The 72089-nt window shown below is 42.7% G+C and overlaps 1 protein-coding gene across 1 annotated transcript; it reads right to left on the reverse strand.

Annotated features, from left to right (window-relative positions):
• Positions 1-1664: 1664 nt before the first annotated feature.
• Positions 1665-27717, reverse strand: CLEC11A (C-type lectin domain containing 11A). The gene is made up of 4 exons (XM_089655186.1): positions 27353-27717; positions 18294-18693; positions 6457-6648; positions 1665-4743 (listed from the first exon to the last, which is right to left on the reverse strand). The coding sequence occupies exons 1-4, from the start codon at positions 27515-27517 to the stop codon at positions 4349-4351; spliced, it is 1152 nt and encodes a 383-aa protein (XP_089511312.1). The 5' UTR covers positions 27518-27717; the 3' UTR covers positions 1665-4348.
• Between the last annotated feature and the right edge of the window lie 44372 nt (positions 27718-72089).

Raw genomic sequence — 72089 nt, forward strand, 5'->3', positions numbered from 1 at the left:
GGTGATCAAATACCACCGAAAGAAAGCTCTATTTGTGTGAAAAAAAGGACGCAAATTTCGTTTGGGTGCAGCATTGCATGACCGCGCAATTATCAGTTGAATTAGTGCAGCGCCGAGTAGCAAAAAGAGGCCTGGTCATTAAGGGGGGTAAATCCTCTGGAGGTCAAGTGGTTAATTACTACTTTAATCAGCCATAGAACCTGTGTAATTCATATGTGTTCGGGTTTAAAGGGATGAGGCAGCAACCCTAGTTCCCCTGGACTTAAACCCTTTACTTCAAGGGATATGTTTTTGGCTGCTTGGAGGACTGAGCACTGGACAAAGAATGAGCATTTAATCCTTGTAGCTGGAGGGCAGGGAGGGAGGGGGGTTACTACAAGGGTACTGAAGGGAAATGTATGTCTTTTAGGTCTGTCATTTTGTTTTCCCCAACTCCATTTTATATTTTATATTCCATGTTGATTAATTGTTTTGTATTATAACCAGAATGAGTTAATGAAAATATACTATGTCAGTTATGTATTACAGAACTATACTCACAAAATTCTTCTATCTTTTATCTTAGCTTAGCCTTGGTAGAGACGGAGATAGTATCCAACTATTTCTTTGTATTAACAAGCACCTGTTTCTGTTATGATACAATTAAATGTCAAATATTTCTGTTCCATGAGAAAATAATTGTTTGTTACTTATAACTAATTACAATGCCTGAGAAAGATCATGTTCACAGCCTTGAAAAGTATCTAGCCAGATTCTATTGTATGTAGCAGATAAGTTTTTATGTAATATTATAGACATTCCTTAAATTTTGCTTCTCATCATTATTCAGGATTGACGTAAATGCTTGTATTCCCACTTGCATGCTATATTGTACTATATAAGAGAGCTTTCGTTGTGGAATAAATTAGAAGTTTTTGGTTACTTACAAGACGGTCTCATGTGTGATTACTTGTAACCAATGCTTCTCCAGGCCTGAGGAGACAGAATGAGTGACAGAGAACTTAGACCAGGGGTCTAAGGGTCAATAGAACCAACAGGTACTTTTGTCATTTCCCCTGAGCTCTGCATCTCCTCATTGCAATCCTAAATATATACAAGGACCAGGGGCGGACTGACCATTTGGAAACAGGGGCACTGCCCGAGGGCCTGGGGTCAGTAGGGGGCCCCATGAGATTCCCCTGGTACCTTTTTCATAAGCTTTTTTGAGTTTGGGCAAGGACACAGGGGCCCCATGATCCCCTATTGCCCGGGGGCCCCATGAGTTGTCAGTCCACTCCTGACAATGATACAGATTATGAAGTATAACTGCACTTTCACTAAATATTAAAGTGACACTGAACTCTGTAAAGAAAATCTTGTATTCTTAACTCCAACAAGTCCCTTCTATTGCTCTCAGCCTCCTCCACATTCCTGCTGTGATCCTGCTTCCTGTTAGAGGGTGGCTACGTTCGTTCTCCACGGTCACACAGTATGTAGGAACGTAGCCACTCTCTCTTACTCACTCCCAAAATGGACTATAAACTACAGACTATAGAATTTGTACTGTGCATAGAGCAGTGCACATGTCCCCAACTAATGTGCACTGCTCGTTCCAAACAAATGGAAGTGAGGAAGAAAAGGAGAGGCTTGGGAGCTCATGGAGAATGTTACAAGGAGGCAGAAAACATAGTAAGTGACAATTTAATTAGAAATAGATTACATGGCCATTAAGGTGTTACTAAACCCAGGACCCTGCATTCACTATATCCGGTCTCCCCGGACCCTGCATTCACTATATCCGGTCTCCCCAGACCCTGCATTCACTATATCTGGTCTCCCAGGACTCTGCATTCACTATATCCGGTCTCCCCGGACCCTGCATTCACTATACCTGGTCTCCCAGGACCCTGCATTCACTCTATCTGCTCTCCCAGGACCCTGCATTCACTATATCTGGTCTCCCCGGACCCTGCATTCACTATATCCGGTCTCCCCGGAACCTGCATTCACTATATCCACTCTCCCTGGACTCTGCATTCACTATATCCGGTCTCCCAGGACCCTGCATTCACTATATCCGGTCTCCCAGGACCGTGCATTCACTATATCCGGTCTCCCAGGACCGTGCATTCACTATATCCGGTCTCCCAGGACCGTGCATTCACTATATCCACTCTCCCAGGACCCTGCATTCACTATATCTGGTCTCCCAGGACCCTGCATTCACTATATCCGGTCTCCCAGGACCCTGCATTCACTATATCCGCTCTCCCCGGACCCTGCATTCACTATATCCAGTCTCCCCGGACCCTGAATTCACTATATCTGGTTTACCCGGACCCTGCATTTACTATATCCGGTCTCCCCGGACCCTGCATTTACTATATCCGGTCTCCCCGGATCCTGCATTCACTGTATCTGGTCTCCCCGGACCCTGCATTCACTATATCTGTTCTCCCCGGACCCTGCATTCACTATATCTGGTCTCCCAGAACCTGCATTCACTATATCTGCTCTCCCTGGACCCTGCATTCACTGTATCTGGTCTCCCCGAACCCTGCATTCACTGTATCTGGTCTCCCTGGACCCTGCATTCACTATACCTGGTCTCCCCGGACCCTGCATTCACTATATCTGGTCTCCCCGGACCCTGCATTCACTATACCTGGTCTCCCCGGACCCTGCATTCACTATATCTGGTCTCCCCGGACCCTGCATTCACTATATCTGGTCTCCCACAGTATTATTACAGGTACTTATATAGAGCTGTCAATTTGCACAAACCTTTACATATAATATATATTGTACATTCACATCGGTCCCTAACCCTCAAGGGGCGTACAATCTAAGGTCCCTAGCTCACATTCATACATACACATACTAGGGACAATTTTAGACAGGAGCTAATTAACCTACCAGCATGTCTTTGGAGTGTGGAAGTAAACTGGAGTACCTGGAAGAAACCCACACAGGCACAGGGAGAACATGCAAACTCCAGGCAGGTGGTGCCGTGGTTGGGATTCAAACAGACTACCCTAGTACTCCTAGTGCTAACATAGTTGCATAGTTAGTCTGGCTGAAAAAAGACAAAACTCCATGCAGTTCAACCATTAAAAAAAAAGAAGTTATAATCCTATACCCACAGTTGATCCAGAGGAAGGCAAAAAAAAACCCAGCAAAGCATGAGCCAATTTGCAAACTCCAGGGGGTTGTGCTGTGGCTGGGATTTGAACTGACACCCCTACTGCTGTTAGGTGGAATTGCTAACCATTTAGCTACTGTGCTGCCTCACAATACACAGAACATAGAAATTTAATTATTTTAATAAATATCTTATTAGCAGTTAGAGCAACCTTGTGATTTCTATCAGTGTCCAGCCAAGCACAGGTTAATCTTGTAGGAGGAGTTTTCATTCTCCCCTGATTGTCCTACGAGTCTGCATAACCCCTGACCCTCCGTCTGGACAGCACTGATTGGCCTTGTGCTCATCACATGCACCCTCCTAAAAAAAAAAAAACTCTCTAGCAATCTAGCAATGCACATCAAACAGAGCATCTGCAGACTTGCCACCACTAACTATGACAGATGGATTGGGGACAGCGAAAGAAGAGAAGACAGGATCAAACAGCCTTTTGAGAAGAGGAGTATTAATCACTTAGTTTCCACAGGGAGCATAACAAGCGTTCTTTACTTCATATACAGACTGATTTTACTGTTGTGGGTTTAGTAACACTTTAAGTACTGGATGTGTATGGATTATTTTTGTAGAATGAGGATATTGTTTAGTGTCACTATGAACATTTGTAAAAGTCCCTGCAGCCTGTGCCAATATGATGGGGAAGCTGGTCCTGCACTTCCATCCATCTTTATATTAATAAGCTGATCCTGGTCACAGGGGCAGACTGACAACTCATGGGGCCCCTGGGCAATAGGGGATCATGGGGCCCCTGTGTCCTTGCCCAAACTCAAAAAAGCCTATGAAAAAGGTACCAGGGGCATCTCATGGGGCCCCCTACTAATCCTGGGCCCTCGGGCAGTGCCCGAGTTTCCAAATGGTCGGTCCGCCCCTGCCTGGTCACCCTTGTTAGGAGACAGGAGCCCTATTCTCCATTGAGTTGAATGCAGCAGAAGCAGATTGCTCAAAGCACTGCTGGACGCACTCAGATCCGGGAGGCAGCAGACAGTATTGCTGGACATAGGTCTTCTCTTCAGAAATGGTTACCCATTGGAGCAGAATTTATTTTAAGAGGCTGCTGGGACAAGTACAAATGTCTCATTTCTAGTGAATGTGCAATTATTTAGAAGCTGAAGAATCGGTTTTGGCCCGGGCTGTTCCTTCAAGAGCCCCTTTAACTCTGAGCTCCACATCTCAATATTCGCAGACATAGTACATCCTACGGGAGCAGTCACTGTCCCACCATTTTCCATCATCCGAGGAGATGGACACACAGTTTTCCAGGACGCCACCGTTCGGCTCCGTCACCAAGTGATCTTTGTACCAGTTATAATAGGAGACCCGATGCCCGCTCTCAAACAGGTATAGCCCATCCGAGCGACGATCGTTAATGCCAATCCAGACGGGCCAATTAAAGGGGTAGAAGACATCACGGACGTATTGAGCCACAACTGCAAATTCTTGCTGGTCGATGGGCATTGCCAGGTTTCCACCGCGGCCGTTGCAAAGCTTTTGCGCTGTGTCGTAGTCTTCAAAATGCTGGAAGATGAGGTAGCACTTGCGTATGTACCTCTTGCCTTTCAAGCAACCTACAAAAAAATGCAAGTAGGATGATCAGTTTTAGTAAAACAACCTCTCTGTGTCCCTGTAAGGAAGAAAGAAATTGTCTACGACTGCAGGCTTCAGCCGGTGGTGGTTTCGGAACATAGTCACTATATTTCATGCAGAGTTTCATAGACACTCTATGGAATTGTGCTCTATCTCTGCACAACCAATGTTGGTGCCTGCCACAGATTCATGTGCCTGCCAGAGAAAAGTACATGAAGTTCCATAGTTCCATAGTTAGTCTGGCTGAAAAAAGAAAAAAATCCATCCAGTTCAACCATTAAAAAGAAAAAAAAAGTTATAATCTTATACCCACAGGGGATCCAGAGGAAGGCAAAAACCCAGCAAAGCATGAGCCAATTTGCTCCTGCAGGGAAAAAAATTCCTTCCTGATCCCCCGAGAGGCAATCAGATATTCCCTGGATCAACTTTACCTATAAGTGTTATATCCAGTTATATTCTGTGTATCTAGGAAAGAATCCAGAACCAACTCTTGAGGGAGTCTATTCCACATTTTCATAGCTCTCACTGTGAACAAACCTTTCTGTGTTTGGAGATTAATTTTCTTTTTCTCCAGACATAAAGAGTGCCCCCTTGTCCTCTGTGATGACCTCAGGGGGAATAACTCTACACCGAGTTCACTATATGAACCACTGATGTATTATACATGGAGATCATATCCCCCCTTATGTATTATACATGGAGATCATATCCCCCCTTATGTATTATACATGGTGATCATATCCCCCCCCCTTATGTATTATACATGGAGATCATATCCCCCCTTATGTATTATACATGGTGATCATATCCCCCTTATGTATTATACATGGAGATCATATCCCCCCTTATGTATTATACATGGTGATCATATCCCCCCTTATGTATTATACATGGTGATCATATCCCCCCTTATGTATTATACATGGAGATCATATCCCCCCTTATGTATTATATATGGAGATCATATCCCCCCTTATGTATTATACATGGTGATCATATCCCCCCCTTATGTATTATACATGGATATCATATCCCCCTTATGTATTATACATGGAGATCATATCCCCCTTATGTATTATACATGGAGATCATATCCCCCCTTATGTATTATATATGGAGATCATATCCCCCCTTATGTATTATACATGGTGATCATATCCCCCCTTATGTATTATACATGGAGATCATATCCCCCCTTATGTATTATACATGGAGATCATATATCCCCCTTATGTATTATACATGGTGATCATATCCCCCCCTTATGTATTATACATGGTGATCATATCCCCCTTATGTATTATACATGGAGATCATATCCCCCCCTTATGTATTATACATGGAGATCATATCCCCCTTATGTATTATACATGGAGATCATATCCCCCCTTATGTATTATTCAAAGAGTTCTCTTCTAATTAGGAAGATTTAATGATGCTTCCATTGTTGTAACGAGTGGTAAAGAGATGGGAACCCTTGAGTCGGGGTCACTGCCTAGGGTCAGAGGGCCCATTGGGCTTTGTCTACACCATTTGCTACACCGTTACCTTCCGTTACGCGTAACTGAATAATAACATTTTATTTAGCATATAAAAGAGAGTCTCCCGTAGGAATGTGGAGAAAATCATAATTAAAACAAGAAATTATCTCGATAAACAACAGCCCAACACATGTTCCTGCTTGGCATTCCTACCTTCAATCTGTCCAATCTGTCTCTGATTCCTGAGATTCATTTCTGACACAGTGGTGATGGAGTCCTCTGCTTCGCTGAGCTTGTTCCGCATCTTGGAGAGACTCTGATACATCTGCGACACTTTAACATCCAGGCCGTAGAACTGGACGTTGAGACGATGGATAGCGGATTCAATGCCGCTCAGTCTAGACACTGTATTGGTAAAAAAAAAAGAAAACGATAAAAGGAAAGCTAAAAGGAAAGCTAAAAGGAAATCTAGCTTGAGAAAAAATATTACTTAGGTAATATGAATCATGTTTTGCTGCAAATCTTTGCAGATAAAGCATTATACGCTGACAGGGACGGACTGACCATTTGGAAACTCAGGCACTGCTCGAGGGCCCGAGGTCAGTAGGGGGCCCCGTGAGATGCCCCTGGTACATTTTTCACAGGCTTTTTTGAGTTTGAGCAAGGACACAGGGGCCCCATGATCCCCTATTACCCGGGGGCCCCATGAGTTGTCAGTCCGCCCCTGTACGCTGATTACATGCATACATACAAAGAATATGTAAACCCAACATTGCATATTCCTGAACAGAAGTCTCCTGTTCTCTTTGCATTGCTTCATTGGGGCAAGCATAGATCTATACTCTACACAAAAAAACCCCCAAACAAACCACCCCCCCCCAAAAAAAACATACCCCCCCACACACACACACACACAAAAAAATGGGTAGACTCGATGGACCACTTGGTCTTTTTCTGCCATCACTTTTCTATGTTTCCTTTGTGTGAAACCCCTGGTGTTCCTGCCAGTCCCTCTGCTTTCCTATAAAAAACTGACCACACTAGGCAGGCAGGAGAGCACCGTTTTCTGGCAGTGTTGGGAACTGGGCAGCACAGTGGCTAAATGATTAGCACTTCCGCCTGGCAGTACTAGGGTCGAATCCCAGCCTCGGCACCTCCTGTCTGGAGTTTGCATGTTCTCCATGTGCCTGTGTGGGTTTCCTCTGGGTACTCCAGTTTCCTCCTACACTCCAAAGACATGCTGGTAGGCAGGGGCGGACTGACATCTCATGGGGCCCCCGGGCAATAGGGGATCATGGGGCCCCTCTGTCATTGCCCAAACTCAAAGAAGCCTATAAAAAAGGTACCAGGGGCATCTCATGGGGCCCCCTACTGACCCCGGGCCCTCAGGCACTGCCCGCGTTTCCAAAGGTCAGTCCGCCCCTGCTGGTAGGTTAACTGGCTCCTGTCTAAATTGCCCCTAGTGAGGTATGTGTATGTATGAATGTGAGTTAGGGACCTTAGATTGTACACCCCTTGAGGGTTAGGGACTGATGTGAATGTACAATATATATGTAAAGTGCTGTGTAAATTGACAGAGCTATATAAGTACCTGAAATAAATAAATAACTCAGTCTGCTCTCCTCCAATGAGCAATCGTGCGCTGACATGCCCCCTTCCTGCACAGCCATTCACTGGGAAGACCCGTGTGCTGCTGTTTCTCCACCCCCACCCCTCTATGCAGCCAAGAACAGAAGGAATGTGATCACCAAAAAATGCAGGACGTAATGAAAAGACTAATCACCAGTATTGTTTGTTGTCTCCCTGCAGCTGCTCTTTTCCCCAGTTACTGACTTTCAGTCTGCTCCCCTCCAATGAGCAGACTTGTGCTGACATGCCCCTTTCCTGCACAACCATTCACTGGGAAGACCAGTGTGCTGCTGTTTCTCCACCCCCCCTCCATACAGCTGAGAACAGAGGGAATGTGATCACCAAAAAAAGCAGGACGTAACAAAGAGACTAATCACCAGTATTGCTTGTTGTCTCCCTGAAGCTGATCTTTTCCCCAATTACTGACTTACAATGCCTCGTTCCACATTTTGGTTCTGCATGTTGGTGGTCATCTTGGTAAAGGCAGGGCTTTGCTTCCTCATGTTAGAGCTTTCACCACAATGATTGATAATGTGAAAACTGGTGAGAGAATATGCAAGAAGCAGCAGGATAAAAGAAGAAAGCCCAGATCTACAGAATAGATGACACAGGTAGGGAGATTCTTGCACTACAGGTTCTACAGTTTAGCTTTCTCTCCAGTAAGGAGAACAGTGAGCAGTATAGTTCTGACATCACAAAACCTCACCCTCATCTCCTGAGACTAGTAATCAGAAGCAACAGTGCTTCTCACACAGCAAATATACAGCTATAAGGCACTGAAAATGGAAAATGATATTTTCAGGAGGAATTCAAGACAAACGTTTAGGGTACTGCTTGGACACAATTAACAAACAGGTAAGTCTGCACTTTCTGAGTTCAAGTCTGCTTTAATGGGCTTTCCTTCAACCTGTGGTTGAAGGAAAGAAAATAGCATAATTGCAAAAGTGGAAATACCCTTTAAATGAAAGTAGATGTTCCCTTTAGCTTTTATATTAACATTGAAGTTCTCCAAGATGTTCAGCATAGCCTCTTACTTACATTTCCACCCTACACTGTCTAGAGCAGCCTTTCTTCCCAGAAGAACCCTTAAACTAATTTACGGGTCTCGGAACTCCTGTTAAGATTAGTCCATTGGGGGTTATGGGGAAAATGCCCCTGGTGGTGGATAGTGGGAAGAATTCCCCCCCTTCAGTGCTGGACTAAACTCTGTGGAGGTCCCTAGGCAGTTTAACCATTTGAATACCGGGCAATTTTACACCTTCCTGCCCAGGCCATTTTTCAGGTTTCAGCGCTCTCACACTTTGAATGACAATTGCGCGGTCATACAACATTGTACCCAAACTAAAATTTTATCATTTTCTTCACACAACTAGAGCTTTCTTTTGGTGGTATTTAATCACCACTGGGGTTTTTATTTTTTGCTAAATTAACAAAAAAAGACCGAAAATTTTGAAAAAAAACACGTTTTTCTTTGTTTCTGTTATAAAAGTTTGCAAATAAATAATTGTTCTTCATAAATTTAGGACGAGATGTATTCTGCTAAAAGTCTTTGGTGAAAATAACCCGAATTAGGATGTATTTTTTAGTTTGTAGGAAAGTTATAGAGTTCACAAACTATGGGATAGATCTGAATATTGATCAATCCTGAAGTACTGACAGCCAATCTAATATCTTGAGGTCCCAGAATGTCAGAACAGTACAGATATCCCCCAAATGTCAGAACAGTACATATATCCCCCAAATGACCCCTTTTTGCAGAGTAGACAGTCCGACGTACTTCATAAGAGGCATGGCGAGTTTTTTGAAGTTGTATTTTTTTTGTCATAATTTTTCGGAAAAGGAAAAAATGCAAAAATGCAAAAAATTATTTTCACTATTTTTTTTTACATACTGTCACCAGTGCAGTACAGCGTCTTCATATAACTGGCATGGCGGTGATCAGGGACACTGACTGGTGACAGTATGAAAAAAAAAATGTATTTATTTATTTATTTTTTATTATTTTAAATGTTTTATTACATTTTTTTTCTTTTTTTTAAGATTTTTTTTTCATATTTCACTATGTCTAAAGTAGTACAATGTTACCATAGTAACATTGTACTACTTTGGGGAAGTGATCAGTATTTTTTTTTCCTTACACAATTTACTTTGCTATAAGCAAGCATTTACCTGAATGACATCGATTCATTCAGGGTTTTTTTTTTTTTTTTTTGTGCTTAGCTGTGATTTGGCCACAGCTAATCACATGACATGTGCATGTGATCTCTGGGACCATTCACAGCTAGACACTAGTATACAATGGATGGCATGAATGAAGCCATCCATTGTATACAACTGTGATTGGTCACAGCAGGTCACATGGTACCGGCAACGGGGCCGATACTCATATCTGTCATCGGCCATGTCCGAGGTACACAGCCGGTGACAGATCGCACGCTGCGCGGCTCTGCAGGAGCGCAAACTACGCATGTGCGGGAGGACGCCATTTGGCGTCCAACCCGGAAATGCAGTACATTTTGCCGGCCGCCTTTTGGCTATTGGCCAGGCGTGTACTGGTTAAACCTTGGGGCCCCTTTCGCAGGTTTCTAGAGGTTTCTTGCCCGCATGCTTTAGTGGGATAACATTGAACTAAGTAGTGCGTTGGGTGCTAGATAAAGATGACATCACTACTATACATACTACATACGTAGGTTGCACCAAAAAATTTTTACAAACTGACAACTGAAAGAAAATGAGCTTTTAAGAGACAAACTGTATGGTGAGCCTGATGTTTATGGTTTATGTACTTTAAGTTGTTATTGGGTACATGACATTAATACAGTATTTTCTCTAAAGAGTCTTCAATGGAAAGCTTTCATTTCTTTGAGTTGATTCATTTTTTCTATCTGTTGTAAACAATTTAAGAAAACTTCATTGTATTTTTCTTTCAAGATCAAATCAATAATATTTTGATCCATTGTTGTGGGGCCTTTAAACGGCATGGGTCCCATAGGCTGGTGCCTACTCTGCCTATTTGGTAATCTGGCACTGCTGCTATTACAGTGGTGGTCCGAACATCACTTTGGCAGTCACCATCAGATGGGAAAAAAATAAAATGTAATGTAGTGTCCTATCAGCGATTGAGGCTATGTACACCCAGCAGGATATCGGCAGATGGCTGCCATAGGAAGTAGGAGTGGACGATTGAGGAATGGGTGTACTGGGCAGAGCCAGCATAATACAATGTAATAGTGCTGAGTAGAGTAGAAATGGCCTTAAGAAGAAAGAAATAGTAAGAAATGGTATTATAAGAGCAGGATCGTGACTGAAGACTCCAGTTCTTGATTCCTGTATCAAACCATTTCACATACATTTTGTCCCGAGTGCTTTGTCCTGCGCCCTGCCTGTATTTTTACTGTTCTTTCTGCCTGGAAACTGAGAAACGTCCATGGCGTCCAAAAAGCGTCCCTTTAGGTCAAAAGCGGTTTTAGACCGGCTAGAGAACAGCGATAGTAAATCAGAACCACTTGCAGAATTGAGTGATAATGATTCGTGGGGGAAATTCGTCATCAGACATTGAAAACGATTCTGCGACTTTGCTCAGCGATGTGCGAACTTGGCGCTCTATTTCAAATTTCAGTGTTTTTGGTTTGATTATATTATTGGATTAAATTTATTATTATATTATTATTTTTTCTGATTATTTATTAAATTATCATTTATGATTTCGTGTTTCAAGTTTAATCATCCCCGGGATGTTTAATAGACTCTTGTTGGGACAGATTTCAGTGAGTTATTCCTAAAAATTACAGGCCTACATGCAAAAAAATGTACCGCTTTGAGCACAGAAATATGGACATAATCATACCGCTAGGGAGGTTAATAGCCAAACCATTGTGATTTGCTTCCAATGGCTTAGATTCAGTTTGTTGAATTTTAAAATTGTTATTGTTATTGATACGTCCGAAGGTTGACATACGTGAGCATTCTTCTAAAGCCGATTTATGCTCTCTAATAAACAGATGATGTGGAACTACGAAAGCAAATATCTAATTCCACAGCCAATGCTGAAAAAACCAAACTCTGCTTTTTTTCCCAGCTTAGCTGTAGAAAAAGAAATATACTGAGAATGCAGCTTTATCTCTGCTCGCGGCTTAACAGATGCTTATGACCTCAGAGTCTAGGCTGTTGACTCTGTGGTTTGCAGCGCGCTCTTGGAGTCCTGATGAGTTTTGGGAGGAAGGTGAGTCGCTGAATGTTCTCAGTCTCGTAAAAAACGCCACCGGGGCATTTCCTGTGTGTGCCTTACTGAGATTACCTCCTGAAGGCTGGAACACAGCTGCCGACTGTTCTATCTTCTAGGGACAAATGTACATTGTACAGATGTAACCCTGACAACGACTCCATAGTCCCACATTGCCCAGCTTCAGTCAATCGGGGAAATGTTAACACTTTCTGAAGACCATTGCAACTGCGTAAAGTCTATGGTGCGCTCAACATGAAAAAAAATGTAAAGGGTTTTCAATGCTTTTGTAAAATTCATGTAAAAGTACTTAGCTTGGTGTAAATAATCTTATCAATATATAGCAATGTTTTTTAAATTTAGTTGATTTGTTATATATATTTATATATATATTTATATATATATATTTATGTATATATATTTATATATATTTATTTATATATTTATATATATATATATATATATATATCTCTACACACACACACACACACACATATATATACAGTTGTGTTCAAAATAATAGCAGTGTGTTGAAAAAAGTGAATAAAGCTCAAAATCCTTCTAATATCTTTTATTTCCATCCACACAAATGCATTGGGAACACGACACATTCTATTCCAAATCAAAACAGGAAGAAAAAAAGATCAAATTTGTGTTGTTCCTCTAAAAAAAATGAAGAAAAGTGAATATTAGACTGTTCACAAAAATCGCAGCGTTTGTATTCTTCTTTACAAACTCAAACATTCACTATATAAACTGAGAAATGTTTGAAGATTTTGCTTTCCTTTGAATGACTTCATGAATATTTGGTTGTAGTCGCACTGTTTCTGAGAACTGCTGTACATCTGTGCTGCATGGAGTCACCCAACTTCTGGCACCTGTGATCAGGTATTCCAGCCCAGGATGATTGGACCACATTCCACAGTTCTTCTCTATTTCTTGGTTTTGCCTCAGAAACTGCATTTTTGATGTCACCCCACAAGTTTTCTATTGGATTAAGATCTGGGGATTGGGCTGGCCACTCCATAACGTCAATCTTGTTGGTCTGGAACCAAGATGTTGCACGTTTACTGGTGTGTTTGGGGTCGTTGTCTTGTTGGAACACCCATTTCAAGGGCATTTCCTCTTCAGCATAAGGCAGCATGACCTCTTCAAGTATTCTGATGTATTCAAACTGATCCATGATCCCTGGTATGCGATAAATAGGCCCAACACCGTAGTATGAGAAACATCCCCATATCATGATGCTTGCACCACCATGCTTCACTGTCTTCACAGTGTACTGTGGCTTGAATTCAGTGTTTTTTTTGGGTCGTCTGACAAACTGTCTCCGCCCACTAGACCCAAAAAGAACAATCTTACTTTCATCAGTCCACAAAATGTTGCGCCATTTCCCTTTAGGCCAGTCAATGTGCTCTTTGGCAAATTGTAACCTCTTCAGCACACGTCTTTTTTTCAACAGTGGGACTTTGCGGGGGTTTCTTGCAGATAGCTTGGCTTCACATAGGCGTCTTCTAATTGTAACAGTCCTCACAGGGAACTTTACACCTTCTTTCATCTTCCTGGAGCTGATTGTTGGCTGAGTCCGCGCCATTTTGGCTATTCTTCTATCCATTTAAATGGTAGTTTTTCGCATTCTTTCACGTCTTTCAGGTTTTGGTTGCCATTTGAAAGCATTTGCGATCATTTTAGCTGAGCAGCCGATCATTTTCTGCACTTCTTTATATGTTTTCCCCTCTCCAATCAACTTTTTAATCAAGGTACGCTGTTCTTCTGAACAATGTCTGGAACGACCCATTTTCCTCAGAATTTCAGAGAGAAATGCACTGTAACCAGCATGTCCAACATTTGCTGCCTTCCTTCCTTAAATAAGGGCAATAATTGCCACCTGTTTTTCAAAGAATGAATGACCTCACTAATAGAACTCCACACTGCTAATATTTTGAACACGCCCCTTTCAATTAGTTAATCAATGACAGAATCAGCAGCATGCATGTCATGACTGTTGGGTCTGTTGGATTTCTATTACTCTACTACACCTGCTAGTAAATTATTTGCCATGTAGAAATATCATTTCTACCAAAAACAGTGATTGATTCAGTTAGTGATGTCTGACTGCTATTATTTTGAACACAACTGTATATATATATATATATATATATATATATATAATGATGATTATTTTTATACAGGATTTATATAGCGCCAACAGTTTGCACAGCGCTTTACAATATAAGGGAGACAGAACAATTACAATACATTTCAGTACAGAAGGAATAGGAGGGCCCGGCTCGTGGAGCTTACAATCTAAAGGAAGGGGGAGGTGATACAAAAGGTGATAACTGCGGGGGATGATCTGGCGGAGGTGATTCAAGTACAGTTCTTAGGTGGAGGTGGGGTAGGCTTCCCTGAAGAAGTGAGTTTTCAGAGATCACCTAAAGGCAGACAGGGTGGGGGCCAGGGGCGGACTGACCATTTGGAAACTCGGGCACTGCCTAAGGGCCCGGGGTCAGTAGGGGGCCCCATGAGATGCCCCGTGGTACCTTTTTCATAGGCTTTTTTGAGTTTGGCAAGGACACAGGGGCCCCATGATCCCCTATTGCCCGGGGGCCCCATGAATTGTCAGTCCGCCCCTGGTGGGGGCTGACCGGACATGCTGTGGCAGGGAGTTCCATAGGATGGGAGAGGCTCTGGAGAAGTCCTGGAGGCGAGCGTGGGAGGAGGTGATGAGGGACCTAGAGAGGAGGATATCATGGGAGGAGCGGAGTGGGCGATTTGGGCGGTATCTGTGGATGAGGTTGGTGATGTGGCTAGGGGCAGTGTTGTGGATGGCTTTGTAAGCTGTGGTTAGTATTTTGAATTTTATACGTTGGGTTATTGGAAGCCAGTGGAGGGATTGGCAGAGAGAGGCAGCAGTCGTTGATCGGTCGGTAGTACCTTTTTCATAGGCTTTTTTGAGTTTGGGCAAGGGCATAGGGGCCTCATGATCCCCTATTGCCTGGGGGCCCCATGAGTTGTCTGTCCCTGTATATATATATATATATATATATATATATATATATATATACTGCATGTTGAAGTGCGTTTTTATTCCTAAATATATGAAAAATATTTTAAAAAATACATTTCAAATATACTGTATGTCTTTAAAAATACAAATCTACATTTTTGAAAAGCATTTACAAATATATGTAAAAATATATGTTAAAATGACTTTTTTATATGTTAAAAAAATCTGAAGAATGTATTTAAAAAATATATTTTTAAATATATATATATATTTAAATATATTCTTTAGATTTTTTTTTACATATAAAAAAGTCATTTTAACATATATTTTACATATATTTATAAATGCATTCCAAAAAAAATGGAGATTTGTATTTTTAAAGAAATACAGTATATTTGAAATGTATTTTAAAAAATATTTTTCATATATTTTTTAATAAAAATGCATTTCAACATGCAGTATATATATATTATATAGTATATATATATTGAAATATATTGAATATGGCCAAAATTGTAGCATTTCAAATATATGGCAATATATTTGGGAAGAATATTTTTAAAATATATTTTTCTTCCATGTGGGTTTACACGCACATGAACCTTAATGGCATTCCAGTGTTAGTCTGTAAGGTTCAAGAGTGACATTTTTGCCCATTCTTTTTTGCAAAATAGCTCAAAGCTCTGTAAGATTGGATGGAGAGCGTCTGTGAACAGTGTTGCCACAGATTCTCCATTGGATTTCGGTCTGGACTTTCACTGGGCCATTCTAACACATGAATATGCTTTGATCTAAACCATTCCATTGTAGCTCTGACTGGATGTTTTGGGTGGTTGTCCTGCTGGAAGGTGAACCTCTGCCCCAGTCTCAAGTCCTTTGCAGACTCTAACAGGTTTTCTTCTAAGATTGCCCTGTTTTTTGCTCCATCCGTATTCCCATCAACTCTGACCAGCTTCCCTGTCCCTGCTGAAGAAAAGCACCCCCATAACATGATGCTGCCACCACCATGTTTCACGGTGGGGATGGGGTGTTCAGGGTGATGTGCAGTGTTAGGTTTCCACCACACATAGCATTTTGCTTTCAGGCCGTAAAGTCCCATTTTGGTCTCATCTGACCAGATCACCTTCTTCCACATGTTTGCTGTGTCCCCCACATGGCTTCTCACAAATTGCAAATGGGGCTTCTTATGGCTTTCTTTCAACAATGGCTTTCTTCTTGCCACTCTTCCATAAAGGCCACATTTGTGGAGTGCACGACTAATGGTTGTCCTGTGGACAGATTCTCCCACCTGAGCTGTGGATCTCTGCAGCTCCTCCAGAGTTCCCATGGACCTCTTGGCTGCTTCTCTGATGAATGCTCTCTTTGCCCGTCAGTTTAGGTGGACGGCCATGTCTTGGTAGGTTTGCAGTTGTGCCATACTCTTTCCATTGTTGGATGATGGATTGAACAGTGCTCCGTGAGATGTTCAAAGCTTGGGAGATTTTTTTATAACATAACCCTGCTTTAAACTTCTCCACAATTTTATCTCTAACCTTTTGTGTTCCTTGGCCTTCATCAATCTGTTTGTTCACTAACGTTCTCTAATAAACCTCTGAGGGCTTCACAGAACAGCTGTATTTATACTGAGATTAATTTATACACAGGTGGACTCTATTTACTAATTAGGTGACTGCTGAAGGCAATTGGTTCCACTAGATTTTAGTTAGGGGTATCAAAGTAAAGGGGACTGAATACAAATGCACGCCACACTTTTCATATATTTATTTGTAAAAAAATTTGAAAACCATTTATCATTTTCCTCCCACTTCACAATTATGTGCCACTTTGTGTTGGTCAATCACATAAAATCCCAATACAATACATTTACGTTTTTGGTTGTTACATGACAAAATGTGGAAAATTTCAAGGGGTATGAATACTTTTTCAAGGCACTGTATCTGTTTATAAGGAACATCAACTGTTAACCATACTAAAACACTCCCTGCACATAGTTAACCCTTTGATCATCCCTCATGTTAACCCTTTCCTGCTCAGTGCCATTAGTACAGTGTCAGTGCTTTTTTTTTAGCACTGATCACTGTATTGGTGTTACCAAGTCAGTTCCCCCCCAGTGTCAGATCTGTCTAGCTATCTATTTATCTATCTATATATCATATATATATATACTGCATGAAGGTAAAAAAACTATCAGCCTTTAGAATCCCTTTAATTTTTTTAAATTAAAATAATAAACATGTTATATTTACCTGCTCTGTGCAAAGGTTTTGCACAGAGCAGCCCCGATCCTGTTCATCTGGGATCCCCCACTGGAGCTTCTTGCTATTCCCCCCCACAGAGTGCCCACCATAGGAAGCCACTTCGTATGGGGGCACTCGTGTGTGCTTTATCCCTAGCTAGGCTGTTTGTGCCTATTTAGTCACACAGCGCAAATGTACAATCCAAACGCACACGTTGCTGCGTTAAAAATGGCTGTATGTATAAGTGGGTGCTGTAGCGACCATCGGCTGGAACCGAACAGAATTAGCAAGGGAAAATGTCACCAGCACACCGAGGATCACCAATATGGGTCCAAAAATTTTAATGAACGATCACATAGTTACAGCAAGGCAACGTTTCGGAGTCTCGCAGGACCCCTTCATCAGGCATGTGACCATTCCTATTCAGACACGCAGCCTGACTACCCGCCCGCATTCTATTTACATGTTTTTACAGACATCAGCCAGAACCAGGGGCGGACTGACAACTCATGGGGCCCCCAGGCAATAGGGGATCATGGGTCCCTGTGTCCTTGCCCAAACTAAAAAAAGCCTATGAAAAAGGTACCAGGGGCATCTCATGGAGCCCCTTACTGACCCCGGGCCCTCGGGCAGTGCCCGAGTTTCAAATGGTCAGTCCGCCCCTGGTCAAAGCCAATGGCTTCCTCTGCTCTCAGCCAAGACTGTGAGAGCAGGGAGAGCAGAGAAGAGCTGCTGCAGACATGTACAACGTTGGATCAAGATCGGGCACAGGCAAGTATTTAAGAGGGGGGCTTCAGGGGAGCTACTATTAAAATCCTTTCATTTGATCCTTATTGAGTACTATTTAAGCCCATTTTGTCCCAGGACTTATTGACCAACTCATCACCAAAAATGCTAAATAACTCAAGACTTGATAATCAAACATTGAAAGCTCTAAAGGAAAACCACTCACAGATATAGGACAAGTTGTCATCTGCTGGTACTGTAGTTGGTGTCTGTGCTGTCCCTACTGCTTCTGTTACCATATTTTTTTTAGCTATAACCTTCTGCTTCTTCTTCATCTTCTTCTTTTTCTTCTTCTCTTCTACTTTTATTTTTTCTTCTTCGTCTTCATCTTCTTCTTCTTGAAGATCTTCCTCTTCCTTGTCTTCTTTCTCCTCCTCTTCTTCCTCCATCTCATTCTCTAGTATCTCTGCCTGCTCCTCCTCTTCCTCTTGTAGGTCCACCTCTTTATTTTCCTCTTTCTTGGAAATTGAGATCAAGGTGACGTTAAAGGAAAGTTTTGTTTCAGATTTAGGAGGCATCAGTGGTTTCTCTGGTGGAACTGTGACTTCGAGATGACCAAGCAGGAACTGGAGAAATAAAGACCATGTTAGCGCATTTGCACAAATGTTTGCAGACATTTTAATTTAACCTTCAGAGATTTTTTTTCATACCGCTAAACAATCACCCTCTTCTACTCGTTCTCCCGCAACTTCAAACTGTTGAGTGGAGTTACCACTTAAAAACGGAGATTAAACTTCACACTTTAGGAATGGATGAGGTTTAAGGTAAGTACGCACTCGGACTGAAGACTTGTATGATACAAGCTGAATTTTTTTAGTAGATGTGTGTTTCGTTTCATAACAAATCAATTTCCAGACAAAAATTAGATTTTCGAATATTTGGATGTATACGAATCTCAGACTGGACATAGTAATGAATGTCAACAAAAAAGTTATAACAAAATTAACACATGCGTTTGTTTCATTCGGATGATGTCACATGATGTGCTAGTAGTTCGGGCCCATGGCGAAATGAATTACATTTTCAAATACGTTTGATAATTTGGATTCAAGTAAATTTGTGATTTAAATAGAATTTTTAATTGTCACAGTCAGTCAGTTCAGTTCCACAGTCTAATGCAATTCTTAGGTTTAAAAAATTCGGGACTGATGAATTTTGCATTATTTATTCTGTTACATCCGATATCAAATCTTTCCGTATAGTTTCGATATTTGAATATCGAATCCACCTGAAATACACTATATTGCCAAAAGTATTGGTCGGCCGGCCTTTACACGCACATGGACTTTAATGACATCCCAGTCTCAGTCCATAGGGTTCAATATTGAGTTGGCCCACCCTTTGCAGCTATAACAGGGCTAAATGGTAAGCACTTCTGCCTGGCAGTACTCGGGTTGTTGGTTCTAATTCCCAGCCACGGCACCACCTGCCTGGAGTTTGCATGTTCTCCCGAAGCCTGCATGGGTTTCCTCCGGGTACTCCAGTTTCCTCCCACACTCCAAAGACATGCTGGTAGGTTAATTGGATCCTGTCTAAATTGGCCCTAATATATGAATGTAAGTTAGGGACCTTAGATTGTACACCCCTTGAGGGTTAGGGACTGATGTGAATGTACAATATATATGTGTAAAGCACTGTGTAAATTGACAGCACTATATAAGTACCTGAAATAAATAAATAATAAAAATAAATAACAGCTTCAACTCTTCTGTGAAGGCCGTCCACAAGGTTTAGGAGGGTGTCTATGGGAAGATTTGAACATTCTTCCGAAAGTGCATTTGTGAGGTCAGGCACTGATGTCGGGGGAGGAGGCCTGGCTCACAATCTCCGCTCTAATTAATCCCAAAGGTGTTCTATGGGGTGAGGTTAGGACTCTGTGCAGGCCAGTCAAGTTCCTCCACCCCAAACTCACTCATCCATGTCTTTATGGACCTTACTTTGTGCACTGGTGTGCAGTCATGTTGGAACAGGAAGGGGCCATCCCCAAACTCTTCCCACAAAGTTGGGAGCATCAAATTGTCCAAAATGTCTTGGTATGCTGACGCCTTAAGAGTTCCCTTTAGTGGAACTAGGGGGCCAAGCCCAACCCCTGAAAAACAACCCCACACTATAATCCCCCCCAAACTTACACTTGGCACAATGCAGTCAAGCAAGTACCATTTTCCTGGCAACCTCCAAACCCAGATGTCCATCAAATTGCCAGACAGAGAAGCGTGATTGGTTACTCCAGAGAGAACAAGTCTCCACTGCTCTAGAGTCCAGTGGTGACGTGCTTTACACCACGGCATCCGACACTTTGCACTGCACTTGGTGATGTAAGGCTTGGATGCAGCTGCTCGGCCATAGAAACCCATTCCATGAAGCTCTCTACACACTGTTGTTGTGCTAATCTGAAGGCCACACAAAGTTTGGAGGTCTTTAGCTATTGACTCTGCAGACAGTTGGTGAATTCTGCGCACTATGCGCTGCCCCCGCTCTGTCATTTTACATGGCCTACCACTTGGTGGCTGAGTTGCTGTTGTTCCCAGTTGCTTTCTCTTTGTTATAATCCCACTAACAGTTGAGCGTGGAATATTTAGTAGCCAGGAAATGTCACGGATGGACTTATTGCACAGGTGGCAACCTATCACGGTACCGCTCTTGGAGTCACTGAGCTCCTGAGAGCGACCCATTCTTTCACCAATGTTTGTAGAAGCAGTCTGCATGCCTAGGTACTTGATCTTATACACCTGTGGCCATAAGGTGATTGAAACACCTGAATCACATGATTTGGAGGGGGGGGGGCCTAATACTTTTGGCAATATAATGTATATAGCAATCTTCCAAAAAAACTGCAAAATTTTTCAAATCCTCTTGGACCAATGAATATATGGAATGAATGCCGAACATAATGAATTGAAATATATACACCTGTGACCATGGAGGTGATTGAAACACCTGAATCAAATGATTTGGAGGGCTGGCCCAATGCTTTTGGCAATATAATGTATATAGCAATATTCAGAAAAAAACTGCAACATTTTTCAAATCCACTTGAACCAATGGATATGTGAAATGAATGCCAAACATAACAAATTGAATTCTGAAAATAAATTGGTTTAACAAAATGAATATGATGAAATGAAATTCTTCAATGAATGAATGCATCCAAAACGAAATGAAAATTTCCAACATGCACATGTCAATTTTTTAATACCTTCCTAAAACTACCTGAATGCCTCACCTACCTATTAAGTTATCTGCTATTTACTAGAATACTCCAGGACCATGGAATCTACTCTTCTACTATTCAAATACAAACCTTCTACCAGGAAATTGGGGGCTTACCATAGCCGCACCCCTGCCTTGCTGTGGACCACTAGATGTGAAAGCCAGAATCAGTGACCAGTAATACATCACAGGAAGAAGGAGCGGATGGGCCAAAACACCAGATTCATAGTGAGAAACAGAGGCGGACTGACAACTCATGGGCCCCCGGGCAATAGCGGATCATGGGGCCCCTGTGTCATTGCCCAAACTCAAAAAAGCCTATGAAAAAGGTACCAGGGGCATCTCATGGCCATCAGGCAGTGCCCGAGTTTCCAAATGGTCAGTCCGCCCCGGTGAGAAATTAGTATTGGCATTGTAGCATATCCAGAATGGGTTGTATCACGGCACTCTCTGAATTGCAGAAAATAACTGTTTATACATGTAAGCAACTCTAGGTAAGCACTATTCCGGCTCCTGGCATATAGTACTCATTCCGAGTATAGGTACATGTTAAAGTGTCAGTACTGCCTTCAACACCTTTAACTTTACACGCTACAAAAACACCTTGTCCACCAACTATCTGGACAGAAACCTGAAACATGACACTGCCAGAAACTGCAGATAGGATCCATCATACCCGCTGCCTCTATCATGTCACCACAGACCAGGGGTGGACTGACAACTCATGGGGCCCCCGGGCAATAGGGGATCATGGGGCCCTTGTGTCCTTGCCCACACTCAAAGCACACCTAAAAAAGCCTATAAAAAAGGTACCAGGGGCATTTCATGGGCCCCTCTACTGACCCTGGGCCCTCGAGCAGTGCCGAGTGCTTGAATAGTCAGTCCACCCCTGCCACAGACACTTCTACCATTAAAGTGTCATTAAACCCACATCATTAAAATCTATCAATAAATGCTGTATTACATGCTGTTCATACTCACTCACTATGGGATTCATTTTCTGTATTCAGCAAAAAACCTGGCTGATCCTGCTGCTCTCTACCCCTCCCTCCTGTCCATGTCCCCACTGTAACTAGGGGTTCTGCAGAGCAGTGTTGGCAGCTAGTGCTGAACATTTCTCCTTGATCACATCTGAGCAGCCCATGTGACTACAGGGTCAAGCATGTGGGCGTATACACAGTGGTATATGGCAGCCCACTCCCTCTCTCTTCCTCCATGACCAGTAAACAGCTAAACACAATTGAGTTGGGATATTGTATGTTGATTGATGGAGGCTTCACCTCCCTTTTATGCTAAGCACATGCACACAAAAGATAGTGTGTACTTGTCTCAATCTCTTTGCTGCTTTATTTCTTCATTCATCAGCATGAATCACTTCTGACAAGTATTCTTGAAACAAAGAGGAAAATGGTGACAGGGGAGGGACCTACAGCAGATTGGCAGCCTCAGCTCTGTTCCTGTGAGCTGTGTGAAGTGTCTGTGTGTGTGTGTGTGTGGGGGGGGGGGGGGGAGGGACCCTTCCCTCCAATCAGCTCTCAGAGCTCTCCTCATTGAGTTCTGCAGAATGTAACTTCAACTTTCCACTCACTTTTTCAGGCAGCACAGTGGCTAAGTGGTTAGCACTTCCACCTGGCAGTACTAGGGTTGTTGGTTCAAATCCCAGCCATGGCACCACCTGCCTGGAGTTTGCATGTTCTCCCTGTGCCTGCATGGGTTTCCTCCGACACTCCAAAGACATGCTGGTAGGTTAATTGGATCCTGTCTAAATTGTTCCTAGTATTTGTATGAATGTAAGTTAGGGACTTTAGATTGTACACCCCTTGAGGGTTAGGGACTGATGTGAATGTACAATATATATGTAAAGTGCTGTGTAAATTGACGGTGCTATATAAGTACCTATAATAAATAACTCTCAAACAAGTTTTATAAATGCAGCACTTTGATTGAATGAATGGAGAAAGAAGACTGCAGATAAACAGGTACAACATATGAAGATGGATTTGTTTAATCTATGTGTATCACCTGAGGCCAGTCACTTCTCTGGGTATATGAAAGGGTTTATGCTGGACATACACCAGTAATATTTCGTTCAAGAATGTTCATTTTCAGAATGTTGTTTGATTTTCGAATGGTTAGTAGGGTTAAATCAGTGTTTGTTTTTGAACAAGAAAATTGCATGCAAGATGGAAAATGTTTCTTGAACAAACACAATTCTAACTGTGAATGTGGTTTTTGCTAAGGAAAAACATGCACATATTGTAATGGAACTTGTTTGATACATCTGGGATTCCATTCAAGTAGCAGGATGAAAATTTAAGGTCTTTCAAACAAAATTAGTTGACTCTGTGATGTTTTGAGGAATTATTTTTCCAAATTTCCACACAAATGTTCTAATAAAAGCCTCAATAGTGAATGGCCAGCCTTGGTGTAATGTGAAATAAGGTGCTTTAGAAGCAATGCATTATAAAGAAGCAGTTTCAAGTTTTTTTCTTGAGAAATGTTATTCTTGGGAATCTGATGAATTTTCAATAATAATCTTTTTTGAGCCTTTTTTCAACAATAATTTCTTTTTCTGAGCATTGGCTTCAAATCTTGTCCTATATTACTTGTCAGTGTTCCTGTACAGGCACAATATAGCAATTCTTGACTACCTTCCAGGGCCAAACTGAAATTTCATGCTTTTTCTGCTTAATCCGTCATCTGCCCCTTCTCACCACACCGACAATTACACGCCAAAACACATTCTGCTACACCTCTTGAGTAGGGGGATACCACATATTTGAGACTTTCTGACAGCCTAGATGCATAGAGGGGCCCAAAATCCAGGGATCTTTGGGCTTTCAAGGAGCATAATTTCCTGATTACCCATTCTATTTCTTTAGTCCCTGAAGTGCCAGAACAGGAGAAACACGCACAATAAACACATTTTGGAAAGCAAGCGCTCCAAGGTATTTTCTGAAAGGCATAGTAAGTCTTTTGAAAATTTAATTTTTTTGCCACAGCTTTTTGGAACATGCAGGAAAGAAAATGTATTTTTTCTACACAAAGTTGTCAATTAATAAGATTTTTCAAACACACATCATAGGCATATTTAGAATTGCACCCCAAAACACATTCTGCTACTCCTCCCTAGTATGGCAATACCACATGTGTGAGAATTTTTCACAACCTAGACACACAGAAGGGGCCCAAAATCCAAGGAGCACCTTCAGGCATTCAAGGGACATAAATTACTTTCCTGAATACCTTTCACATTTTTGAAGGGCCTGAAGCATCAGGACAGTGAACACACCCAGAAAATGACCCCATTTTGGACAGTGAACACCTAAAGTTATTTTTAGGCTCGGTTCACACTGCTGTGAATTGGGATCAGACTTGTGAGACCCTAAGTCGCATGACATGTGAAATCGCATGTTAGTCAATGAGAGCTGTCTTAAATAGCACTACTGAAGTTGCTCCGACTTTAGAAAAGGTTCCTGTACTACTTTAAGGCGACTTATATCCAACTTGTGCCCATAGACTTTAATGGAAGTTGCATCCAAGTCGGATGCTCATCTATATTGATGTAATTTGGATCCAACATTACAAGAAGATTACCCATGCATTCCTTGAAAGTTGCTTCAAAGTTGCTTCAAAGCTGCATCAAAGTCACATCAAGTCACATCAAAGTAGTACTCAAGTCGAGAGGAAGTAGCCTGGCAAAGTCACATGACTTTCAGGTCACAGTAGTGTGCCTTTACTATTGTAACTCCCTCCTCATTGGCCTACCTCATCGCAGGCTATCCCCTCTTCAGTCTATCATGAATGCTGCTGCCAAGTCATCCACCTTACCAATCATTTTATATCTACCACTCCTCTCTGCCAATCCCTCCACTTGCTCCCATTGCCCAACAAATACAATTCAAAACACTAACAATAACATATAAAGCCATTTATAACACTGCCCCAAATTACATCACCAATATTGTCTCCAAATATCACCCAATCTGTCCTCCCCGCTCCTCCCATGACCTCCTGCTCTCTAGCTTCCTTGTCTCCTGCTCCCATGCTTATCTCCAGGACTTCTTCAGAGCCTCCACCATCCTCTGGAACTCTCTTCCCCAATCTATCACACTATTGCCTACTCTGCCCACTTTTAGGCGATCTCTGAAAACCTATCTCTTCAAGGAAGTCTATCCTGCCTTCATCTAACAAGAGAATCTTCTATTCCTCCTACCAGTTCATCCCCCCACAGTTATTATCTTTTGTACCACCAGCCCCTCCCTCTTAGATTGTAAGCTCCAAGGACCTCCTAACCCTCTTGCATTGAACTGTATTGTTGCTGTATTGTCTCCCGTTATACTGTAAAGCACTGAGCAAACTGTTGGCGCTATATATATCCTGTATAATAATAATAATAAACAAGACTTAAGAGGCATGGTGAGTCTTTTGAAGACTTGTTTTTTGGCCACAAATTTTTGCAAAATGGCGAAAAAAAATGAAAAACATTTTTTTTTTTACACAAAGTTGTCATTTAATCAGATATTTCTCACACACAGAATGGGCATACTTAGAATTATAACCCAAAACACATTCTGCTACTCCTCCCGTGATCAGGGCTGTGGATAAGGGGGTACCACCAGTCCTCCTGTACGGGGCCCAGGCCAGCATGGGGATCCAGGCAGCTGGGTGAATCGGATGTGGGCAGGAAGGATGATTGGCACAGTGGAGGGGCAAAGGCAGCAGGGGTAAACATATGGGGCACAGGGAGGGTGATAGGTGCGGCAGGCGGGCAATTACTGGAACCGATCCCCTGTACAGCTATCTCTGCAGCAGCTGAAAGCTGGCTTCTTCTCCTCATCCTCCTGCTGGCTTTCAGCTGCTGCAGAGATAGCCGTACAGGGGATCGGTTCCAGTAATTGCCTCCCTGCCGCACCCATCACCCTCCCTGTGCACCATATGTTTACCCCTGCTGCCTTTGCCCCTCCACCGTGGCAGTCACCCTTCTTGCCCACATCCACCCAGCTGCCTGGGCCCCCACGCTGGCCTGGGCCCCGTACAGGAGGACTGGTGGTACCCCCTTATCCACAGCCCTGATCACGCGAGGAGTAGCAGAATGTGTTTTGCGTTGTAATTCTAAGTATGCCCATTCTGTGTGTGAGAAATATCTGATTAAATTGGCAACTTTGTGTAAAAAACAAAATCTTTTTCTCTTTTTTTGGCATTTTGCAAAAATTTATGGCAAAAAAATAAGTCTTCAAATGACTCGCCATGCCTCTTAAGTCTCCTTTATTATTATTATACAGGATTTACATAGCAGTAGCAGAATGTGTTTTGGGTTGTAATTCTAAGTATGCCCATTCTGTGTGTAAGAAATATCTGATTAAATTGACACATTTGTGCTGCCTTTGCCCCCCTGTGTGCCCCCACCCCCCATTTTTGTTCGACATTTTGCAAAAATTTATGGTGAAAAAATAAGTCTTCAAAAGACTCGCCATGCCGCTTAAGTCTCGTTTATTATTATTATACAGGATTTATATAGCAGTAGCAGAATGTGTTTTGGGTTGTAATTCTAAGTATTCCCATTCTGTGTGTGAGAAATATCTGAATAAATTGACACCTTTGTGCTGCCTTTGCCCCCCTGTGTGCCCCCACCCCCTGCAGTGCTTCCAGCTTCCCTCCTCTCCTTCCCACCAGCAGCTGCAAGCACAATAGGATCCTTCAGGAAGGAGAGTGGGGTAAGGCTCTGGTAAATATGTCACATTTCCCAGCCCCTTTCTTTCCCGAATGAACACAATGAGTGATTGGTACCAATCACTCACTGTGTTCATTCATAAATGAACCATAGTAATTTTTTTCTTTTGGAGGGGCCCTGTCAGGGTGGCTTTATGGGGCCCCGTGTTGTTGTTTCGGGCTCAAAGCATGTACCGACATGTCACAATAGTTCTTTTTATCACCTAATATCTTGAGCATTTTGTTGGTTTTGCAGTCAAATGGTTATTTTAAATGTCGGCAATTATATGGAAACAATCTTACCTTTCTCAGGTTCTCCAAATCAGTATTTCGTTCTTCGGCTGAAATACGATTTTCCATTTCAGACTCCTCATCAGCAATTCTGTCCCCGCTCTCCTTTTCTTGAGCTCGGCAGCTGGGGAGCTGGCTCAAATACAATAGCATTAAGAAGATACTTCTCCATAACATCTTAAAGCAAGAAAATAAAGATCTCTCCTCTACGACAACCAGAATGAGATGTCTGGTCAGACGTCTGTGACTCCAGACACTGAATTCTGATGTTCAGCTTCAGTTTGTTTTTTTTCTTGTCTGTTCTGAACTTTCTTTGTTTCTTCAGCAGAATTCCTCACATGAGGTTGTTCCTAAATACAGGAAATGTCAGGATTTTTTTTTTCCCTGAGCGCCTGCTGGCAGTGGCCAAAGAGAAAACATTGGGACCAATAAACACAGAATGAAGAAGGAAAGTTTGAGTCAAGAGGGCCTGTCTTTAGTACTGCGTGGGTGTTAGTATTTAGAGACAGTACAAAATAATTCATTAACCACTCGCCCTCCAGAGGATTTACCGCCCCCCCCCCCCTTCCTGACCAGGCCATTTTTTGCGTTGCGTTACTTTAACCTCCCTGGCGATATTCCCGAGTGTAGCTCAGGGTAAAATGTTAGTGCCAAAAGCGGTAACCCCGAGCTACACTCGGGCTTACCATGCGGCGCTGCATAGGGATTCCCTGCAGAGCTTACCTTGTCCTTCGCTCCCGCGATGTGTCCCCTGCAGCGTCCCCAGCCATCTCCTCCGGCCGATGCCGGCATCCGGCACCTGTGTTCCGGTGCCTGTGATGTCAGGACGTACGGGCGGCGCCGGCGGCGGGAAATTTTAAAATTTTAAAAAATTTCATTTTTTCAAAACACATTTTCATAGTAAAACATTGCTGTTTCAACCCATTTCACATACATATTGTCCCGAGTGCTTTGTCGCTCCCGCGATGCGTCCCCTGCAGCGTCCCCCGCCATCTCCTCCGGCCGATGCCGGCATCTGGCTTCTGTGTTCTGGTCCCTGTGATGTCAGGACGTACGGGCATGAAAATTTTAAAAAATTTCATTTTTTCAAAACACATTTTTCATAGTAAAACATTGCTGTTTCAACCCATTTCACATACATTTTGTCTCGAGTGCTTTGTCCGGCGCCCTGCCTGCATTTTGTCTGTTCTTTCTGCCTGGAAACTGAGAAACGTCCATGGCGTCCAAAAAGCGTCCCTTTAGGTCAAAAGCGGTTTTAGACCGGCTAGAGAACAGCGATAGTAAATCAGAACCACTTGCAGAATTGAGTGATAATGATTCGTGGGGGAAATTCGTCATCAGACACTGAAAACGATTCTGCGACTTTGCTCAGTGATGTGCGAACTTGGCGCTCTATTTCACATTTCAGTGTTTTCGGTTTGATTATATTATTGAATTAAATGTATTATTATTATATTATTATGTTTTATGATTATTTATTAAATTATAATTTATGATTTCATGTTTCAGATTTTATCCTACCCGGGATGTTTACTAGACTCTTGTTCGGACAGATTTCAGTGAGTTATTCCTAAAAATTACAGGCCTACAATAAAAAAACAACATATTTCCATGCAAAATAATGGTACCGCTTTCAGCACCAAAAATCTGAAATAATCAGACCGCTAGGGAGGTTAACTGTCATGCAACGCTGCACCCAAATGAAATGTACGTCCTTTTTTTCCCACAAATTGAGCTCTCTTTCAATAGTATTTGATCGCCTCCGCGGGTTTTATTTTTTGCGCTATTAAAAAAAGATCGACAATTTTGGGAAAAAAACATTTGTTACTTTCTTCTATTAAACATATCCAGTAAAAAAATTTAAAAAATCTAATTTCAGCATAAATTTAGGCCAAAATGTATTCTGCTACATGTCTTTGCTAAAAAAAATCCCAATACTTGTAAATTAATTGGTTTATGTGAAAGTTATAGCGTTTACAAATGGCGGTATAGATACTGGAACTTTTTTTTTTTTTACTAATAAAGGCGGCGATCAGTGACTTATAACGAGACTGCGACGGGCATTCTGACACTGGGGGGGAACTGACTTGGTGACACCAATACAGTGATCAGTGCTAAAAAAAAGCACTGACACCGTACTAATGGGACTGAGCAGGAAGGGGTTAACATGAGGGGCGATCAAAGGGTTAACTGTGTGCAGGGAGTGTTTTACTAGGGTTAACAGTTGATGTTCCTTATAAACAGATACAGTGCCTTGAAAAGGTATTCATACCCCTTGAAATTTTCCACATTTTGTCATGTAACAACCAAAAACGTAAATGTGTTTTATTGGGATTTTATGTGATAGACCAACACAAAGTGGCACATAATTGTGAAGTGGAAGGAAAATGATAAATGGTTTTCAAATTTTTTTTACAAATAAATATCTGAAAAGTGTGCTCCCAGCACAAAGACCGAGGTGTCACTGAGAGCCCCGGGTCCCGTTCTAACGATCGGGACCTGGGACTCCCGATCACATGATCACTGTGATAGCATCTGATTGGCTATAACAGTGATCAGTCACTGTACAGCCCGCCCCCTTGGTTTTTTTTCTCACTGAATGGAGAAGAGAGATACATTGTATATCTGTAACTCCTTGCATAGAGAAAAAAAAAACCTGGTAAAAAAAAAGATAAATAATTAAATAAATATTAAAAAATAAAGAAAAAATACCTAGATCAAGGTTTGATCTAGTTCAGTGCCAGGGTAAGTGTTTGGGTCAAGGTCAGGGTCAAAGGTCATATTTTTTTTTTTTCAGCCCTCATGCACACGGGACGTTTTGATAACGCTGGTAACGTTAGTTGTGTAAAGTCACGTTAAAAATGTGAGTTTTTCAGCTTTTTTTAAGCATTTTGCATTAGCGTTTAGCGGCATTTTGCCGTGATTAGTGGGTCTTCCTCGTGTTTGCATTTTTTAGAGGTTTTTTTTTTAAAAAAAATTTTTTTGTCAAAAAAACACCCGAAAAACATCGGTTTGCGGCGTTTTACCACATTTTGCCATATTTTTCAGCGTTAGAGCGTTTTTACAGCTAAAAAACTCCTCTAGAAATCCACTAGTTCTAGATTTTTTTACAACCAAAAAACGTTGATTACAGTCTATGTGTGTATGGACACATAGGATAACATGCTGGGGGGTTTACTGGCTGTAGAAAAAAAACATCAAAAGCCAAAAACAGCCGCTGTAATAGTGTCCCGTGTGCATGAGGACTTAATTGGTATCAGTGTCAGTGTGTTTTAGGTAAAAAAAACCCCCAAAAAACAAAATGCGCACTATTGTTTCTGGGCTGTACTACGGGTACAAACAACAAATAACATTCACATATATGGTATCCCTGCGATCGTCAAGAGTTGGAAAATTTATTTTGGGTTGTTCTTTGGTGGTAGGTTATGGTAGTAACAAGAAACACACAGCTAAATTTAAAAAAAAATTTTTTTTTAATATTTTGGGCCAGTTTTCCTTTAATAATGAAAAAAAATCAGGAGATATCCATTACCATTTACCACCAAATGAAGGTCCAATTTGTCCTGAAAAAAACAAGGTACAATTCACCTGGATGTACAAAGTAGTTGTGATCAGGGGTGGACTGACAACTCATGGGGCACCCAAGCAATAGGGGATCATGGGGCCCCTTTGTCCTTGCCCACACTCAAAGCACATCCAAAAAAAGCCCATAAAACGTACCAGGGGCATTTCATGGGGCCCCCTACTGACCCCGGGCCCTCGGGCAGTGCCTGAGTGCTCAACTGGTCAGTCCGCCCCTGGTTGTGATGATATGTACGGTTTTACTAACACATGTCAAAGTTGCAAAATTGTGCTTAGACTTTAAGATTTGTTTTACCCTTAGGTGTGACGGGGTTAAGATAATTGTACTCGCACTCTTTCCAACTCTATAATCACCCCAAATGTGTGTTCCATCCACCAGTAGTGTTAGGCTGGCCATACATTATACAATTTTCTTGAGATTTTTGGTTTTGATTTACTAAAAACCATATAATAGGAGGTCAAACCTAACAACACTTTCAATTGTATCCAATTAGGCGGGCTCTTGTACTACATAGTTGAAGGTAAATCTAAAGGAAGAAATTGGAGAGAAAATTGTATAGTGTATGGCCAGCCTTAATCCACCTTATAAATCATGTACCTTCCCAAACTCTCATATTATATATAGAGCATAACAGTCCCATGAACCGCCACTCCGACTCCTATAGTTCCCTATGCCACTGGTTCTCCAATCAACAGTCATCCATGTGGAAACAAACAAAATTGACCATAATGTAGTATAATAAAATCAGAGCTCTTTATTTGCTAAAAAAACTCTTACATAAAAGAAAGCCAGCATACAACATCTAGTCCAACACCTTCTCCAAAATGGCGGCCGCTGTACTTCTGGTTGACATCTGACGTTGTTGTTTTGTAGTTTTATTATTGGAGCAATTGGATAGCGAGAGGGAAATTTACTGGAATACTCCAGGAATAGAACTTTATACAATGGAGGACTCTGTATGATCTCTGGTTGAGCATTAGTTGAAGTCCTCGCTGAAGCAGGTAGAAGACTATCCTTTGCAGTACCGGTAACTTCAGGTTAGAGCAGGGGCGGACTGACCATTTGGAAACTCGGGCACTGCCCGAGGGTCCAGGGTCAGTAGGGGGCCTCATGAGATGCCCCTGGTACCTTTTTCATAGGCTTTTTTGAGTTTGGGCAAGGACACAGGGGCCCCATGATCCTCTATGGCCCGGGGGCCCCATGAGTTGTCAATCCACCCCTGTGACCAGGTTCAGCTTATTAATATAAAGATGGATGGAAGTGCAGGACCAGCTTCCCCATCATATTGGCACAGGCTGCAGGTACTTAGGACCTATTGCCCAGGGGCCCCATGAGTTGTCAGTCCGCCCCTGGGTTAGAGTGCATGGAGCAAAGAGTAAATGGACAGAACCCTTTAGAATACTAGCCAGTGTTCCCTTGGCTGGACCCTTAGCTGACTATAGCACATCAGAGGGGTCAACAGCAATAGTCTATGAAATCCTTAACCCCACACTGACACTAACTGACACTGATACCAATTTTAAAAAATCCTGACCTTTGACCCTGACCTTTTGACCTTGACCCAAACACTTACCCTGGCACTGAACTAGATCAAACCTTGATCTAGGTATTTTTTCTTTTTTTTTCTTTAATTTTAAATATTTATCTTTTTTTTTTTTTTAACAAACATTTTTCCCCTCTATGCCAGGAGTTAGAGAGATACAATGTATCTCTCTCCTCCGTTCATAGAGAAAAAAAAAACAATGGGGGCGAGCTATACAGTGATTGATTACTGTGATAGCCAATCAGAGGTTATCACAGCGTTCATGTGACCCAGAATCGGGAGTCCCAGGTCCTGATCATTAGAATGGGATCCCGGGGCTCTCAGTGACACTGCAGTCTTTGTGCTGGGAGCACGCTGTGCGGCGTGCTCCCAGCAGAAAGATAGGTATGCAAATATGCGGCCCAGGGGCGGACTGACCATTTGAAAACTCGGGCACTGCCCGAGGGCCCGGGGTCAGTAGGGGGCCCATAAGTTGCCCCTGGTACCTTTTTCATAGACTTTTTTGAGTTTGGGCAAGGACACAGGGGCCCCATGATCCCCTATTGCCCGGGGGCCTCATGAGTTGTCAGTCTGCCCCTGATGCGGCCCCACGGAAAAAAGCCCAGTTCTGTGAGGCCGCATATTTGTGTGACGTCGGTGCGAAGGGGTTAAGTATGTCTGTACTCACAAGGTCCAAAAGAACAGCTGGTAGCCTCTTCTCCGTAATACCAGACCAGATCTTCAATAGACACCCCCTCAGTCAGTCTTTTGAAGAACCAGGCCCGCTTTCTCTCTTACTTCAGACCCTCAGGTCACCCACCTGAGGCCACATGGCAGCAGGTGCCTGGGAGAACAGCGTGTCCCCTCTTGGGCTGATGCAATCCTCTCCAGGAAAAGACCCGGGGCTCAGTGTGCCCAAAGTATATATGTTACCCCCTTCCCAGCCAGTGTCATTAGTACAGTGACAGTGTATATTAATAGCACTGTATTAGTGTCACTGGAGATGTCAGTGACAGTTAGTCAATTCCCACCCAGTGTCAGTGTCAGATTGCCCGCCGCACTATCACAGTTCCAGTATAAGTCGTTGCTCACCGTCATTACTAGTATATAGAAAAAAAATTCCAGTATATATATCATAGTTTTTAGACACTACAACTTTCACACAAACCAATTAATAAGCACTTACTGTGATTTTTTTTTTATACCAAAGACATGTAGCAGAATACATTTTGTCCTACATTTTTTGAAGAAATTTGATTTTTTTAAGTTTTTTTTATTGGATACATTTTATAACAGAAAATAAAAAAAATATTGTTTTCTTTCCGGCTTTAAAAAAATTAAGGCATGGGATTTTGTATGCAGGTGATACATTTGGTTTAATGAGATTGTGTCACAGCTGGATCATACAGGTTGTAATATAAACTCTGTGGGGGTTCAGACTGATTTTGTATTATACAGTAAGTTGCGTTTGTTGGATTCTCATTATCTTTTTAATTCAGCACTGTGCATTGCACGTCACATAATTTAGCACTCTATTGGCACACTGAGTAAGAATTAAAGTGGCTGTAAACCTCAGACATGAAATATATGAACAAAGCATATCCCGCTGTATTGTGTACTTGTCTCAATCCAGAGCACTAAGTGTCTTTTCTGTTTGCTGCCTCGTTCCTCTGCTATTAGCATGAATCACTTCTGACAGGTTTTCCTGACATCAAGAAAAAAAAAGTGACCGGGGAGGGATGTCCAACACACAGCCTGTGATTGACAGCCTCAGCTCTGTTCCTGTGTGCTGTGTGAAGGGAGGGTGAGTCTCTTCCCTCCAATCAGCTCTGAGAGCTCTCCTCACTGAGCTCTGCAGTGTATAATTTCATTTCTCCACTCCCTGTTTCCTGAAATCTCAGACAAGCTGTATACATTCTGGACTTGGGGATGTAGAGAAGAGAAGACTGCAGATAAACAGGAGGATATATATATATATATATATATATATATATATATATATTGCAGATAACAAAGGAGGATTTGTTTCATCTCTGTGTATCATCTGGGGCCAGGTAGTTCGCTGGGTATATGGAAGGATTTACAGCCACTTTAAGGATGTTGATGATGTCAGTGCCCTTATACCCGCATGGAAGAAAATTATATTTTAAATATATTTTAAAAATATTCTTCCCAAATATATTGACATATATTTGAAATGCTACAATTTTGACCATATCAATATATATATACTGTATGTTGAAATGCATTTTCATTACAAACTATATGAAAAATATTTTTAAAAATACATTTGAAATATACTGTATGTCTTTAAAAATACAAATCTACATTTTTGGAATGCATTTATAATATATGTAAAAATATATGTTGAAATGACTTTTTTATATGTTAAAAAAATCTAGAATATATTAAAAAAAAATATATTTTTTAAATATATTCAGATTTTTTTTAACATATAAAAAAGTAATTCTAACATATATTTTTACATATATTTGTAAATGCATTCCAAAAATGTAGATTTGTATTTTTAAAGACATACAGTATATTTGAAATCTATTTTTAAAATTGTCTTCATATATTTTGTAAAAAAAACCTATTTCAACATGTAGTATATATATATATATATATATATATATATATATATATATATATATATATATATATATATTGAATATGGCCAAAATTGTAGCATTTCAAATATATAGCAATATATTTGGGAATAATATTTTTAAAATATATTTAAAATATATTTTTCTTCCATGTGGGTATAAGGGCACTGACATCATCGACATCCCTAAAGTGGCTGTAAATCCTTCCATATACCCTGCGAACTGGGTACACACAGATGAAACAAATCCTCCTGCATAAGTTGTACCTGTTTATCTGCAGTTTTCTCTTCTCTACATCCCCAAGTCCAGAATGTATACAGCTTGTCTGAGATTTCAGAAAACAGGGAGTGGAGAGATGAAATTACACACTGCACAGCTCAGAGAGGAGACCTCTGAGAGCTGATTGGAGGGAAGAGACACACCCCCCCATTTCAGAATCTTGCAACAGAAGTTGTTAAAAATCTGCAACTGCAACAAAATCTGCATCAGTAATCATTGCAATGTGCGATTTATGTGGAGTATCTCTTTAAATGCTGGAAGTGTATGTTTTCAGTATGTAGTAAATTCAGGTCGCTTGTGTAATGTCTTACATAATGCCAAATAAACAAATATCCATTTTCAAGACACAAAGTGTCAGATCAGTATTTGTGACTTGAGGGAAGACAGTCACAGCTGTTAATAAGTGAAGCTGAAGGATCATGCACATCCCCAGAAAGAAATGTTTTCATGCTTAAACATGTCCCAGAAAGTGTGGAGGAGGGAAAGTCAACAGCTTGGAACTTTTATTGAATGATGACATTCTGTTCCTGTTCTGGTTCTCCCTGGATATACATATACAGCACATAGGTGCGCAACATATTTTACACCTCGACAGCTTGTATTGCATTCATTTAACCACTTGCCTACCGGGAACTTTCACCCCCTTTCTAGGGTTGTCACCTCTTCTCTTTAAACTCAGACATAGATTAATTACACTGGTTCTGTGGCTAATTTAACCACTTGCCGAATGACGGCTACAGCGCCGTCGTCCATTCCTGGGAGGGCGTCATATATATACTGTATGCAGGGGCGGACTGACAACTCATGGGGCCCCCGGGCAATAGGGGATCATGGGGCCCCTGTGTCCTTGCCCAAACTCAAAAAAGCCTATGAAAAAGGTACCAGGGGCATCTCATGGGGCCCCCTACTGACCCCGGGCCCTCGGGCAGTGCCCGAGTTTCCAAATGGTCAGTCTGCCCCTGACTGTATGTTGAAATTTTTTTTTATATATTACAAAATATATGAAAAATATTTTTCAAAATAATTTTTTTTTAAATATATTCTTCAGATTTTTTTTAACATATAAAAAAGTAAATTTAACATTTTTACATATATTTACATATATTTGTAAATGGATTCCAAAAATGTAGATTATATGTATTTTTAACTTCCCTAGCAGTATGATTATGTCAGATTTTTGGTGCTGAAAGCGGTACCATTTTTTTTGCATGGAAAATATGTAGTTTTTTTATTGCAGGCCTGTAATTTTTAGGAATAACTCACTGAAATCTGTCTGAACAAGAGTCTAATAAACATTCCGGATATGATAAATCTTGAAACACGAAATTATAAATTATAATTTAATAAATAATCATAAAAAATAATAATATAATAATAATAAATTTAATTCAATAATATAATCAAACCAAAATCACTGAAATTTGAAATATAGCGCTACGTTCTCACATTACTGAGCAAAGTCGCAAAATCGTTTTCAGTGTCTGATGAGGAATTTCCCCCACAAATCATTATCACTCAATTCTGCAAGTGGTTCTGATTTACTATCGCTGTTCTCTAGCTGATCTAAAACCGCTTTTGACCTAAAGGGACGCTTTTTGGACGCCATGGACTTTTCTCAGTTTCCAGGCAGAAAGAACAGACAAAATGCAGGCAGGGCGCCGGACAAAGCACTCGGGACAAAATGTATGTGAAATGGGTTGAAACAGCAATGTTTTACTATGTAAAATGTGTTTGGAAAAAAATGACATTTTTTAAAATTTTCAAATTTCCCGTCGCCGCCGCCGGTGGCGCCCGTACGTACCGACGTCACAGGGATCGGAACACAGAAGCCGGATGCCGGCATCGGCCGGAGGAGATGGCCGGGGACACTGCAGGGGACACATCGCAGGAGCGAAGGACAAGGTAAGTGCTGCAGGGACTCCCTATGCAGCGCCACATGGTGAGCCCGAGTGTAGCTCGGGGTTACTGCTTTTGGTACTGAAACTTTAGCCCGAGCTACACTCGGGAATACCGCCCGAGTTAAAGACAGACAGTATATTTGAAAATGTATTGTTAAAAATATTTTTCATATATTTTGTAATATATAAAAAACGCACTTTAACATACAGTATACATATATATACATATATATATAAATATATATATATATACATACAGTGGTGTATTCAGGTTTTGTGCTGCCCTAGGCAACAGAAAAATCGGACCCCCCACCCGCGGAGAGAGCCCGACGCCGACCAACACCCCTAACCCCTGTGAAGAGAGCCTGACATTGAGCAACAACACCCCTGCCCCCCCACCCTAGAAAGCCTTCCACTAGCACACACACACACCCTGCCTTCCACTAACACACACTCACCGTCACAGCTCTTGACATCCCTGGGAACGAGAGTTGGGCTCTGTCTCTCTCAGATCCTACCTGGTCCCCGGGCCACATGTGTTCCTTCTTCTGTCCCTTCTTCTGGTGAACGGTGCTGCCCCCTGAAAAATGCCGCCCTAGGCAAACGCCTTGTTTGCCTTGTGGTAAATATGCCCCTGTATACATATATATATTAACATATATTTTGAAATATATTGAATACGGCCAAAATTGTAGTATTTCAAATATATGTCAATTTATTTGGGAAGAATATTTTTAAAATATATTTTTCTTCCATGTGGGTGTCCCCGCTAGGTTGATTCACCATCTCCAATTTATTTGTACTAGTTACCATAGTCTGCAAGGCATAAAAACCAGAACAAAGGGTGAGAGTGAACCTATCAGTGGGGAGAGCTGTTCTTATGACCGTTGTCTGAGAGGGGATATCCTTCACTTTTGAGATTTCCTATTATTTCCCGGTGCATCTTTGGAAGAGGAAATGAAAGAGTTTTTACCCTTTTATATCCAAAACTATAAACAGGAAAAGTTATGACTAAATATACACAATAAACCTGCCACGGGGGCAATTTACTAAAACTGGAGGACTCAGAATCTGGTGCTGCTGTGCATGGGAGCCAATCAGCTTCTAACTTCAGCTTGTTCAATTAAGTTTTGGTAATAATACCTGGAAGCTGATTGGCTCCCATGCACAGCAGCACTAGTTTTAGCAAATACCCCCCACCCCATATACAGTACTTGATGTTGTGTAGATTCTGTGTCCTATTTTACATCCCCATGGCTCCTCTCACACAGAGTGGAGTCCTCTCTGATCAGTAGAGGATCCGTGAATCTGATCTGTGCTGGATAGGAGCTGAATGGGGCAAATGTCAATGTTTTGGCAGACCTGGGAAGACCCCGCTGTGACGGGAGTCTCTTTGGGTGGGGGGCCCATGGAACCCAGCTCACTTTGGAGAGGTGGGAAGACCCCTGTCTCAGCTCCCCATATCCCTCTTGTGTAAGTCACCCTGTGCCTGTTAGGGGTACAGGGTGATCTGTCCTAATATTGGGGTGGGGGGTTGTTGATTGTTTAATGCCATGTGGTTGCATCCCATTGTTCCATTGTGTGTCTTGCTTGGGAGCAAACTATTATGGGATGTATGTGTTTATGTGTATTGGCTTGGTGGGGGGGTGTCTCCAGCAGCCCGTCCTGTTGATGGGACTGTCTGTTGGTGTGTCTCTTGTTACTAAATTAGATTTACTCAACCTGTGTCATTATGCAGGGAGGGGGGATTGTCCCCTTGAGTGTATATATCTTGTATCTGTGTTCAAAAAAAATAGTCTACTCTGGATAACTTCAAGATTGGTGTTGTCTAGTCTTGTATGGTCTGCTGTGGTGTCTGTTGTCGGTGTCCAGACAGGGAAGTGGTAGTCTAATGTGGTTGCATCCCATTGTTCCATTGTGTGTCTTGCTTGGGAGCAAACTATTATGGGATGTATGTGTTTATGTGTATTGGCTTGGTGGGGGGGTGTCTCCAGCAGCCCGCCCTGTTGATGGGACTGTCTGTTGGTGTGTCTCTTGTTACTAAATTAGATTTACTCAACCTGTGTCATTATGCAGGGAGGGGGGATTGTCCCCTTGAGTGTATATATCTTGTATCTGTGTTCAAAAAAAATAGTCTACTCTGGATAACTTCAAGATTGGTGTTGTCTAGTCTTGTATGGTCTGCTGTGGTGTCTGTTGTCGGTGTCCAGACAGGGAAGTGGTAGTCTAATGGAAGTACCCAAGCGCAGTCTGGGGACGGTTCCATTACACCCGCTCAGCTCTATAGGTAGACTGATGTCAATGGACTCTTGTCGTTTATATCAGGCTACCTAGGATCTGTCATGTTTTGGCCTGGAAAAGTGGAAAAAGGACGGAGTCTTTTTTTGTTTTTTTTTTCTGGACCTGGAAGGACTTGGAGGTAGGTGGGTGTAAACAGACAAAAATGCATTGACACTCCATAAGACAGCATGGTTCCACTCAACAGGTCCACCTGCAAAAAATAGACAGACGGACCTGATCAGAATGCTTTTGTTTAACCTCTTCATGCCAGCCGAACGCAAATGTGCGGCCTCCTGGCGCCTGGGCCTAGACACTGAGCAGCTGCACATTCGCGTTCTATTAAAAACAACATATGTGCTGAGAGTGTGTGCCCTGTGTGCTCCCAGCACACATGTTTGGTACCTACGGAAAGGTCCCAATGTCCTCTTTTGATCGGGACCTTTCCCGATCATATGGTCACATGATCCCAAACCCCGCCTCCCGGCTTCTGAAACCCTTAAAGGGCCAGGAGGCGTCGGCGCGAAGGGGTTAAGGGACCTCAAAATACAATTGTGATGGACATTCAACTTTTTGGGATAGACATTCCACATTTTTAGCAAGCAAAAAGGAGCTCACTAACCTCTGTAGCTGCATGCATTGTGGAGTAAAGCATCTTTTTTCTGAATAGCCCTTCCTACCCCCTCAAAGTATCATTACCTAGTGCAGTGTCCATACTGTTAGAGGAATATCCAATTCACGTCTCCAGGATGATATTGCACAGGTGCGGGCAGCAACATACTGGATTTTGCATGCAGGATGTAAAGTTGGAGAAGCTAAGTAAGCACTTAGGTGAAGGTCTTCTGTGATAGCTTGATGTCCATACTGTAAATACATTGGTCCACCAAACAGGGGCGGACTGACAATTCATGGGGCCCCCGGGCAACAGGGGATCATGGGGCCCCTGTGTCCTCGCCCACACTCAAATCACACCCAAAAAAGCCTATGAAAGGTACCAGGGACATCTCATGGGGCCCCCTACTGACCCCGAGCCCTCAGGCAGTGCCCGAGTTCCCCAATGGTCAGTCCGCCCCTGCCTTCAAAGCATCTGACTCTTTTGCTGTATATACACTCACCAACCACTTTATTACCTGTTCAATTGCTTGGTAACACAAATTGCTAATCAGCCAATCACAAGGCAGCAACTCAATACATTTAGGCATCTAGACGTGGTGAAGATGACTTGCTGAAGTTCAAACCGAGCATCAGAATGGGGAAGAAAGGGGATTTAAGTGACTTTGAACGTGGCATGGCATCTTTTAAATATATTCTTCAGATTTTGTTTTAACATATAAAAAAGTAATTTTAACATATATATTTACATATATTTGTAAATGCATTCCAAAAATGTAGATTTGTATTTTCAAAGACATACAGTATATTTGAAATGTAGTATAAAAAATATTTTTCATATATGTTGTAATAAAAATGCATTTCAACATGCTCTATATATACAGTATATATATATATATATATATATATTTAACTCTGCTTCACATTTACTTAGAATAAGAATGCCATCATGAACGAAGACATTGCCTGAGCCGGTATGCAGCACCATAGCAGTACAAAGCAGCGAGAGGTGAAAGGACGAAGCAGTCATTACACATTGGCGGCTTAAGTGAGTTCGCTGCTGGATATAGGTTGCTGGAGTTATTGATCTGTGCTACATTCGGTGACCTGTGCATGGAGGGATTGGATGGACTGGCACTCCAGCTGCCTGCTGAGATCTTGAATTGCTTTCTGCCTATTAAATATATAATCTATAAAAAAAAGCATTCAACCTATGAATATTTATTCTTGTCTGGAATTGTCAGTCATCCGACACTTTAACAATTACACAATGACTTTCGCTCGCTCGGGTTTGCACGACATTCCAAGGATTATTACATAAAGATGAAAAATATGGCAGCCTATAGAGAGTGCAGCGTATTTATGGCCAGATGGTACGGCATGGGTAATCAATGCTGTCATGTCTCGGGGAGAGGTGTCTAATGTTTAACAGTCCATGCGTCTGAATTTACTTACCTCTCCTTATTGTACTTTTATAAGAGAGCCACAGTACATACTCAGATACAATCATAGGAAAAAGGCAGTACACATACGTGTTGACTTTATCAACATATTCAAACAGGCAAACATTAAATTGTCTGCTACCCCTCTGTCAATCCTTCCACTGGCTTCCATCCCTCTCTACCAATCCCTCCACTGGCTTCCATCCCTCTCTGTCAATCCATATACTGGCCTCCATCCCTCTCTGCCAATCCCTCCACTGGCCTCCATCCCTCTCTGCCAATCCCTCCACTGGCCTCCATCCCTCTCTGCCAATCCCTCCACTGGCCTCCATCCCTCTCTGCCAATCCCTCCACTGGCCTCCATTCCTCTCTACCAATCCCTCCACTGGCCTCCATCCCTCTCTGTCAATCCTTCCACTGGCTTCCATCCCTCTCTGCCAATCCCTCCACTGGCCTCCATCCCTCTCTGCCAATCCCTCCACTGGCCTCTATCCCTCTCTGCCAATCCCTCCACTGGCCTCCATCCCTCTCTGCCAATCCCTCCACTGTCCTCCATCCCTCTCTGCCAATCCCTCCACTGGGCTCCATCTCTCTCTTCCAATCCTTCCACTGGCCTCCATCCCTCTCTGTCAATCCCTCCACTGGCCTCCATCCCTCTCTGCCAATCCCTCCACTGGCCTCCATCCCTCTCTGCCAATCCCTCCACTGGCCTCCACCCCTCTCTGCCAATCCCTCCACTTGCCTCCATCCCTCTCTGCCAATCCCTCCACTGGCCTCCACCCCTCTCTGCCAATCCCTCTACTGGCCTCCATTCCTCTCTGCCAATCCCTCCACTGGCCTCCATCCCTCTCTGCCAATCCCTCCACTGGCTTCCAGTCACCCAACTAATAAAATTGAAGATACTAACAACAACTTACAAAGCCATCCACAACTCTGCCCCCAGCTACATCACCAACCTGGTCTCAAAATACCAACCAAACCGCTCTTCGATCCTCCCAAGACCTTCTGCTCTCTAGTTCCTGTGTCACCTCCTCCCATGCTCGCTTCCAGGACTTCTCCCGAGCTTCTCCCATCCTATGGAACTCCCTACCCCAATCTGTCTGGCTGTTTCCTAATCTATCCACCTTTAGACGATCCCTGAAAACCTTTCTCTTTAAAGAAGCCTATCCTGCTTCTACCTAGTAAACCGCCATTTATTTCCTCCATCAGCTCATTCCCCCCCACAGCTATTACCTTTTGCATCACTCAACCCTTCCTCCTAGATTGTAAGCTCTACCGAGCCGGGCCCTCTGTTTCCTCTTGTACCAAATTGTATTGTAACTGTAATGTCTGCCTTCATTTTGTAAAGCGCTGCGCAAACTGTTGTCGCTATATAAATCCTGGATAATAATAATCATCATAATTTAAGCATTGTCTACAGAGGAAGATGAAATATTTGAAAAATTCCCTTTTCAATTATTTATTTAACAAAAATATCAATAGATGTAATGGTAGAAAAAGTAAGTACACCCCTTGGCCTCTGCAGCTGGTATTGCCCCTTTAGCAGAAGTGACTTCTTGTAGGCTATGAGTGTCCCATATGGAAGAAAAATATATTTGAAATACTACAATTTTGGCCATATTCAATATATTTCAAAATATATTTCAATAAATAAAATAAATAAATTAATAATAATTATATATATATATATATATATATATATATATATATATATATACACACACACACACTGTATGTTGAAATGTGTTTTTATTACGAAATATATGATAAATATTTTGCAAAAATACATTTCAAATATTCTGTATGTCTTTAAAAATACAAATCTACATTTTTGGAATGCATGTACAATATATATGTTAAAATGACTTTTTTATATGTTAAAAAAAAATCTGAAGAATATATTTAAAAAGTATATTGCTAAAAATATTTTTCACATATTTTGTAATAAAAACGCATTTCAACATGCAGTGTGTATATTTATTTGCACTGTTTTATGTTCTTTATTATTATTTTTATTGGTGTGTACACTAATGAGCAGCAGCATTTATTTAGGAATTATTTCAAAAATAATTTTTTTGGTGCTGGTAATTTTCTGTATATATATATATATATATATATATATATATATATATATATATATATACAGTATATATATGTATATATATATATATATATATATATATTTATTGAAATATATTTTGAAATATATATATATATGGCCAAAATGGTAGCATTTCAAATATATGTCAATATACAGTATTTGGGAAGAATATTTTTTAAATATATTTCAGGTATATTTTTCTTCCATGTGGGAAGTGCTTGCAGTAACTTTAATTCAACCAGGTGTATCAGAGGGGCCGAGGTTGTTCTTGGATTCGTGGCGCATAAAAGAGAACCCAAATTTGTTGACCAGGGACTATCCGATTGCCTCTTGGGGAGATCAGGAAGGAATTTTTTTTCCTGCAGGAGCAAATTGGATCATGCTTTGCTGGGATTTTTTGTTGCCTTCCTCTGGATCAACTGTGGGTATAGAATTATAACTTTTTTTTTTCTTTGGTTGAACTGGATGGACTTTTGTCTTTTTTCAGCCAGAATAACTATGTAAATTACCAAGCGGCTCCTGCACGGGTAGCGCTACACCATCATGGCCTATGTTTGTTAAACGTTTTTGACTTTGCATCAATCTTTGATGGAATAATTGTGAAATTTGTTACACACACATATACACAATCTGCCGCAGCTTCCACAATGCCATAAGTTGTTCAGGAAAATTTGTGGGTGTGCAATTGAAACAGTTGGGGATTTATCTGCCCTTTACAGCTTTTACAGCTCAGCTTTGACTTTAGTTTTCCAGCATGCGTTCTAAACATGAAGGTTTGGATATGGTCTGACCTACTTGCACTTTATTGTTTATGGGCTTGACTGCCGTACTGCGTTCTTCCCTGACCTTACAGACGTATCATGTACATGAAATATTGGATTGAATACACCACTTAGGATGTGCCAAGTCTTCACCGCCGTCTTGCAATATTGATGCCTGTCATGCACAGCTATGCTCCTTTTTCTGCTTCTACTTTGCATTTTTTTCACCATTTTTTTCAGGGCTCCATCATGCATATGTAATAGTTTACTATGTTGTTAATGCTTCTTCATGTGTTGGTGCTTTTCCTTTATTTCTTTTTTTGCCTTGTCTGCATTACTCGGAGTGAACCAAACGACTGGTCCTTTCATGCTACAACTTTTATATTCTTTAGGGATTGCCTTAGGGAATTAGTGAGTCATTTTCAGCTTTCAGCCCTGTTGCAATTTGAATGACAATTGCACAGTCATGCGACACTGTACCCAAACAAAATTTTTGATTTAGACAGATAGGGCTTTCTTTTGGTGGTATTTAATCACCACTGGTTTTTTTTTGCTAAGCAAAGGAAAAATGATCGAAAATTTTGTAAATTGTTTCTTCATTTCTGTTATAAAAATGTAGCAAATAAGTTATTTTTCTTCTTCACTGTGTGACGCTGCACTGATGGGCACTGATGAGGCAGCACTAATGGGCACTGATGAGGCTGCACTGATGGGCACTGATGAGGCTGCACTGATGAAGCTGCACTGATGGGCACTGATGAGGCAGCACTAATGGGCACTGATGAGGCTGCACTGATGGGCACTGATGAGGCTGCACTGATGAAGCTGCACTGATGGGCACTGATGAGGCAGCACTAATGGGCACTGATGTGGCTGCACTTATGAGGCTGCACTGATGGGCACTGATGAGGCTGCACTGATGGGCACTGAAGAAGTTGCACTAGTGGGCACTGATAGGGCAGCACTGATGGGCACTGATAAGGCTGCACTGATGGGCACTGATGAGGCAGAACTGATGTGCGCTGATGAGGCTGCACTGATGGGCACTGATGAAGCTGCATTGATGGGCACTGATGAGGCAGCACTAATGGGCATGGATGAGGCTGCACTGATGGGCACTGATGAGGTTGCACTGATGAAGCTGCACTGATGGGCACTGATGAGGCAGCACTAATGGGCACTGGTGAGGCTGCACTGATGAGGCTGCACTGATGGGCACTGATGAGGCTGCACTGATGGGCACTGATAAGGCTGCACTGATGGGCACTGATGAGGCAGAACTGATGTGCACTAATGAGGCAACACTGATGGTCACAGATGGCCACTGCTAGGCTTCACTGATGAAGAGGCACTGATGAGGTTGCACTGATAAGGGTGCACTGATGGGAACTGATAGGCAGCACTGATGGGCCGAACGCCCCCCTGTTCGGTTCGCGGTCGAACATCCGAACCTAGAGAATGTTCCACCGTGAACTTCGAACACGAATCGAACAACTGAGCAGTATCTTACCGCATCTGAGTATACGGTAAGATACTGCTCAGTTACTAAAATACTGCATGAGTTATATCATTAAGTTATGTGATATTTTAGTAGTGAGACATTCATTGATGTTTCAGCTGTCAGTGGAATTCCCCGCTGACAGCTGAATGTCAAAAGAATTGTCGGCCTTGCCCGACAATTCCAATTTAGAAAGAAAAAAAATGGTGTGGGGTCCCCCCTCCCATCCATACCAAACCCTCCGGGTCTGGTATGGATTTCGAGGGGAATCCCCACACCAACATTTTTAAAAAATTACATGGGGGTCCCCCCCCCCAAAATACCCATCCTTTCCTGACCTTATCTGAGCATACAGCCCAGCAGGTCAGGAAAGGGGGCGATGAGCAAGCGACCTTCCCCTCCTAAAACCATACCAGGCCACATGCCCTCAACATGGGGGGAGCGTGATCTGGGGCAGGGGGGTTTCCCGCCCCAAAGCACCGTGCGCCCTTTTTGACGGGGACAAGTGCCTCTTCCCCACAACCGTGGCCTGTGGTTGTGGGGATCTGTGAGTGGGGGACTTATCAGAATCTGGAGGCCCCTTTTAACAAGGAGCCCCCAGATCCTGATCCCCCCCCTCATGTGAATGTGTATAGGGTACACGGTACCGCTACCCATTTCTGACAGCTGCACCGCCGATGACAGTTCTTAAATACTGTCATGATATCACAAGGGGGCGGGGTTCACCCTGTGGTCAGATACACTGCTTTGACCAATCAGGGCACAGAGCTTTGTGGGGTGCGGAGGGCGAAAAGCCCACTGAACATTCGTACTGTTTGTGTGTTCAGCGATCACGCGAACAACCCATGCTCCGACTTGAACATGCAGCCCATGCCTAATGGGCACTAACTGGTGGTATTGATGGGCACTGATATCCTACACTGATGAGGCTGCACTGATGAAAACTGATCAGTAAAAAAGGTAAGTTGTAAAAGGTAAGTTGTAAAGCAAGCTGACGATCCCTGCAGGATGCATCGGATCTGCGGATTGAGCATAATGGATCAGAGCCCGATCCATTATGCTCAATCCGCAGATCCGATTCATTCTGCTGGGATCGTCGGAGGGGGTGTCACCAAGAGTTACCGCACCGAGTGACACCTACCCTAGGGATGCCTCTGCCTTTCCTCACACTGTGACATCGCTGAGGAAAGGAAATGCCAATAACTGGAGTTTGTACACATGTGATCAGCTGTGATTGGACACAGCTGATCACATGGTAAAGAGCCAATGTCATTGGCTCTTTACCTTGATCGGTGATTCACTGTGTCTGAGGGAATTGGAGGACGTCATGTGATGTCCTCCTAGAACAAGAGCAGTCTTGCCTGGCAGTCATTGTACAATAGACTGGGCGGGGACCTGTGAAACAACTTTCACCCATCCTTCTAACAGAATCATATGTGAAAGTGGGTGAATCCTGGGTAAAAGTTAGGTGATTCTTAAGTGAAAACATTGATAAATAGACCCTCAAACAATTTTAAATAAAACTAGTAAACTGATTACAATCTGTCCAAATAGCTTATTTAAGTAAACGATGCTACATATCTAGGAAATGTGTCCAAGACCCCATTCACATAGATAGTCTGGCTAAAAAAAGACAAAAAGTCCATCCAGTTCAACCATTAAAAAAAAAAAAAAGTTATAATCCTACACCCACAGTTGATCCAGAGGAAGGCAATAAAAAACAGTAAAGCATGATCCAATTTGCACCTGCAGGGAAAAAATTCTTTCCTGATCCCCCGAAAGGCAATCGGATATTCCCTGGATCAACTTTACCTATAAATGTTATATCCAGTTATATTCTGTGTATCCAAGAAAGAATCCAGGACTTTTTTAAAGCAATCCACTGAGCTGGCCAGAACCAACTCTTGAGGGAGTCTATTCCACATTTTCACAGCTCTCACTGTGAAGAAACCTTTCCGTGTTTGGAGATTAGATTTCTTTTCCTCCAGATGTAAAGAGTGCCCCCTTGTCCTCTGTGATGACCTCAGGGTGTTCCTTATATGAATCACTGATGTATTTATACATGGAGATCATAGCCCCCCTTATGTATTATACATGGAGATCATATCCCCTTTATGTATTATACATGGAGATCATATCCCCCCTTATGTATTGTACATGGTGATCATATCCCCCCTTATGTATTATACATGGAGATCATATCCCCCCTTATGTATTATACATGGAGATCATATCCCCCCTTATGTATTATACATGGAGATCATATCCCCCCTTATGTATTATACATGGAGATCATATCCCCCCTTATGTATTATACATGGTGATCATATCCCCCCTTATGTATTATACATGGAGATCATATCCCCCCTTATGTATTATACATGGAGATCATATCCCCCCTTATGTATTATACATGGTGATCATATCCCCCCTTATGTATTATACATGGAGATCATATCCCCCCTTATGTATTATACATGGAGATCATATCCCCCCTTATGTATTATACATGGAGATCATATCCCCCCTTATGTATTATACATGGAGATCATATCCCCCCTTATGTATTATACATGGAGATCATATCCCCCCTTATGTATTATACATGGAGATCATATCCCCCCTTATGTATTATACATGGAGATCATATCCCCCTTATGTATTATACATGGTGATCATATCCCCCCTTATGTATTATACATGGAGATCATATCCCCCCTTATGTATTATACATGGAGATCATATCCCCCCTTATGTATTATACATGGAGATCATATCCCCCCTTATGTATTATACATGGAGATCATATCCCCCCTTATGTATTATACATGGAGATCATATCCCCCCTTATGTATTATACATGGAGATCATATCCCCCCTTATGTATTATACATGGTGATCATATCCCCCCTTATGTATTATACATGGTGATCATATCCCCCCTTATGTATTATACATGGAGATCATATCCCCCCTTATGTATTATACATGGAGATCATATCCCCCCTTATGTATTATACATGGTGATCATATCCCCCTTATGTATTATACATGGAGATCATATCCCCCCTTATGTATTATACATGGAGATCATATCCCCCCTTATGTATTATACATGGTGATCATATCCCCCCTTATGTATTATACATGGAGATTATATCCCCCCTTATGTATTATACATGGTGATCATATCCCCCCTTATGTATTATACATGGAGATCATATCCCCCCTTATGTATTATACATGGAGATCATATCCCCCCTTATGTATTATACATGGAGATCATATCCCCCCTTATGTATTATACATGGTGATCATATCCCCCTTTATGTATTATACATGGAGATCATATCCCCCCTTATGTATTATACATGGAGATCATATCCCCCCTTATGTGTTATACATGGTGATCATATCCCCCCTTATGTGTTATACATGGTGATCATATCCCCCCTTATGTATTATACATGGAGATCATATCCCCCTAATGTATTATACATGGAGATCATATCCCCCCTTATGTATTATACATGGAGATCATATCCCCCCTTATGTATTATACATGGTGATCATATCCCCCTTATGTATTATACATGGAGATCATATCCCCTCTTATGTATCATACATGGTGATCATATCCCTCCTTATGTATTATATATGGAGATCATATCCCCCCTTATGTATTATACATGGAGATCATATCCCCCCCTTATGTATTATACATGGAGATCATATCCACCTTATGTGTTATACATGGAGATCATATCCCCCCTTATGTATTATACATGGAGATCATATCCCCCTTATGTATTATACATGGAGAGCATATCCCCCCTTATGTGTTATACATGGAGATCATATCCCCCCCTTATGTATTATACATGGAGATCATACCCCCCCTTATGTATTATACATGGAGATCATATCCCCCCTTATGTATTATACATGGAGATCATATCCCCCCTTATGTGTTATACATGGTGATCATATCCCACCTTATGTGTTATACATGGTGATCATATCCCCCCTTATGTATTATACATGGAGATCATATCCCCCCTAATGTATTATACATGGAGATCATATCCCCCCTTATGTATTATACATGGAGATCATATTCCCCCTTATGTATTATACATGGTGATCATATCCCCCTTATGTATTATACATGGAGATCATATACCCTCTTATGTATCATACATGGTGATCATATCCCCCCTTATGTATTATACATGGAGATCATATCCCCCTTATGTATTATACATGGTGATCATATCCCCCCTTATGTATTATACATGGAGATCATATCCCCCTTTATTTATTATACATGGAGATCATATCCCCCCTTATGTATTATACATGGAGATCATATCCACCTTATGTGTTATACATGGAGATCATATCCCCCTTATGTATTATACATGGAGATCATATCCCCCTTATGTATTATACATGGAGAGCATATCCCCCCTTATGTGTTATACATGGAGATCATATCCCCCCCTTATGTATTATATAAGGAGATCATACCCCCCCCCTTATGTATTATACATGGAGATCATATCCCCCCTTATGTATTATACATGGAGATCATATCCCCCCTTATGTGTTATACATGGTGATCATATCCCCCCTTATGTGTTATACATGGTGATCATATCCCCCCTTATGTATTATACATGGAGATCATATCCCCCCTAATGTATTATACATGGAGATCATATCCCCCCTTATGTATTATACATGGAGATCATATCCCCCCTTATGTATTATACATGGTGATCATATCCCCCTTATGTATTATACATGGAGATCATATCCCCTCTTATGTATCATACATGGAGATCATATCCCCCCTTATGTATTATACATGGAGATCATATCCCCCCCTTATGTATTATACATGGAGATCATATCCCCCCTTATGTATTATACATGGTGATCATATCCCCCCTTATGTATTATACATGGAGATCATATCCCCCCTTATGTATTATACATGGAGATCATATCCCCCCCCTTATGTATTATACATGGAGATCATATCCCCCCTTATGTATTATACATGGTGATCATATCCCCCCTTATGTATTATATATGGTGATCATATCCCCCTTATGTATTATACATGGAGATCATATCCCCCCTTATGTATTATACATGGTGATCATATCCCCCCTTATGTATTATACATGGAGATCATATCCCCCCTTATGTATTATACATGGTGATCATATCCCCCCTTATGTATTATACATGGAGATCATATCCCCCCTTATGTATTATACATGGAGATCATATCCCCCCTTATGTATTATACATGGAGATCATATCCCCCCTTATGTATTATACATGGTGATCATATCCCCCCTTATGTATTGTACATGGTGATCATATCCCCCCTTATGTATTATACATGGAGATAATATCCCCCCTTTTGTATTTTACATGGAGATCATATCCCTTCTTATGTATTATACATGGAGATCATATATCCCCTTATGTATTATACATGGTGATCATATCCCCCCTTATGTATTATACATGGAGATCATATCCCCCTTATGTATTATACATGGTGATCATATCCCCCCTTATGTATTATACATGGAGATCATATCCCCCCTTATGTATTATACATGGAGATCATATCCCCCCTTATGTATTATACATGGTGATCATATCCCCCCTTATGTATTATACATGGAGATCATATCCCCCCTTATGTATTATACATGGAGATCATATCCCCCCTTATGTATTATACATGGAGATCATATATCCCCTTATGTATTATACATGGTGATCATATCCCCCCTTATGTATTATACATGGAGATCATATCCACCTTATGTATTATACATGGAGATCATATCCCCCTTATGTATTATACATGGAGATCATATCCCCCTTATGTATTATACATGGAGAGCATATCCCCCCTTATGTGTTATACATGGAGATCATATCCCCCCCTTATGTATTATACATGGAGATCATACCCCCCCTTATGTATTATACATGGAGATCATATCCCCCCTTATGTGTTATACATGGAGATCATATCCCCCCTTATGTGTTATACATGGTGATCATATCCCCCCTTATGTGTTATACATGGTGATCATATCCCCCCTTATGTATTATACATGTTGCTCATATCCCCCCTTATGTATTATACATGGTGATCATATCCCCCTTATGTATTATACATGGTGATCATATCCCCCCTTATGTATTATACATGGAGATCATATCCCCCCTAATGTATTATACATGGAGATCATATCCCCCCTTATGTATTATACATGGAGATCATATCCCCCCTTATGTATTATACATGGTGATCATATCCCCCTTATGTATTATACATGGAGATCATATCCCCTCTTATGTATCATACATGGAGATCATATCCCCCCTTATGTATTATACATGGAGATCATATCCCCCCCTTATGTATTATACATGGAGATCATATCCCCCCTTATGTATTATACATGGTGATCATATCCCCCCTTATGTATTATATATGGAGATCATATCCCCCCTTATGTATTATACATGGAGATCATATCCCCCCCTTATGTATTATACATGGAGATCATATCCCCCCTTATGTATTATACATGGTGATCATATCCCCCCTTATGTATTATACATGGAGATCATATCCCCCCTTACGTATTATACATGGAGATCATATCCCCCCTTAATCTCCTCTTCTCAAGAGAGAATAAATTCAGTTCCTCTAATCTTTCCTCATAGCTGAGCTCCTCCATGCCTCTTATCAGTTTGGTTGCCCTTCTCTGTACTTTCTCCAGTTCCCCAATGTTCTTTTTGTGAATTGGTGCCCTAAACTGAACTGCATATTCCAGATGAGGTCTTACTAATGATTTGTACCGGGGGAAATGATATCTCTCTCTCTGGAGTCTATACCTCTCCTAATACAAGAGAGGATTTTGCTCGCTTTAGAACCCGCAGCTTGGCATTGCATGCCATTATTAAGCTTGTGATCTACCAGAACCCCCAGATCCTTCTCCACCATTGACCCCCCCCCAGATCCTTCTCCACTATTGATTCCCCCAGATCCTTCTCCACCATTGATTCTCTCAGATCCTTCTCCACCATTGACCCCCCAGTTGTTCCCCCCCCCAGTATGTAAGATGCATGCATATTCTTAGCCCCCAAGTGCAGAACCTTACATTTATCAACATTAAACCTCATTTGCCACATAGTTGCCCAATTACACAGAGCATTGAGGTCGGCTTGTCAGTTGGAGACATCCTGTAAGGACGTTATTCCACGGCACAGCTTGGTGTCATCTGCAAAGACTGAAATGGGATTTATAATCCCAGACCCTCAACATCTGGCAATATTTTCGGGATTTGCGGGCAGAATTACAGAGATTCCAAAGTGCACTGCAATTGTGGCAAAACACACCATGTGTTTTTGGGTGCCATTCATAATGGCACTTAAGTGCGGTGTGGTTTTGCTGGATACATAGTGTGGCAGTCGCAGCAAACTGCATTGCATGAAGATTGTTGCCCAAAAGAAGCTCCTGTTCCTTTTTGGGTGACAAGCTTCGCTGAGCTGAGATTGCTGTGTGATTTATCGTGCAAAACTGCACCGCATTAGGTGCCATTAAAAATCAATGGCACCCAAACACGTGTGAAGCATTTTGCCACTATTGCAGTGTGATTTGGAATTGCAGGCAGAATCGTGGCTTGTGAGCATGTGCCCACTTGACAGTTTTTAAAGAAACACGTCATGTGACTAATGCGGGCCATAGATGGGTTGAAAATCGGTCGATTCTTCGGCCGAAAACATAATCGGCCAATTTTCGCACCGTTAATGGGTTAATTGGTTGGCTGTTTTTCTGGATTTTGTCAGATTTTTTTGATCGGTAAAGCTGGAAAAAAATCGGCCAATTTTCGCAACAATGATGGGCTAATCGGCCGATCTTTTTACCGATAAAAAATCTGCGCATGAGCCGTGACCTGCAAGAAAAAGAAGAAAAAGAAGCAGAAAAAGAAGAAGAAGGAAAAAAAAGAAGAAAAAGAAGAATAAGAAAAAAAGAAGAAAAAGAAGAAGAAGAAAAAGAAGAAGAAGAGAAAGAAGAAGAAGGAGAAGAGAAAAAGAAGAAGAAGAGAAAGAAGAAGAGAAAAAGGAGAAGAAGAGAAAGAAGAAGAAGAAAAATAATAAGAAGAAGAAAAATAAGAATTCCAGTCTGCTATTATATTTGACATGAAAAAGTATTGCGGTTGCAACAATGTATCCATTTGTATCCAGACAAAAAAAAAAATCTGTATGCAAAATGGATACAAATAGATACATTGTTGCAACCGCAATACTTTTTCATGTCAAATATAATAGCGTGGCTCTCTGCAGGGACAGAAGTAATTAAATGCCGGCCGTAGACGGGAAGAAAATCAGCCGATTTTTTTTACTGTTGGTGGCAGGGGCAGACTGACCATTTGGAAACTCGGGCACTGCCCGAGGGCCTGGGGTCAGTAGGGGGCCCCATGAGATGCCCCTGGTACCTTTTTCATAGGCTTTTTTGAGTTTGGGCAAGGACACAGGGGCTCCATGATCCCCTATTGCCCGGGGGCCCCATGAGTTGTCAGTCCGCCCCTGGTTGGTGGTAACGTCGGCCTATTGAACGACCGATTGTTAAAAAACCGGCCAGTTTTCTCCCCGTCTATGGCCTGCATTAGGCTGGCCATACACTATACAATTTTCTTGAGACGTTTGCTTTAGATTTATCAAAAACCATTTAATATGAGGTCAAACCTAAACAACACTTTCAATTGTATCCAATTAGGTAGGTCCTTGCACTACATAGTTAAAGGTAAATCCAAACGAAATTGGGCAGAAATTGAACAGAAAATTGTATAGTGTATGGCCAGCCTTAAAGCAGAACTAAAGTCCGCAATACTTACCTTTGCTTCAACAGTCCAATTCCCTTGAGGTTGTTGGTGCCAGCATCTTCTTCCCGGCTTCATCCAGGAGCTGGTCATTGGCCATCTTGGTGACGGCCAAGATGTGGGATGACGTCACTCCCATGCATGCGCAGGAGTGCAATCATCTTTTGTTCCACTTTAATGTCAGATTTATATAAATCCAACATGACAAAAGATCAGAACTTTACAACAAGGTTATTTTGAAAAATGTTTTAAGGTGATAGGGTCGTTGATTCGAATCCCAACCACGGCACCACCTGCCTGGAGTTTGCATGTTCTCCCTGTGCCTGCGTGGGTTTCCTCCAGGTACTCCGGTTTCCTCCCACACTCCAAAGACATGCTGGTAGGTTAATTGGCTCCTGTCTAAATTAGCCCTAGTATGTGTATGTATGAATGTAAGTTAGGGACCAGGGGCGGACTGACCATTCAGTCACTCGGGCACTGCCCGAGGGCCTGGGGTCAGTAGGGGGCCCCATAAGATGCCCCTGGTACCTTTTTTATAGGCTTTTTTGAGTGTGGGCAAGGACACAGGGGCCCAATGATCCCCTATTGCCCGGGGGCCCCATGAGTTGTCAGTCTGCCCCTGTTAGGGACCATAGATTGTACACCCCTTGAGGGTTAGGGACTGATGTGAATGTACAATATATATGGAAAGTGCTGCGTAAATTGATCGCACTATGGCTGAAATACATAAATAAATCAATAATGAAAAATAATGGGAAATAAAGTTAAAACTGGAGTTTTCCTTTCAGCTTCGGTCTGCAGTCTGAATAGCTAGATGAAATTTTTATATTTTTCCAACTGAGAGTCGATGTGGGATGTAATAATGAGTATAGATTAGAATGATTACTGAGCTGCAATAGAAGTCTGTGTAGTCAGATTATTCTGACAGCTGATTCCACTGTGTTAAATGCCAGTGACTGCCAGTATTCAGCTGTCACATCCTCTCATTTTTTTCTTTTATGATGTTGGGTGTCATGATATTATGAGCTATGGGAAGCCAACCACTTACGTGTTGATTAAAATCAGCGTGATTAGACCAAATGGTGCATCTTTCAATTAAAAACTCAATTTAAGTATGTAAGAGACTTGTCATATGGTCAATTCACCACCCAAGGCTTGAGTCCATTAAGTCTAGCCAAAACTGACCAATTGTGCATTAAAGTGATACTAAACCCACACTGTTTAATTTACATTGTCCCTTCTCTTTCTGTATGTGGTTGGTGGCACTGAAATTATTTGAAATAAAAAAAACATCCAAGTACCTTTTTCTTAATTGATATACAGCTGTCACATGACCCAGCTCTTTCCCAGACTGTCTGCAGGGAAACAGTGGCAGGGGGAGCATCTAGTCCTCCGCTACTGGTCACATGTTCAAAATAAAAAAAAACAGCCTTACAGAGTTAAAATAAATGTTTAATATCAATAAAACTTTTAAATTAAAATACAAAAAAAAAAAAAAAAAAAAATATATATATATATATATATATAAAAATAAATATATATATATATATATATAGTATATATATATACAATATATATATATGTATATATATATATATATATTGTATATATATACTATATATATATATACACATATACTATATATATATATATTGTATATATATATATACACAATATATATATACACAATATATATATATATTTGTATAAAACAGTTTATTGATATTATACATTTATTTTAACTCTGTAAGTTAAAATCTTTATTATTTTTTGGCAATAACATGGTGGGGGTGGATTTCGACCAGTCACAAGCTATGTTACGCCCCTCCAGCCTGTGTCTTAGAATAACAGGGAGGCAAAGCCTCCATCAAATCAAGATGCAATATACGGCCACCATTGTGTTTAGCTGGTTAGTGGGCATGGAGGGGGAGGGAGGGAGTGGGCTGTCATTTATCACTGTGTATATGCCCACATGTGTGACTCTAAAGCCACATGGGCTGCTCAGAGCTGATAGGGAGGAAATGCTCAGCCTAGAAACTCACTGAAAACTGAGCATGTGCAGAGTTGCCAATACTGCTCTGCAAAATATCCAGCTGCATTGGGGTCTTGGACAGAAGGTGGAGATAGAGAACAGCAGGATTAACCAGGTTTTTTGCAGAAAACAAATCCCATAGTGACTCATAGTACACATAGGGAGCATGAACAGCATGTAAGCATTTATTGATAGTTTTTTTTAGGATGTGGGTTTATTGACGCTAACATCTGATGTCACTCAGCCGGTCCAGTTTGGAGAAAGATCCCGACCTTAAAGGCAGGATCCGCCCAGATCCATGGACCGGCACCTGGCTCAGCCTCTCAGTGATCCACTGAGAGCCTGAGCCAGCTGTACCCTCCCCCTCCACAGCTCAGTGCTACAGTAAAAACTGGGGGGGCAGAGCAGAGAGCGGTGAGTGACAGCCACCAGCTCTCTGCTTACGGAGCACTGAGAACTGAATGATCAGTGGTCTTTGGTCCAATGGCATCCCTAGGCAGGTGTGGGGGGGTGTGCGCTGAACCGGGTGACACCTATCACACGGGGTGACACCGGATCAGCTCCACGAAAAGGTACATGTTAAAGCAAGCCAACAATCCCCACAGGATGGATTGGATCTGTGGATTGAGCATAATGGATCAGAGTCCGATCCATTATGCTCCCCAATCCGCAGATCCGATCCATCCTGCGGGGATTGTCAGCTTGCTTTAAAACTTACCTTTTCATGGAGAGATCAGTTAACCCCGTATAGGTTGCAAGCCGACGATCTCTGAAGGATGGATCGGATCTGCAGATTGGGGAGCATAATGGATTGGACTCTGTTCCATTATGCTCAATCCGCAGATCCAATCCATCCTGCGGGGATCATCGGAGGGGTGACACCAAGTGTTACCGCACTGGGTGACACCAACCCTAGGGACGCCCCTGCTTTGATTACTCAGTTCTCATGTGTAATGCAGGCCATAGACAGGGAGAAAACTGGCCGTTTTTTTTTTTTAAATGTAAAATCGGTCGTTCAATCAGCCAACATTACCACTATTGGTAAAAAAAAGGTCGGCTGATTTTTGTCCCGTCTACGGCCGGCAATTATATAGAATATATGCAGAAGAAGAAGAAATAGAATATGCAGAAGAAGAAGAAATAGAATATGAGGCAGAAGAAGAATTAGAATACGAATAAAAAGAAGAAATAGAATATGCAGAAGAAGAAGAAAAAGAATATGAAGAAGAGGAAGAAATAGAATACGAATAAAAAGAAGAAATAGAATATGCAGAAGAAGAAAAAGTTGCAACATTGTATCTATTTGTATCCATTTCGGATACAGATGTTTTTACTCGGATACAAATAGATACAACATTGCTATACTTTTAAATGTCAAATATAATATCGGACTGAAATTCTTTCTTCTTCATATTTTATTTCTTCTTTTTCTTCTTCTTCAAGTTCTATTTCTTCTTCTCATTCATATTCTATTTTTTTCCTTTTCTTCTTTTCCTCCTTCTTTCATGTGACTGCTCATTTTTAAATATCGGAAAAAGATCGGCAAATTTGTCCATCATTGCCTCGAAAATCAGCAGAACGACAAATTTGGCCGATTATTTTCCAGCAGGACCGATAATCTAAAAGGTCAAAAATCACGAAAAATGGCCGATCGATTACTGCACTAACGATCCGAAAATCGGCCAATTTTTTTTCGGCCGATTTTAGGTTCTTTTTTATCTCATCTATGGCCCGCATTAGAGTCCATGGGGGACAGATGCTGCATCCACCTAGTTGAGTATAATTTCTTAAAAAAAAATCCCCTAAACTTCTCTTTTAACCTCCCTGGCGGTATTCCCGAGTGTAGCTCGGGGTAAAGTTTCAGTACCAAAAGCGGTAACCCCGAGCTACACTCGGGCTTACCATGCAGCGTTGCATAGGGATTCACTGCAGAGCTTACCTTGTCCTTCACTCCCGCGATGTGTCCCCTGCAGTGTCCCCGGCCATCTCCTCCGGCCGATGCTGGCATCCGGCTTCCGTGTTCTGGTCCCTGTGACGTCGGGACGTACGGGCGCCGGAACCAGCGGCAAATTTGAAAATTTTAAAAAATGACATTTTTTTAAAAATGATTATTACATAGTAAAACATTCCTGTTTCAAAGCATTTCACATACATTTTGTCCCGAGTGCTTTGTCCTGCGCCCTGCCTGCATTTTGGCTATTCTCTCTGCTTGGAAACTTTTTTTTTTTCGGCCGATTTTAGGTTCTTTTTTATCTCATCTATGGCCCGCATTAGAGTCCATGGGGGACAGATGCTGCATCCACCTAGTTGAGTATAATTTCTTAAAAAAAAATCCCCTAAACTTCTCTTTTAACCTCCCTGGCGGTATTCCCGAGTGTAGCTCGGGGTAAAGTTTCAGTACCAAAAGCGGTAACCCCGAGCTACACTCGGGCTTACCATGCGGCGCTGCATAGGGATTCCCTGCAGAGCTTACCTTGTCCTTCGCTCCCGCGATGCGTCCCCTGCAGCGTCCCCGGCCATCTCCTCCAGCCGATGCTGGCATCCGGCTTCTGTGTTCCGGTCCCTGTGACGTCGGGACGTACGGGTGCCGCTGGCGGCGGGAAATTTGAAAATGTAAAAAAATGTCATTTTTTTCCAAACAAATTTTACATAGTAAAACATTCCTGTATCAATCCATTTCACATACATTTTGTCCCGAGTGCTTTGTCCGGCGCCCTGCCTGCATTTTGTCTGTTCTTTCTGCCTGGAAACTGAGAAAAGTCCATGGCGTCCAAAAAGCGTCCCTTTAGGTCAAAAGTGGTTTTAGACCGGCTAGAGAACAGCGATAGTAAATCAGAACCACTTGCAGAACTGAGTGATAATGATTCGTGGGGGAAATTCGTCATCAGACACTGAAAACGATTTTGCGACTTTGCTCAGCGGTGTGCGAACTTGGCGCTATATTTCACATTTCAGTGTTTTTGGTTTGATTATATTACACTGTTCAACAAATTTTTATTTTTTGCCAGTTTTGGAGACAAAAGGATCCATTTCTTAATGAATTTCACATTCTGAGTTCAAATATAACAATGAAATTTGTCAATTGGCTCTAGTTTTTCTGTAAACGAAAAGTTTTCTACTATAGGCGTAATGACTACATAATGCACAATAATTATATAGATAGATGTCTTTCCACAAATATAAAGCAAGTGATATTGACTACATAACAAAGCCTAAATGGCATAATATATTGCATAGGATTACCAAGAAAAATTATAGCCATAAGCTAAGTTGAATCATTTTAATACTTAGGATTCTCACTAGTTTTGTCTTCAGTTTGTGTCGGTTTTGCTTCTCTTGGCTTTTCTCTTGTATTCGAGGAAAGGGCTATCTCTTACAACTGCACGTGACTACACGCTTCAGGTTCTTCCTCACTTGACTCAACCACGAAGGATTCTGGTGCTTTAGGAATTGGTAGCCCCTCTCCATGAGGAACTGGATGTATTGCCGATGGAATATTTGGATAGTGCACAGATAACTTTTTCTTCTTATTTAGCCCTTTTACAATTGGAGGCACCATACAAAAGTAACAATTACTGACATGATCTGTTGGCTCTCTCCAAATCATTGGCACAGCGAAAGGCATAGATGCCTTTTTTCCATTCAACCATTGCTCCAGTGCCGTCCCACAAGAATTGCAGCATATATGTGGTGCCCAGCTCTTGTCCTGGTCTCCTATCTTGCAGCCAAAATACAAGTTGTAGGCTTTCTTAATCATTCCTGTTATCCTCCTTTTTTGTGAGATAAAAGTTATTTCACCGCAGATATAGCAGAAATTATCTGCTTTATTCACACAAGTTCGAGGCATTACTGAGTAGCCTATATAAGCATAAAACGAAATGTAAAGACGCTGTCGAACTACAATCAGCTACAGATACTGCAGCTTTTATGCAGTGAAGTGATGCAATTAAAGGCTAATATTGCATCATCTCAGTATACATGCAATTTTCTATTGGTCACCAGTATCAATTGCGCAATATGCAGCTGAAGTTGCATCATAATTTTGAATGGCTTACGTCATTAGATGGGTGAATATATCATGGAAACTAGAGCCAATCAACATTTTTTAGGGTCATTTTCGTTTTCAGCACCCCAAAATTATGTAAGATTAGCTAATTTTATGCCCAAAACTTTTTACCTGTTGAACAGTGTTATTGAATTAAATTTATTATTATTATATTATTATTTTTTATGATTATTTATTAAATTATAATTTATGATTTTGTGTTTCAAGTTTTATCCTACCCGGGATGTTTACTAGACTCTTGTTCGGACAGATTTCAGTGAGTTATTCCTAAATATTACAGGCCTACAATAAAAAAAAATACATATTTCCATGCAAAAAAATGGTACCGCTTTCAGCACCAAAAATCTGAAATAATCAGACCGCCAGGGAGGTTAAGTAACTTTTGCCCTTTTTATTGTTATCTATAGACTTTCCAAAGTTGTTACAATAGCTGCTTTAATGGGATCAGATTAATGTCAATAACCATATCAATAGGTGATCACTGCAAAAATGACTTTCAGATGATTTAAAGCAATAAAAAAAAAAAAGAAACGAGCCCTTGCTAAAAAAAAATACTCTCCAGTTTAAGTTCCAAAATCACTGATGATGTTCAGAGAAGTGTGTTCTTTGTACAGCACAGGAGGTTATGTATTCTCGAATCACAGCCATTGTGTAAGAAATCATACAGAGCTATTTTTCTCAAGATCCCTCTCAGTGTTACTGAAAAGATGTCACTGTTAGTATCGGTGTTTAGGCCCAAATTATAGTCACTTTGTCACCATGCGGCATCCTGTCATTTTCTCTTTCACAGTTTGGTTGCTGTTTGTCCGACATTGCTTTGCGTCCTCATGGCTCTGTGGTTAACTCATTCCATCAAAGCTGTTTTTTCAGACAATTGCTTCTTTTTGGTTTAAAGCAGAATTGTGGCACACAAATAAAAGCTGACACCTCTATAACCAGCACCATATTTATTTTACAAGACTCTCCATACTTCACTAATACACGTGGCTACAATATATCATTCAAGGCACGCACACAATAGATTTTGAAGCCTTTTCTTTAGAACTTCTAAACTCCTCCGGATAACTTTTTAATGAAGCTGGGAATATAAACAGCAGGGTGTATAGGCAGCAAAGAGGGACCAGATAGACACTCATATATGCAGGACCCAATCAGGGCTACAGTTATAAATCATGGGGCCCTGTACAGCCTACCTGATGGGGCCCCCTTTGACCCCACCCTCAACCCCACCCTTGGCCCCTCCCCTGAACCCACCTGGAGACGAAATGTAGCTTTGTCTTGTATGCAGTAGAAGGGGGAGCAGTTACAAATACAGGTGTAAGTGAGGCCTAAGGCTACAGGGTGTTTTTTCTCAGAAAATAGGTGCAGGAACTCTATCATGCCCCCATCACATCACTGGCCAACAACATCATCCACAATACCCCCTCACCAGTGTGCTACATACACAATGCAGAACTCAGGAGTGCGCTATGTACGGAGTGTGCTACATACAGAGTGCAGGGTTCAGGATTGGGCTACATACAGAGTGCAGGGTTCAGGATTGGGCTACATACAGAGTGCAGGGTTCAGGATTGGGCTACATACAGAGTGCAGGGTTCAGGATTGGGCTACGTACAGAGTGCAGGGTTCAGGACTGGGCTACATACAGAGTGCAGGGTTCAGGACTGGGCTACATACAGAGTGCAGGGTTCAGGATTGGGCTACGTACAGAGTGAGGGGTTCAGGATTGGGCTACGTGCAGAGTGTGGGGTTCAGGATTGGGCTATGTACAGAGTGTGGGGTTCAGGAGTGCACTACGTACAGACTGTGGGGTTCAGAGTGCACTATGTACAGAGTGCGGGGTTCAGGAGTGCACTATGTACAGACTGCGGGGTTCAGGAGTGCACTATGTACAGAGTGCGGGGTTCAGGATTGGGCTACGTACAGAGTGCAGGATTCAGGACTGGGCTACATACAGAGTGCAGGGTTCAGGATTGGGCTACGTACAGAGTTCGGATCTCAGGATTGGGCTACGTACAAAGTGTGGGTTCAGGATTGGGCTACGTACAGAGTGTGGGGTTCAGAGTGAGGGGTTCAGGATTGGGCTATGTACAGAGTGTGGGGTTTAGGAGTGCACTACGTACAGACTGCGGGGTTCAGGAGTGCACTATGTACAGAGTGCGGGGTTTAGGATTGGGCTACGTCCAGAGTGCAGGGGTCAGAATTGGGCTACGTACAGAGTACGGGGTTCAGGAGAGCAATATGTACAGAGTGCGGGGTTCAGGATTGGGCTACGTACAGGGTGCAGGGGTCAGGACTGGGCTACTCAGAGTGCAGGGTTGAGGATTGGGCTATGTACAGAGTGCGGATCTCAGGACTGTGCTACGTACAGAGTGCAGGGTTCAGGATTGGCTACGTACAGAGTGCAAATCTCTGGACTGGGCTACAAACAGAGTGTGGATCTCAGGACTGGGCTACGTACAGAGTGTGGATCTCAGGACTGGGCTACGTACAGAGTGCAGGGGTCAGGATTGGGCTATGTACAGAATGCGGGGTTCAGGACTGGGCTACGTACAATGCGCAGGGTTCAGGATTGGGCTACATACAGAGTGCGGATCTCAGGACTGGGCAACGTACAGAGTGCAGGGTTCAGGATTGGCTATGTACAGAGTGCGAATCTCTGGACTGGGCTACATACAGAGTGTGGATCTCAGGATTAGGCTACGTACAGAGTGTGGATCTCAGGATTGGGCTACGTACAGAGTGTGGATCTCAGGACTGGGCAACGTACAGAGTGTGGATCTCAGGACTGGGCTACGTACAGAGTGTGGATCTCAGGATTGGGCTACGTACAGAGTGTGGATCTCAGGATTAGGCTACGTACAGAGTGTGGATCTCAGGATTGGGCTACGTACAGAGTGCGGATCTCAGGATTGGGCTACGTACAGAGTGTGGATCTCAGGATTAGGCTACGTACAGAGTGTGGATCTCAGGATTGGGCTACGTACAGAGTGCGGATCTCAGGATTGGGCTACGTACAGAGTGTGGATCTCAGGACTGGGCAACGTACAGAGTGTGGATCTCAGGACTGGGCTACGTACAGAGTGTGGATCTCAGGACTGGGCAACGTACAGAGTGCAGGGTTCAGGATTGGCTACGTACAGAATGCGAATCTCAGGACTGGTCTAGGTACAGAGTGCAGGGTTCAGGATTGGCTATGTACAGAGTGCAAATCTCTGGACTGGGCTACATACAGAGTGTGGATCTCAGGACTGGGCAACGTACAGAGTGTGGATCTCAGGACTTGGCTGCGTACAGAGTGTGGATCTCAGGACTGGGCTACGCACAGAGTGTGCATCTCAGGACTGGGCTACGTACAGTGTGTGGATCTCAGGACTGGTCTAGGTACAGAGTGCAGGGTTCAGGATTGGGCTATGTACAGAGTGTGGATCTCAGGACTGGGCTACGTACAGAGTGCAGATCTCAGGACTGGGCTATGTACACAGTGTGGATCTCAGGACTGGTCTAGGTACAGAGTGCAGGGTTCAGGATTGGGCTACGTACAGAGTGCGGATCTCAGGACTGGGCTACGTACAGAGTGCAGATCTCAGGATTGTGCTACATACAGTGTGTGGATCTCAGGACTGGGCTACGTACAGAGTGTGGATCTCAGGACTGGGCTGCGTACAGAGTGTGGATCTCAGGACTGGGCTATGTACAGAGTGTGGAAGTCTGGACTGGGTTACGTACAGAGTGCGGATCTCAGGACTGGGCCAAGTAAGTAGAGAATGTGGATCTCAGGACTGGGCTACGTACAGAGTGCAGGGTTCAGGATTGGCTATGTACAGAGTGTGGATCTCAGGATTGGGCTACGTACAGAGTGCGGATCTCAGGATTGGGCTACGTACAGAGTGCGGATCTCAGGATTGGGCTACGTACAGAGTGCGTATCTCAAGACTGGGCTATGTACAGAGTGCGGATCTCAAGATTGGGCTACGTACAGAGTGTGTGGTAAAAAATTGCGTTATGTACAGAGTACAGGTGTGCATATCTCACAGGCCAGTTCAGGGGCGGACTGACAACTCATGGGGCAATAGGGGATCATGGGGCCCCTTTGTCCTTGCCCAAACTCAAAAAAGCCTATGAAAAAGGTACCAGGAGCATCTCACGAGGCCCCCTACTGACCTCAGGCCCTCGGGCAGTGCCCGCGTTTCCAAATGGTCAGTCTGCCCCTGGTCCAGATTACAACTTCCCCCCGCAATACAGAGCTCTCCTCCAAATTTCTGCCCCCTCCTCCCCAGTACAGGGCTCTTTTCTCCTCCCTGCCCAGTGCAGAGCGCCCTCTCCTCCTCTTCCAGATGTTTCTTCTCCTCCCTGTCCAATATTATTATTTCAGGTACTTATATAGTGCTGTCAATTTACTCAGCGCTTTACATATATATTGTACATTCACATCGGTCCCTAACCCTCAAGGGGTGTACAATCTAAGGTCCCTAACTCACATTCATACATACACATACTAGGGACAATTTAGACAGGAGCCAATTAACCTACCAACATGTCTTTGGGGTGTGGGAGGAAACTGGAGTACCTGGAGGAAATCCACACAGGGACAGGGAGAACATGCAAACTCCAGGCAGGTGGTGCCATGTTTGGGATTCAAACCAACGACCCTAGTACTGCCAGGCGGAAGTGCTAACCATTTAGCCATTGTGCTGCCCAATACACAGCGCTCCTCTTCCCCACAGAAAAGAATGTACAGCAACTTACAGTAAGAAGACAGACCGCCGACTTGGGCTTCTGTAGGCAGGAGGCTGGAGCTTTGTGCATACCCTGCCCCCTCCTCCACCCCGCCACCTCCTTCTTCACACCCCCCTCCTCCCCTTCAATTGTATGTGCAGGGAGAGCAGGGAGGGTTTAGTGTGCCACTGGGAGAAGATCGCTGTCACGCCGGGCTTCTGTGCTTTATAAGTGACAGCTGACAGTAGTGACAGTATTAAGATGAAACTTGAAGTTGCTAGCTGGGCCCCCTGTCACAGTAAAGGGCCCGGGCCCCCTAGAGAACGCCCGGAAATATCCCTTATCAGCGGATCTGGACCCAATATAGCAAGAACCTTAAACAGTATGTAAATCTTATCAAAAATCACAATAACTTTTGCTGTAATATTAGGACTTTCAATGTGCCACATTAAAACATAAAACCATAGAATTAAAAAAAATGACAGTTGTACTTTCTTTCATATACAAACATTAAAGTATTCCTAAACCCACAACAGTAACATCAGTCTGTAGATGCAGTAAAGCATGCTTGTTATACTCACTGTGGAACCTAAGGGGTTAATCCTCTGCATCGAGTAAAAAGGCTGTTTGATCCTGTCTTCTCTGATCCTCTCCTTCTTCTACTGTCCCTAGTCCATCTGCTGACAGCACAGAGCCTTGGGGGCAAGCTTCACATGTTCAGTTTGGTGTGTATTGCTAGAGAGTTTTTTTTTATCTTGGGAGAGTGCATATGATCAGCACTGTCCAATCAGAGGTTCAGGGGTCCTGCAGTCTCATAAGGGAGAATGAAAACTCCTCCTACAAGCTTTAACCAGTGCTCTGCTGGACACTGATTGAAGTCACAAGACTGCTATATTCTGCTGATGAGAAAAGGTATTTAGCAGTTTATATTTACTAAAATAATTGCATTTTCATGTTGTGTGTACTGTGGGAGACCAGATATAGTGAATGCAGGGTCCGGGGAGACCAGATATAGTGAATGTAGGATCCGGGGAGAGCAGATATAGACAATGCAGGATCCGGGGAGACCAGATATAGTGAATGCAGGGTCTGGGGAGACCAGATATAGTGAATGTAGGGTCTGGGGAGACCGGATATAGTGAATGTAGGGTCCCAGGAGACCAGATATAGTGAATGCAGGGTCCGGAGAGAGCAGATATAGTGAATGCAGAGTCCGGGGTGACCAGATATAGTGAATGCAGGGTCCTGGGAGACCAGATATAGTGAATGCAGGGTCCAGGGTGACCAGATATAGTGAATGCAGGGTCCGGGGAGACCAGATATAGTGAATGCAGGGTCCGGAGAGAGCAGATATAGTGAATGCAGAGTCCGGGGTGACCGGATATAGTGAATGCAGGGTGCGGGGAGACCAGATATAGTGAATGCAGGGTCCAGGGTGACCAGATATAGTGAATGCAGGGTCCGGGGAGAGCGGATATAGTGAATGCAGGGTCCTGGGAGACCAGATATAGTGAATGCAGGGTCCAGGGTGACCAGATATAGTGAATGCAGGGTCCGGGGAGACCAGATATAGTGAATGCAGGGTCCGGGGTGACCAGGTATAGTGAATGCAGGGTCCGGGGAGACCAGATATAGTGAATGCAGGGTCTGGGGTGACCAGATATAGTGAATGCAGCATCTGGGGTGACCAGATATAGTGAATGCAGGGTCCTGTGTTTAGTAACACTTTAAAGCTGTATTAAACCTATGTTTAAATGTATTATATTGCAGCTTACCAAATCTCAGATGTGGTGGCTGCATTTGTTTTCTTTTTTTCCCTCTATTTTTACTTGGTGATCTGGACCCTGAGGTACGGGGGGTTGGGGGGATCCTAATGTAAGGGCAGGGGGAACTTTGGGGACCAAATGAAAGAGAATGGGCTCTAGGGACCCTAAAGTAAGGAGGGGGACTCTGAAGACCATGATGTATAGGGGGACCCTGATGTAAGGGAAGAGGGGAACTCTGGGAACCCTTATTTAAGGAGCGGGATCTGGGTCTCTGGGGGACCCTGATGTATGGGGAGGGTCTATGGTTGGGGAGACTCAGGAGACCATAATGTAAAGGTGGACCCTGATGTAATGGTGGGGACCTTTGGGACCCTGATGTAAGTGGTAGGGACTATGGGGACCCAAACTTAAGGAGGGTGGCTCTGGGGGACCATGATGTAAAGGGAGGGCTTATGGGGACCCTGATGTATAGTGGGGGGGGGGACTCTGAAGACCATGATGTAAAGGACTGATCTTAATGTATTGGGGGGGGGAGTTTTGGGATCCTAATGTAAGGAGGGAGGACTCTGGGAAACCTAATTTAAGGAGAGGGCTCTGGGGGACCCTGATATAAGGGGATGGGTTATGAAGACCCTGATGCACATAAGGTGGGGGGACTCTGGAGACCATGATTTAAAAGGGATCCTGATTTATTGGGGGGGGGGGCTTTTTGGACCCTAATGTTGATGGGGGACTCCGGGGACCCTGATTTAAGGAGGGGGAACTTGGGGACCCTGATGCAAGGTGAGGGATTGTGGGGACCCTCTCCTGTATCCTGTCTGCAGCCTCTGGCCGTCTCCTGTATCTTGTCTGCAGTCTCTGACAGTCTCCTGGGGTGGAGCTCTAATAGGAAGAAGTGGAGCCAAAAGTGAAAGGGGCGGAGTTTACAGATGAATGGGTGGGCCCTAAACAGGAAGGGGTGGGACAAATTTAGATGGAGGAGGGCACAATTTTAGTTTTGCCTAGGGCATCACAAAACCAAAATACACCACTGACCATGACTGCACACCAGTGCACAAAGCAAGGTCCATAAAGACATGGAGGAGCCAGTTTGGGGTGGAGGAACTTGACTGTCCTGCACAGAGTCCTGACCTCAACCCCATAGAACACCTTTGGGATGAATTAGAGCGGAGACTGCGAGCCAGGCCTCCTCCCCCGACATCAGTGCCTGACCTCACAAATGCTCTTCTGGAAGAATGGTCCAACCTTCCCATAGACACCCTCCTAAACCTTGTGGACGGCCTTCCCAGAAGAGGTGAAGCAGTTATAGCTGCAAAGGGCGGGGCCAACTCAATATTGAACCCTACGGACTAAGACTGGGATGCCATTAACCACTTGCCTACCAGGCACTTATACCCCCTTCCTTACCAGGCCAATTTTCAGCTTTCAGCGCTGCCGCACTTTGATTGACAATTGCGCGGTCATGCAACATTGTACCCATATGAAATTTTGATCATTTTTTTCTCACAAATAGAGCTTTCTTTTGGTGGTATTTAATTGCCACTGGGCGCTTTACTTTTTGCGCTATAAATAAAAAAAGTGCAAAAAATTTGAAAAAAAAAAAAAAGTTTATTTGTTTCTTTTATAAAATTTTTCAAACAGGTATTTTTTCTCCTTCACTGATGTGCGTTGATGAGGCAGCACTGATGGGCACTGATAGGCGGCACTGATGGGCACTGATAGGCAGCACTAAAGGGCACTGATAGGCAGTACTAATGAGGTGGCACGGATAGGCGGCACTGATAGACAGCACTAATTAGGGGTCACGGATAGGCGGCACTGATATGCAGCACTGATAGGCGGCACTGATAGGTGACACTGATTATGGGTACTGATAGACGGCACTGACTGGCATCACTGCTGGGCACTGACTGGCGGCACTGACTGGCACAACCCCTGGGCACTGACTGGTGGCACTGACTGGCAGCACTGCTGGGCTGCACTGGTGGGTGGCACTGGTGGGTGGGCACAGGTGGGTGGCACTGGTGGGCACAGGTGGGTGGCACTGCTGGGCACATGTAGGTGGCACTTCTGGGCACAGGTAGGTGGCACTGCAGAGTGGCACAGGTGGGTGCACTGCTGGGCACAGGTGGGGGCACTGCTGGGCACAGGTGGGTGCACTGCTGGGCACGGGTGGGCGGAGCTAGTGGGCGCACTGCTGGGCGGAACTTGCGGGTGTCACTGCTGGGCACCGATCATCAGGGCACTGATCATCAGTGCCCTGATGATCGGTGCCGATCCCCGCTCTGACAACTGCCGGTTCTCGGCAGTACTTTCCTCACGATCTGACAGCGTGAGGAAAGTGCAGCCGAGAACCGGCACTTGCATTTCCCTGTGATCAGCGTGTCATTGGACACCGCTGATCACGTGGTAAAAGGCCGCTGTGATTGGCCTTTTACCACATCACGTGATCAGCTGTGTCCGTAGGACACAGCGATCACGGAGATCGCCGGGTGCGCGCCCCCTGGGGCGCGCAGGAGAGCGCGTTCTGGGAGGACGTCATATGACGTCCACCTAGAACTGGCCGGCCGCGGTGAAGCCGTCATTCGGCTATGCGCGGTCGGCAACAGGTAAAAGTTCATGTGCGTGGAAAGGCAGGCAGCCCAATACCTTTGCCAATATAGTGTATAAGCAGTCACAGCAAACAGTTTTTTTCCTTTTGGGATAAAGATTTTGCATAAATAAATAAAAGCTGATCATTGTAAGCACCCTTTCTGGTTTGTCTCATCTCTGTAACTGATACGTTCTGCTGGAGAGCTTGTTCTTTTGAAAAACAACAGACTTACTGTCTGGTTCCCTAGATGAAAACAGAAAGTCTAAAAAAGAATACGAATGCATCCACCACATCTAAGGAATGGTAAGCTGTAATATAATAAATGATTGATATTGGGTTCCATGCTACCTTAAAATTTACAGTATACACTGATAATTTACAGCAACCTATAGTTACAGGAATCCGCTTTCTGAATTGAATACTCTTGAAGTGGATAGTGCTAGCATTTTTGTAGCTAGTTCTTTCTGTGTTGGTTTCAGATAATCAATCACACAACAAAAGCATATACTTGGCTGAATACAGCAAATACGGAAAGTAACAAAGAATGACATCATAACCCTAGAAACGCCACTAACTAGACTAGAGCAGGCTGGGAGCTCCTGATACTCCTGATTGCAGAAATCCAGTGTCACATTCAAATTATAGTTTTGAAATTAAACATAATTATAGCTTCAAACATTACAGCCGTTCCCCAGTGTGTGCAATGGCTGAACATGCCCATTCCATGTCAATACAAAATTTTCATTAATGCCATTCTTGAAATGACATAGCTGCATATATTGGGCAGCACAGGGGCTAAATGGTTAGCACTTCCGCCTGGCAGTATTAGGGTCATTGATTTAAATCTCAGCCACGGCACCACCTGCCTGGAGTTTGCATGTTCTCCCTGTGCCTGTGTGGGTTTCCTCTGGGTATTCCAGTTTCCTCCCACACTCCAAAGACATGCTGGTAGGTTAATTGGATCCTGTCTAAATTGGCCCTAGTATGTGTATGTATGAATGTAAGTTGGGGACCTTAGATTGTACACCCCTTGAGGGTTAGGGACTGATGTGAATGTACAATATATATGGAAAGTGCTGTGTAAATTGATAGCACTATATAAGTACCTGAAATAAATAAATAAAATAATAAATACCAGCTTTGAATGGTAAGTTTACCTTTTCATGAAAAAAAAAGGTAAACTTATTTCAAATGTCCTGCTCACCTCTCCAGTCTGCACATAGCGGCCGTGGTGCTCCATACTGCCAGTGTGGTGGTCCGTACACTACAATACTCCCCCCCCCCCCGAGTGAGTATCTATCATAACACTCAATGGCAAGTGCACATTGGTCCCATGAATGTGCTGGCCAATGTGAAGTGCATTTGAGACTTCTTTGGCCAGTAGAGGGACCCAGGAAAATAAATGTGTGGGTAGGTCCGTACACCAAAATACTCTCCCCCCCAGAGTGAGTATCTATCATAACACTCAATGGCAAGTGCACATTGGTCCCATGAACGTGCTGGCCAATGTGAAGTGCATCTGAGACTACTTTGGCCAGTAGAGGGACCCAGGAAAAAGAAATGTGTGGGTAGGTGCAGCATTGTGCGGCAGCAGTAAACACACTGAGCCCCGTTGCAAATAACAAAGCTTGTATTGAAGAAAATGCCCAATATACAAACAACCCAGCGGGAAGGTACCAAGCTGGGAATACTCACAGTTCTGTGCAACTTGTAGAGTGGAGCAGGTTCTGATGCACCGACAGCATCTGTTTCAGAGGGTGGAATGTGGCCTGGCCAGTCTGTGCTCAATGGGGAGGATTCTGATACAGGATGGCATGTCCCAAGCCTGTCCCTACTCATCTAGAACCTTTCCCTACCAGGGGCGGACTGACAACTCATGGGGCCCCCGGGCAATAGGGGATCATGGGGCCCCTGTGTCCTTGCCCACACTCAAAACTTACCTAAAAAAGCCTAAACAAAGTACCAGGGGCATTTCATGGGGCCCCCTACTGACCCCGGGCCCTCGGGCAGTGCCCGAGTGCTCGAATGGTCAGTCCGCCCCTGTTCCCTACTATTCACTTTTCA

Source organism: Staurois parvus, unplaced genomic scaffold (genome assembly GCF_062004578.1).
Source record: "Staurois parvus isolate SC_StPar_1 unplaced genomic scaffold, SC_StPar_1.0 ptg000827l, whole genome shotgun sequence".
NCBI lineage: Eukaryota > Metazoa > Chordata > Amphibia > Anura > Ranidae > Staurois > Staurois parvus.

Excerpts from the sequence above, each read along its gene's own strand:
- CLEC11A (XM_089655186.1), bottom strand. The coding sequence starts at position 27,517 with ATGTTATGGAGAAGTATCTTCTTAATGCTATTGTATTTGAGCCAGCTC. Across the intron at positions 18,694-27,352 it reads ATTTGGAGAACCTGAGAAAG|TTCCTGCTTGGTCATCTCGA; the intron begins GTAAGATTGTTT and ends TTATTTCTCCAG. Across the intron at positions 4,744-6,456 it reads ACAGATTGGACAGATTGAAG|GTTGCTTGAAAGGCAAGAGG; the intron begins GTAGGAATGCCA and ends ATTTTTTTGTAG.